This window comes from Rhea pennata, chromosome Z (assembly GCF_028389875.1).
Source record: "Rhea pennata isolate bPtePen1 chromosome Z, bPtePen1.pri, whole genome shotgun sequence".
Taxonomy (NCBI): domain Eukaryota; kingdom Metazoa; phylum Chordata; class Aves; order Rheiformes; family Rheidae; genus Rhea; species Rhea pennata.
Genome location: NC_084702.1, coordinates 6,168,975 through 6,241,063, shown reverse-complemented (window position 1 = coordinate 6,241,063; position 72,089 = coordinate 6,168,975). Strand labels below are relative to the sequence as shown.

Below are 72,089 nucleotides of genomic sequence, written 5' to 3'. Positions count from 1 at the left end.
ACTAATTCATAAGCTTCACTTGCTACCAACAATTGCAGAATACACCATGGCAGAGAAGTTCAGCTTGTTGTCAAGAGTATAAACTGTCACCAGCCAACTTAGTGTTAAGGATGCTATTTATCTTTAAGCTCTGCTTATATACAGGAGCTGGCATTCAGATTACAGTTCTTTCACTTTAAGGTTAATCGTTCTCTTTGCTTTTTACAGGCAAGTTGTCTGAAGCTTATTTACTCAGGGTTCTTGTTGTTTTTGTTGTTTTGTTTGTTTCACTGACCTATGTTTACAGTCTGAAATAAACAGAAGGTTGGAACAGTTCACTGTTTGCTAAAATTAATTCTTGTAGGAGTTTAAGTCTGGGCATAGCACATAGCTTCCTCTAATCACAGGCCATCCTGTAGCATTGCAATGAATATAGTTTTAATAAATATGAGCATTTGCTTCAACTACACACTGCACCAACTTAAAGAAGGTATTCTTTTATCAAAAATAAGAGATGACCTGCAGTCCTCTGAAAATACATATCAAACTTTATTCAGTAAAATATCTCAACACATGAGAAAGGATATATGGGGGGAAATTTCTGCACAGAATAAGTAAATTAATGTGTAACTTTGGTGGTCTGGTGGCCTTGCATATATCTTGGGGGGAAAAAAAGAGATTTTCCTAGATTGTGAGTTCTGTGTATTGAATGTTTTTGATCTTAGTTATTCAGCCATCAAACCTGATAGTCACGTTGTCCCTAAGTGCGTCTTTGTGAAAAGTGTAGAGGGCTAGGTGATCCACAGACTTGTAAATAAACAAAACTTCTGTAACTTCTGCTTACTACTGAAGATTGTAGAAATCTACTAATTTTCTAATAAAGCTCTAGGGTGAAACCCCTCCACAGAGGTTTTGACATTAACATTACTGAAGGATTCGACCCAGTTTTCTTGTTATTCTATATACCACTGACAGATATATTATATCACTGTTAGCTTTTGAAGCAGGAGATAAAGGCCTAACTATTAGCAATGCTTAAATGAATTTTTGCATTCAAATTATTTAGATGGTAATAAGCCCTTTTTCTACATTCCACACAGATTTTAATGCTTTTAAATGCTGAAGCTTTGAAACCATACTTTTTTGAAAAACAGCTTGGATTGTCCTCTTTTGCAACCCAGGAATAAATGTACTGTGGTCAAAAGTTTAAAGCTGAAAAAAAGCATCTCTTCTCTGATCACAAAATGGTTGATAGAATCACAGTATTGTTTGTAAAGATATCCTCTTTCATAATATTTTGCATAATATTATGACTTTTAAAAGTAGAAATTATTTAATAAAGTTGAATTCAGAATAAGTGTTATTTAAGGTGGGGAATAAGATGTTCTTTGAACAATCCATTTTGTTCTTTTACTTAAGGAATTTTTCTTTGTTGTGCTTCAAAAAAGTTACAGAGGAACAATGATTTCCTATTTGTTTTAATGTAGTAGATAAATGTATTTTTTTTAAAACATGGTAAATAACTGCATTTTTTTATCTTAATAGATAAATGATGATAATAAAATCAATTTGTCTTCTCTTTCTGTTCTGCTAATGCAAGTTCCTATCACTCCTGCAGAGGCAGTTGAAAGCTCTGAATTATTCCAGTGTGTTTAGGAACAGAGAGATATAGGGGCAAGGAATAAAGATAAAATTTACAGACACATATTATTTGATATATATGTGGCCATAATTTGGCTTTTGATCAAACTCTGAAAACTCCATGGGTGAAAATCTGAAGGATTCAGTTTCTAGTGTACTCTGACTCTGATGCCTTTGATGCTCAATCTACATTATAGCAGGAAGAAACTGATGTTGATGAACTTTGTACCGAAGAGAAATTCAGGTTCTTTGAGAAATGTCTATCAGAAGAGGGTGATCTTCAACAATAGATTTAGGGCTGCTAGTCTGTAGGCAAGTATTTCTTCTTGCTGAGAAACAGATCTTGCTAAAAAAAATAGAAAGCTCTTAGGTGAAAGGTTTGAGATTTAATGTTTGAGATTTAATGAACATTTTTGGGAAAAGTCTTCATTTCCTAACTGAGGAGACTTGTCTTTTTGCATAGTGCCTGTGTCCAGTATCAAATGAGAAGCTAGATTTTTTCAGAAATAGATTAGCTTTTTTTTTGGTGACATTTCTTTCCGTCAGCTGATTCAAATATGGAACTATCCACGTGTGTGACTCAGGGAAGTATCTTCCTTGACTTTTGGGATACTGGCCACAATTGATCAGTTTTTATGTTAGATGATATATGCAGTTTCTAATGCCTTTACTTATGCAAACCAAAAGAAACACAAAATGTTTGTGAAATGTATTAGCTAGTCTGGACAAAAATTCACAAAGAATGAAGTTCTGTTGGTCACCTCACAGCTTCCTCCTTTCCTCTTCCCACACTTAATCTTTGAATCACTAGCTCTCAGAAGACAGCATGACATGAGAAATCATGTCTCTCCAAACAGTGAGTTTGCTTTGAATACATTTTTCATCAAAGCACAGCAAATCTTTCTCACGTTTTGTAGACATTTTTTCCTATCTGTCAACCTGTTCTGACTATGAGCAGTAGGAACCCGCAGCGTGTATTTCTAGGTTGGTATTTTTCCAATGCAAAAGGATGAATCACACATTAGTATTTCAAAACGTAATTGAACAAAAAGGAGAGAAGGAAAATAATAACAACAACAACAATAATAAAATTCCCCAGAAGGTACCTAACAGACAATCTGTTTCATTGTTACTTTTTAAAACTGAATCACATAGAAAGGAAAACTTGTTTGTAGGTGTTCTATATCATCCTGCATAAGTGATTTGCATAATATAAGGAAATACAGTAATTAGATAATATTTAATATCTGCTTAAATTTAATGACAGAAAACGTAAAATCAACGCTGCCTTTATCAAGCATCGTATTCACATACAAAATAAATTTAAGTTCATGATTAGAAATTATTTCTTTTGAAAACCATCAAGGAAATTTTATCTCCAAGAGAGCAAATTAATAATGCACACTTTGAATCTTTAGAATGTAATTCTCATTCTTTCAAAATCAAAGGTAAAATTCTTGTTGATTTCAGTGGCAGCTGGTCTGTTTTCACAATTTTTAAAATGAGAGAAGATCAAAACTTTTAACATGATATGGTAAAGAACTGTATGTGGAAGAACTGTGGCTGCATGAGAAAATTTAGAACTGCCTTTCAAAATAAAAGTAAAATGAAAATTCTTAACATTTCATGTGCCAGTTTATTTGAAAGACACTGTACCTGCTTCTACTATGGACAAATCACAGGACAAAGAATACTTTGATATGTCAGGTATATAACTTTCTGATACCATTGGTTCTCATCCCAAAACACATCCATAACATAGCAGAAATAGTACTAATTAAGGCCATTAAATAATAAGGTGATATGGTGCATAACAGCGTACTATAAAACTGCTGCACTTGTATTTCTGAAAATATTTTAGTAAGTTGTGGCTTTGAACAAAAACAAACTGTTACTCTTCCTACTTAAAAAACTTTCCCGTGGGCCAGTTCCAAAAGGTTTGGTTTGGCATCACTTGAAATGTAAGAAAAACTAATCAGCACATTAGATAAGATCTAGTAAGTAAACTTATTCTGAGATGCTCTTTTTATGTTGAGTTTTTGTATATACTACTTCTTTTCATGAAGGTTATGAAGACTTGTATACCAAGGATGTGCTTGGTGTGGTTGACTCCTTATCAGGTAAGGTTACATGCCACTAAAGAAGACAGTCAAGTAGGAATCTCATTTGTTCATTGACAATACTATATAGCATTACTAACTGGACCAGGTGGATTGGTAACATTCATTACTGAGGGGAGGAAAAGGGCCAGCTACATGCAGCTACAAGAACTGCACAAAAAAAAGTTTAGAAAAGAACTCTTTCAGTACTGAATTACTGCATATTTCATCATAACAATCCACAATATCTGGACAGTAAATCCCAAATTTAAAGAGATAATACCAGTACTGAAATACTGCATGAGATAAGAACCAATATATGGCATAGTAACTATTACCTAAAAACACAACATGGATGTGTTTAAGTACCATTGAAATGTGCTTTTGAGATGAATCATGGGATTAGCAGCAAAAGTTGAAAACTTTTAGTTATGATAGAATTTTATAGATTTAATGATAGCTGATTTAAGCTAACAATGTTAATTTGTCACACAGTAGGTGAGAGACTATTTTGTAGAAGTTGGGGAAAAAAAGACAGAAATGCTAACGGAAAACTGTGATATTTTTGTTCTCTGGTATTACTTCCTGGCACTTCATCTGGTCCATGGATAAATGACGATCTCCTAGAAGCCATGCAATGGCCTTTCTTGAGGCTGACTTCAAAATCCACTCATGGTTTTCACATGTCACCAACTACAGAAGAATTAGTCTGTATATTAGAACTGTGGACTGAATTTTCAATTCCATGAGCTATTATCAACCATATCAGTTTCAGTGATGTATCATTAGCAGACTTTCGAGAGCTTTAATAGGACAAATCTATAGATGGTGCCATCTAATATCAAAAGCTCCATTGTGGCAATTAGAATTAACATACTTTAGGACATTCACTGGTGAAATGTCGTAAGATTTTCTATATACTTTTTGTGTATTTTATGCACTTTTAAAAATTTTTAATAATATGTAGCATCCTTCAGAACAGGCATTAGAGGAAGTGTCAGTCATAATTACATTTCAAGCAGGACTCAGAGATTAAGAGAGCTATGGCAGTTTAGAGTAGTTAAGAAATTATTTAAAACAAACCATGAGAGCTCCATTTTTTCCATTACTTCTACATAAAAAAGAGAACAGAATTAATATGAAAATGATAAAGAAAAATAGTCTGTTGGCAGCAGTATCAATATGTCTGAGAGCTGAATTTGGCTCCTTTTATGTATTATTAAGTTTCCACAAAGAGCTTAACAAGAGGAAAAAAAATGCCGCACACTGTGAGCTCAATACAACCGTATTTTTTCTGAGTTCTTTAATTTTCAAATAGAAAAAAAATGCATGTGATAGGTAGAAAAGTTTGAATATTATTGAAATCCTACTTGCAGGAGCTTTATATTGCTTTGTTTTGGCTCATGCAATTTAAATAAACTTGAATTTTGAATAATCATTATTAAATAACAGCATGCAATACCAGTGTAATTTTTCTTGCAAAAAATAAGCAAAAGTGCAGAAGGTGTAATTTTCAACACGTATAGCTTTCTCAAAGCATATGAAGGCAAGAGAATAATATTCTATACTTTTGAATGCAAATGGAAAAAAATCTGTTGAAATGTTGCAAATACCAGACACTTTTTCTTAGCCTTTTCTGAGATTATGAGGTAGTCACTGCAGACAAACAGTATTTTAAGGACTATTTTAAAGTTAATTTACTTTACAAAGGTAACTAAATCCAAAAATGGCAATAGACAAGAAAATTATTAAAATAATATTAAGTTACAACTTAAACTAGAGCTGTATTTGGTAATGTCCCTGAAAAATATTATGTATATTCCCCATTTCCATTTATGTTAACTCAGATTTTGAAAATGCATCAAGAATATTAACCAAAATATTAAAAAGACACTAAGTTTAAATTTTGTGATCTAAATGAATTTTTTCACAGACTCAAAGCTTTTCATGTTATGAAAGCTAATACTGAACTTAGCTCTTTCACAAAAAGAGCTAAATTAAAAAAACTAAATTAAAAGAATATTACAGATTTACGAACACTTTATTGAAAACAAAACATATGAAGATGACATTGTTTTCAGTTTATGTCTTTGTGATAATTAAAGATCTAAAAGTGTGAAATTCTACATTTAAAAATGGAATATTAAGATAATATTCAATTCTTTATGAGACTAACTGTACCTTACTTGTAAAAGCCTGTGTATGCCTGTATATAACATATAATGAAAAATGTGTTTATTTCAGGTAAGATGGGATACACACAACTGGATGCTTAAAAGTCTTAGTAATTTTTGTTCAGATGTTGGACATTTAGGAGAGCTAAAGGGGTTTTGTGTAAGGCAACAGATGTTGCCTTCATTAGTCTGACCTACAGGCATTACGGGACTTCCTAGGACCTTCCTCAGAGTTGCTGCCTCTCCTCACTGCCCTATGTCTTTTTGTTTAGGGAAGGGATGTGATTAGATCTGTAACTGGAGTGTGGCTGTTTCTGTCCATAGTGCTTAATAAGGTCAATATATTCATATTGCAAACACACCAACTTGCATAATTCTTAAGTTAAAATATGCAGATACACAGTACTTCCATGTTTTTGAAATTGTACCATATATCTTGACAGCTTCCTATCTTCTGATGAATATTAGATATTCTGGAATGAAAACTGGTCACATGGAAAATTAGAAGGCATTAATACATATTTGTTTTTAATTTATGCTAAAGGATAAGATTTGAAATATTCCATTTTTAAATTTAGAATTTCACACTTAGATCTTTAATTATCAAAAAGACATAAAAGCAGAATTTCTAAATTCTGTTAGAAAAAAACAGTTTTCAAACCAGTAGTAGTTAATTGCTCACAATGGTGGCTGGCACCATTACATTACCTTATTCCAGCTGGAGAAGTTATGGAAAGACAGCTAGTCGTAACTTGCATTATTTCCTAATAGGACACATTCATAAAAGAGATTTCTCTGAAAGAACTACTTTTAAGAATGAGAAGTGATAGAGTCAGTCAGGTTTTGAATGGTGAATTGGTTCACAATTCATTACTCAGTTAAGAGGGCCTGTACTACGTAATAGGTCAAGGACATCCACCATTTTTTCACTTATCTGGATACCAGTCTGGATAGTTGATGACTACCAACTGGAAATAATGCTAATGTAAAAGAAATCCTTTGCAGTCTACAATGACAATAGAAAATTTAATTGCTTCATTCATTGTTAATTCTCTGTTGATTTTACACTGAAATCTGTCTTGCAAGTAATCTAAGTGGTAATCTATCTGTGCCATTTTAAAGATCAATACTGGCCTTGTAGTCGATGTAGTTGGACATAGCAGGAAGGAATTAGAATTCCTTAGCATCTATTAAGCAAGCAAAATAGGGAGTAACCAGAAAAAGATGAAGGAGAAAGCATTCCAAAAAGCTGGTTCTACTTTTGATCCATATTTTTGGAAGATAATTAGGTAGGTGAAATAGGCTTTAAAACTAGTCACGTAAATAATCTTCGGCTAGTTTAAAACTGGGTAATTCATCACCCATCTCTCTAAAGTAGTTAAATATAGTATAAAGATTACAAAATAATTTCAATTGCTTACTGTCACTTCCATTTTACCACCTTTAGCTATTGCCCTGCTTTTAATCCTTCTCAATTAGCAAGTATGGCATCTATACATAAAGCAATTTAACTCAGGATTTGTGATTACCCCTTGTCTTACTGCTGAAAGTTTTCCTGTTGATGTGGGGCTGACATTTCCAGTCTCTTGACTCACTACTTCCTGAACTGTGTAAGTAATCTCTTCTGGCATACCATCTATTTTAAAACAATCTCATTTTCAGAAAAAAATCTTCTTTTTTGTCTCCTGACAAAAACAAGTATCGCTCTGAGAAGTGGAAAGGTGGAAGAGGGAGCATCTTAGAAACAGTGAAATTTTGTTTAAACAATGTGACTTAATCCTGTATTATGTAAAGTAAGTAAAATTTAATTGTTTACCAGCCATGAAACCTTGAAGGTATTTTATGAGAAAAGAGCAAAGCACATAGCGATACATTCTTCAAAACTCCGTGAGCTTGCAAACTTTCTGTTCTACTATATAGTGTGAACTATACTCACTATAAGCACAGATTTTGGGCTATGCAGTCTTTTTGGCTTGAATTGTGCCCTGCGTAATGAGTATTTTTACTGAAGTCAGAAGCTGTTGCTGATGCATAACCAGTATCTAGCCCTTTAAGTTTAATCACACTATGCAGACTCTTTTGACAGTGGATGGACCCACAAATGTATTTGGTAGAGTTTTTCTGTAAGCGATCCTGTTAGAAGTATCAACCAGATTCATCTTTACATATAAAAGATTATAGTAAGATGCACTAAGATATTTCCTTACCTTTTAAAAAATTTTCTCAGGCCTATCACAACAAATATATCTTATAGTATGCTACTTCTAGAAAATTTCTCCAATTCATTTCCACCATTGCCTTTTTGCATTTTAAGTTACTTGCATCTTTTGAAACGGTTTTATTTTTCAGTAACTGTCCACTTTTCATCTTGAACCAGACAGCTGTATACTCAAAAGAGCCTACACAGCACATTTTAAGCTGGTGATTAATAAAATCATTTCTTCCTTTGCTACTGAAGCTATACATTAAAAAGAATACAATTATAACTAGTACTACTTCAAGGAACATCAGACTGATGTCTGAGACAGAGCCTTTTACTTCAGTTGAGGGCAAAAGCAAAACTGAGTTTAACATTAGAAGTAATTTTCACTATTTCAGGTAATGAAGAGCTATGCTGTATTTGACTTTTAAATCATTTTGTAGACATAAAGAATAGTTTGTTTGTTGTAACTCTATCTGAACTTTGTTCTTCTGTGAGCAGAAAGAAACTGCTGCTGTATTCCTAGCAATCAGTTTTGCCCGGAGACACATTATGATCCTTTTAATGCCCCTTCTTAATCTAATCTAAACCCTTTGGGACTTTTTAGCAATTAAAAGGAGTGACTAGCTACTTAATTTATACACTATTCAAACATTTCTTAGGCAATGCTTTAATTTGGATAAATTTGCTCGTGCATTATGGAAATTCCCCAGTTTTCCTCTGAAAATTACAGTTCTTCCATAATAATCGTCTCTCTATGCACTTTGCACCCAGTGCACCCAGTGATTTGCATGAAGGGGAACATACATGCATTTTTATTTGTATGTTGTAAAGCTAGTGATGGCTGAAACTTTAAAGACCTGCTCTAGGGAGGAACTACAAACAAAAACAGATAATATGGTATTTACTTCAATTATTCAAACCTTTCAGGTAAGATGAGGTTAAAACTCAGGAAAACAAACTTGCCTCTACTGCTGGCTTTGAATTAGGTTGATTTTATAGATACACTCACGTGTGTGTGTGTGTGTATACATATATATATGTATACATACACGCTCTTTATATATATAAAAATTAGATTATTATTATTACATTTCCAGAGATGAAATATTGCCTGTGTCCTAGGATGCCTTAAGAGGAAAGCCAGATTGGGAAGAGGAGTAATGATGGAGACAAGCATCTACTACACACAGGAGGGTAAAAGTGTGTGTGAAAAAGAAAGATATTGCTAGTTTCTCCTGTGTACCTTACTATGCTCTGCTAATAGATTTTCACTGGTACTGAAACTGAACAATCACAACCTACTGGGTATATCTGTTGGACTTCTAGCCACAGACTGACAGCAGTTTAATGAAAGCTCATTGCTGTTCTGTGTTTTTACCTTGATTTCTGATCTTCATTCTCCCTAGTGGTTTTGCCTGTTGTAAACAAGAACAACCACATGAAAATAGAGGCTCATGCATGCACGCACATGTATGTCCACATGCACATATACAGATGCAACACATTATTTTGTAAAAATGATAGGAGAAAGAAGGCCAAAATAAAGATGAAGTTAAATTACAGGAAGAGGAACTTTAAAGGCCAGACTAAAGTATTAAAGCCAAAAAAATCATCACAAAACCTGAATCTCCATCTAAAAGGAATTTAACTCAGATCACAGAATACATTATGTGAGTTTTCTCCTTTGGAAATGAACACCACCCAAAAAGCACCATAAAATGACACCAGCTGAAACTATTTTAGCAGGTTTAAGCAGCTCTAAGTAGTTTGAACAGGTAACAATCTGCACATTTTCATGCTGTTGGGACAATGAATCTTAAGTATGAGCAATTTACCTGTCTCTAAGCCCCTTCAAGCACAAAACCTCTGATGACACAGTAGAAAATGGGCATTTAAATATTTATTCAAATCATTTACACATTTAAATCACTTTTTAGATGTGATTGTTTTTTCCTAAAGTACTGGATCTTATGCTTCACAGTTGGACTTCCATAAAAACTGCAGATGGGGTCCTATACTGCTGTAAATTAGTGTACCTTCCCTCATTTCAGTGAAAAAAAAGCATCCAAATCTCATTGAACTACAGAGACAAGCATCCGTACAGGATATTTTTATCAACTAAATTGTTTTCCAAACTAAGTTTATTTTTAATCACTGCATATATAGTTATATTCATCACAGAGGATAGACTGATAGACTAGTGGAAGACATGGCTAGCTTCAAATGTACCCTATAGCATTGAAACACACAGAAGTAACAGCTTCTAAATATCCATGTGTGGCCCTGATCACACTTTTACATCACAATTTCCCATTATGCCTGCTATTACAAAAGACCTAAAAGGGTTACAGAATATGTTTTATTTTCAAATCGTTGATTTTTATCTGATACTGTTTTCCTGCACTGAAGGGCTTCTTTTCACTTTGAGAACATTTCTTGCATTAGTAGGGTTAAACTTTATTCACGTAAATTAGTTTGTCCACTGTTACTTAATCTTTTGTTAAAATTGTATTTTGCCTGGTGTTATGTGGGAATCAGAACTGCATGAGGCTCATGCATAATATGTGTGTGGAAGAGGAGAAGGGAATGAAGAGAGAGACAACAATTATGGATTCATAGGCATTCATATTAAAAAGAGATCAGAGCTAAGTGAAGATTAATTTCCCTTGATGACATGACTTTAGTTAAAAGTTTCTTTTCAGTGTTTTTAATAGAGGAGTAAAAATAAAAAAGAAAAAGAAACTCTCAACAGACACTACTCTAACACTTTTTATTAAAATTATTGGATAGAAAGAGATGTTAAAATTTGACCATTCTTATTGAAAGCTATTTTTTAATCCAAAACTTGGCTTTTACAGTGTAAAAAAATCACTAAAATACATTCTCTATTTTCACAAACATTCATAAAAAATATTTGCTATTATATTTCTAATAAAAAAAAATAAGAGGAGAAAAGCATCTACATTCATACTGAATTAAATGAAAGTATTCCTGCAGTCCAAGGCATTTGAAGATAGGCTTTTGGGCTTTGCTGAATCTCAGCTATGGAGAACACAAATGAAACCAAAGCCCTGTACAATGTGCTGCAAACTGGGCCTGAATTTTATAGCAAGTCTCTTGTTTCTGAGATGCTGTAAATTTGCTGACAGCCTTATTACAAAAGAAAATCCCCCAAATAATCCTGAAACTTTTGTTATATGTAAAGTTGAATGAGTCAATGACTTCAGTTTCCTGTACATCTAGTTTATTTTCAAGCTAAAATTATTTCATTCTACCTCAGTGATGCCACTTTTCAGCATACCAGAGGCAAGGCATTTTAGACAGGCAACTTCTAACTAGTATGTTGAAGTCAGTGTTTTAGAGTCTGGGAAGAAACACAGCGGGTCATTCAATACTTGCAGGAGTTGGCACATATTTCAGGACTTGCAAATAGTAATAGATATATATTTTTTTCTCTTCTTAGAAGTATTATGATAATAGTGATGTTGGAATTTAAATTATCTTTTCACACACTCAGAACCCATAAACACATCATTATGACACCAGCAAAAAATGCATCTTTCGCAGTTTGATAGAATTTTAGGCTGTCTGATTCTCCTGCAGTCATTCTGGCAATGGATTTGCAACTTCTGGTTGAGCTACAGCATACTACAACTCAGATCATTCTTTCCCAAAAGCAAAATGCTCAAGCACAAACTTTTCAATAATAAATGCAATCTGCTGAGATCTCTAATACCACAGAATTACAATATTCACAGGGCCAAACAAGACTGCAGTCTATCTCTGATTTATAAAGAAATGTGACCTTCACGGTGTTGCTCTGGCCTCTGCTATGATACAGAATAGGCTCACTGAAAAAGAAATATTGCTTTATTTTACCTGGTTAATGTTCCTGAATCTGATATAGAGTAGAAATGCACTGCAATTTCCAGACCAAAATGTAAGTTGGCACGGAAAACAAACAAACAAAAATAGATCAAGTGATTAGATTTTCACAGCTGTAATCTTTACTTGAGCCAAAGCTGATCTATGCCTAGTATAGGAAGTCTGTTTTCTGTTCTGTCCTTGGGGAGCACTGCAATCTCTGCAATTTAGGCTGGGGGACAGCACAATTCAGGGTCATGGACTGCTGGCACTACTAGTTTGTTAGCCTTTAAGTTAAGTATTTTATTTGCTTAGGCTAACTGTTTAGCAGATATTAACCTTCATATTGGGCTAAAAATTGTAAGTAAGCTTGAAGTTTCCAATCTACATCTTGTTTTCATAAAAAAATAAAAAGGATAAAAGAAAAGTCTGGTCTGAAGGAAAGATTCTCAGTTGCATTTTCAAATGCCTTGTAGTACTAACTATGCCCTGGAGAGATGGGATACTTCTGTGACTACAACACCATAAAAAAAAAAAATCCTTTTACATTCAGCAGGCATAGAGTCAGAAATGACTTGAAGGGGTTGGGGATAGGGAGATTAATTAAAATCTCAGAGTAAAAATGAAGCTGACTTGCAACATATTTATCTTACTACATTACTTAATCCCTGTTACGACTGTATCTCAATCCTTTGCACATTTGATATAGTTATCTTCTACAGTTATCATTCTATTGGAATATATGAGAAGTCTACACAAAGAGAAAACATGATCCAGTCTGAATCCCTGATCAATGGAAAATAGGGAACTGAATCATTCTTAATGGAACAGAAGCTAGACTCCAAATATTTTGTCTTCATCGAAGCTGAGTCTTTTTTATCTTTGAATTTATCAAAAGCTTCAGATAATTTTTACAAATGACAGCAAGCTGCTGAATTAATAGTTGTTTCTCCATACAGTAATTTATACATTAAGAAAAATCTAGACAGCATCAGTTATTGTGTAATGTAAATTTTGGGTTGTTCAAATCTTCATGAAGGATACAAAGCCTAAATTCTTCTATTTCTTTTGGAAGTAACAGTGCTCATTCTGTGGGAAACTAGGGAATAACTAGTTTCTCTTAAAAATGAATAGCCAAAACATCCAGTACACTATTTTCAGATCCGTAACTCCACTGTTATTCCGTTGGCTTCGTCTTACCTTTGGATTCCTAAATACTTTTTCTCCAAAATAGTTATGATACTATCATCTGTTAAGTATCTCCTCTCTTATGCTTTGCAAATATTTCTCAGAAACTAAGAAACTGCATACTTTTTTGAAGCTTTGTGAACACAACGGGAGCAGAAGTCCTCTGTCTGGTATGTAGAGTCAGTAATCCAGTTATTTCAGGAGTCTGCCAACTCTTTCTACACACAACAGCATGAGAACCACAGAGCACAGTCTACCAACACATCCATCAGAAGAGTACTTCCTTAGGTGTTAGAACACTTATAGATTATGTTTTTTCATATCCTTTATATGTGTTAGAAGGACTGCAACGTTCTTCTTTCTCCTAGCCTTATTAAAATGTACATGTAAGCACACCAATTACCACTGTCTGTATAATGACATATTTTCATAAAATGAATGATGAAGTTGCTGATACTAGCTCTTAATTTTTTAAAAGAACTCACTGTGACAACTAAGAGATTCTCCTAAACTGTAAGTATTTTAAACTAAATTAAAATGTAACATGCACTAGTCAAACATTTTAAACTGTCATTTCAGGCAGCTTGAAAGAATATAGAGTGCCTTGAAGGTTATTTAAGATTCTGAAATACCGAAAGTGTACAGTCAGAGCCAATAGTGTGAAAAGAATGAGACGAATTATTCCTTATGAAAAAAACATTAATTTCTAATGCTTCTTCTATCACTGTTGAAATTACATCAGCTCCCATTGTCTATACTGTATTTTGAAACTTGGTACTACAGAGGTATTAAATATGATTTCAGAAAAAGGGAAAGGATGTTTTCCTCTCTTCTTTATCTTTTTTGAAGAGCAGGTATCACAAAAATTATGACTTGTTTGGGGATTCTTGCATAGTAACTACTACACTTGCAATTCAACTTAGCACATCTCCATGTGCATTTTCATACTAAATCCTAATGACATAGCATATATTTGCCAGAAGTTTCATGTTCTGTACTGATATAACTCTACTGTAAAGCCTCAGTCAGCTTTAACTGAAATCAAACAAAAGACTTGCCTAAGGTAACAAGCAGTTGTATATCCCTGAACTTTTATTTCTCAGTATCTTTTATTTTGGTCCTTTGCGCTTCCTCAAGATGCTATCAGTAAAATTACAAAGTCCTTAAGTGCTAAAGTCCTTATGAATTGAAATACTTATTATGATTAATAGACTTACAGACTGACTTAGCAAGCTTTACTCATACAAGTAATTTTACTGAAGCTTGAGTCCCACTGGAATTAGCAGGCATAATGGAATTATGTAGGTTATGCTTATACATAAGATTTCACAAGATGATTTTGAGAAGAAAATACAATCTTTGTTCCTACTTATTTTTTTTAATGTAAAATTTTTAAAGTAATGAAGTCAATCCTAATAGAGTTCATTAAGAAGTAAAATTTTTCTGCAGAAGTTCTTAAATTTTAAACAATTCTGTCTACCCAAAAGGCATGTTCTATTTCTCAAAATATTAAGTGTTCAGTAGAAATTGTTTCTGCAAATAGACATCTTTGTTCAGAAATATTCATAAAGGATTTCTATTGTTGCTAGTGATTTAATAATTTCTCTTTTCTGTCTGGTACTTTCAGTATCATTAGCTAAAGAAGAGACAATCAGATACTCAGAGGGTGTGACTCCATTGCTGAATGTGTATTTTGACTACTTCCAAGAACCAGAAGTGTAGACTTGTAAGACACAACACTCAGAATTTCACTTCAGGCTGCTGGGACTGACTCAAGGATAGCTGATAGCTTTATAACTAGTACTTCAAAGTGTTTCAAGCCTTGGCTACTTTGAACTACCTGATAATGAACAACAGAAAATGGTGAAAAAAAGAGCAAGACATAGAGGTAATGAAGTTTGGGGAGAGCGGGAAGGAGAGAGAAACAAGAAACTTGAACCTATCTAGGAAAAGGAACTGACAAATGCTTTGGTTAAATCTCCATAATCCGGAGTACACTATGATAAAATCTGATTTAGGAATGCTTTTTGGATAACTGAAATAAATAGTTCTGATTTACCATGTAAACCACAGCTATATAAAAGTTTCAGTAGCCAATATGGAGTATCCTAAACAAATGCAAAACCTGATTGCATAATGGTAACTTTATCATTCAAAATCAGTTTTGTCTTATTTTGGCCTTTTCCCTCTTAAATATAGTCTGCACTACCAAAAGGCATCAGTCAACGACCCTTTTGCATTATTATCTTTGCATTTTCAGAATTGATCAGTAAAACCAATGAGTTTTCATAAATACATCAACAGGCAGAAGGAAAAAACATCTTGTCCTGTAAAGCCTTGGAAATCCAGGACAAGTTTTGCAATGCCAACAAGGTGCCAAATTCTTCCTTGTTTCAACTGATAAATAACTGTTAAACTAAAGCACTTCTTTTCTCCCTTCCCTTGTGCACATATAATTACTGTATTGTCACTTAATTTAAACCAGGTGATCAAGAAAGCAACAGAATAAGGGAAGCAGATGATGAAGTAAGAATATGTTGTGATATACCATGTATACACTTACTGAAACAAGAAAATAAAATCTACTGTCTTGACTCTCTACCTTAGCTGTCTACCACTCTGCTTTCCTTCACACTTGACAGAAGATGCAAGCCCTAAAAAGAAGTAGTAGAAGAGAAGAATCTAACAACCTTTAGTATTACACATAGTGAAACTGATATTCAGAGCAATAAAGGTACATATTTTAAATGCCACATCTTTGGAAAACCCTTTAATCTTCCCTGGAGATGATGCTTCCTAAAAAATCTTCAGAAGCCTCACACTGAGATAAATTTGGCACAGAGTAGAAAGTCAAAATGTACTCTGTTGGTCTCTAAAACATACTCTTCTGCTTCGTTTGTGGTGCAGTTACAACGCATTTAATTACACTTGAATTGGAAATGCACATAAAAAGATAGTCTTGTAGTCTTAGACCTTTAAACAGCTTAACACATTTTTAAAATATTGAAAGAAATTAGTCTTGCATGGAAGACTTGCATTCACAAAAATAGTTGAATGACTTAACTATGAAATCAACATGAAAAATAATCATTGCACAGAAGACAAAGCATATAAACAAGGTAATACAATAAAGTAAGAAGTGACTTCCCATTCTGATCATGCTATGTGCATTTATGACTATCAGAATTATGGAGTATACAGAACTATATGGAATATAGGCACAATCCTGATGACTCAGTTTAATGAATTAATCTCAGGTTAAATGGCTTCTCTCACACATTCCTTCACAGATTTGTGAATATGTACTGTTTTATTTCTTTAATTCACACAGCCCCAGACCAGAAGCTGCTAGTCCATAGAAGTTGATCTTGCCTTTTCTCTACCTCCTTCAGGCATCATGTATGTCCTAGGAGGCAATATTGTACTCCCTGCAACCGAAACGAAGTCCCTGAATGTAAGTCCCATTTGGGCTTGCAAAAGAAAAAATCCTTTAGTCTTATCACCTATGTTTACCTCTACAAAGGCAAGAAAGAATCTTGCCAAGTGTTGGCTTATCTAAAATTACTTTTATATGGCTATACTATTATTTTTAGATTTAGGCCTATGTAGATACTGAGTCACATTCTTTTGGTGCATCAAAATGTGTACTATCCTTCTTTAGCTTTTACAAGCTTGCAACAACTTCACAGTACTTTAGACCTCTGAATACTATCAAAGCAATCACATTCCTCCACTGCAAGGATAGGGACAGAAACAAGAAGGAAAAAACCCTGCATCCAGTCAAGAAGAAAAGATGCCTCTGTATTTAGAATTCCTCTGAGGGAAACTAGTAATGCTGTCATCTGTGCAATTAAATAGCCCACATTTTAGATGTGTTTTTTTTTTGACCTAATTTCCATAATGGTAAGCATAAGCTTTGTATATTTGCATAGTCAAATTTGGATTTGTACTTGCCACAGTGATATGCATGTCATCTATATCCATAGTTTCAGAAAATAAGTTCATTCAATTTGAACTGCTGGAGTATGACCGAGGGTCAAATCAGGAGACAACCTCAAAACTATTTCTTTAATTTCTAGGGTTCAGTTACTGTTAAAAGAAAACAATTCAGTCTGGGGAATATGCACAAAACAACATTTTTTTTGCTCAACACAGCATCCTGAAATTTCACATGGTGAGAAGCACTTCTTGCCATGTATAAACTGCTTTGCTGTTTCAGAACATATGGCACATAAGATCACACAATGCTCTACCATGGGAAAAAACAGCAGGTGAGTGAAGGAGCAGAATGGAGAATTAATTCCAAATTTCCAGGCACTTTTAGTAGGATGATGTTCCTTTACTGCAGTGAAATCAGTACTAATTGAAAAATTAACCCAGTGCGGCAAATAATGTAAGCACAGATTTTTCTAGAGGCTGATCCTAGGCAAGATAGTTATTCTCCCCATTAGATTCAGGAAATAACTGAACACCTGGAGAGCTAATGCCTAGTGTCAGCACTAGAAAAGGGGATAAGGGATACAGGCAGAGTCTGAAGCCTTGTGTTGCATTTACATCCACACACAAGCAAGCAGAGCTCACCCCCATCCCTTACCACAACCAAACTGTTGCTAATGTTTAAATGCAAAGAAGTGTTGTTCTTTGTGCTTTTATGTGTATTATCCTTATCTTCACTGCATACAATCTTCAATGCCCTATATAACAGGATATGCTTAGGTACACAGAGCATAAAGAGATGTTCAAACATGGAAAAGGTACAACCTTTCTGGGCCCTGGTTCCCCCGGCAGCAGAGGGGATCATCCTTACTCTTGGCCTCGGCCATGCCCCTGCTCACAATACCCAGGATGCATGTGGCATTTCAGACACCTAATATTTGACCATTGGTTAATGGGGATATCTTTGTGACTCTTTATTCTGTCAGGGCAGAATTGCAGGAGCAATCTCAGTGAGATTGTCAGTGGTTTTGCTTTTTTACTCCTTTAAGTAGGATAATTTGAGAGCTTTCTACTAAGCAAAAATTCTGTGTGCTCCTAATTTGTGGTTTTCTGTCATATTACCGTATTATTTCCTTCATATTCATCTCATAGTGGTTACTAATAAAGCTTTCTATTGGTGCATCTCCTTCTTTCTGATCATCTCAAGCCTGTAACGTAATCGGTTGTTACCAGGACACAAGCACTGGCAAAGGCCAGTCCACCTCTGTTTCCACAGATCCCCAATCTCACCGACAGCCCTGTCAGCTAAGGCCAGCTTGACTGTTGCACATGAAGTCTGGAGGCTGAAGGGGCTCCCCTGGGCTTTCTCCTCATGTCTCCCTGCCTGGGGAGCTGACTGTTGGAGCACAAAGACACGGGAGCCTGCTGGGGGACACAGGGCACCCCTTTGTCAGTGCACATCAGTCAGGACAGGCTCGAGCTGTTGTGACCACGTGGCACCACTCCTTTTCCCCAGGTGGCTGCAGAGTCTTGCCCAGCTGCCTTGCACCCAGACTTCTGCCAAATGCATATGTGATGCGCAGGGGATCGAGCAAGCAAAGAGCTGCAGCTGGTGCGCTGAGGCTAAGAGCAGCTCCCTTTGCCCATCATCATAGCTGCCACTGCCTGTGCTTCCTCTTGCCCTGCCTGCTGGGGCTGACCATGGGCCCTTGAAGAGGTGAGCTGCATCAGGGACATTCAGGCTCCACTACGGAGTGGGGGTCATAGGATGTGGGGAGCTGCCAGGGCCACAACTAGAAAATGCCTGCCCATGGGCAAGGGGTGTAGCAGTGTGCACACACATGTCCTGGCCACAACTGTGCAGGAGCAGAGTGCGTGTTCATTGCACTTCCATGGAGAAACACATCATTTTGAGCACACGCAAGTACATGAGCTTGACTGTTCCAGCTGGGGAGGGTAGTGACTGTGTGAAAATCCCTTTATAGGCAAGCACATGAGCCATTTCCCCCTCATGCAATGCAGGCTCCCAGAGTGCAGCCCGATTGACGGAAATGCACCATTTTTTTTATCTGGCCCTGCAGCATGTGAGCACAGAGAAGTGAGAGCTCCTGCATCTCCTGGAGACACTGAAAGAGAAGTATGAGGTGCTGCAGGACACAAATGCCCACTTAATGGAACAAGTGGTCATGTGGGGTGATCTTAATGTTGCTCAGTGCACATGCAGGAGGCTGGGGAAGCTAGGTTATAAAGGGTGAGAGAGGAAGGGGAAGCTGGTAGTACAGCTGATGCAGGGCAAATCTGATGGTGCCCCACTGCTGCAGGTTGCAGAAGCCCAGAAAGGCGGCCCAGGAGCCCAAAGGGCTTGCTAAGCTGAGCAGGCGGGGGGAGCAACTGGAGCAAAGCCAGGAGAGGAGCAACTGGAGCAGGAGCCACTGCAGGAAACTGCTGCAGTGTTTGGCAACTGCAGAGAACTGCTGCTGTGGGGGGCTGAAGCTGCTCGCACTGAGGGCCTACTCTGGGCCTTCTTTGCCTTGCTCTGCAGCCCTGCTCTGCACCTTCTTCAAGAAGCAGGAGCTACTGTACAGTGAGAACTATGTCCTCAAACAGTGGTGCAGCACCAGCCACCAGGAGCTGCATGGCCCGGAAGAGCTGCTACCACAGGTGGAAGTGAGCTAGGCTGGGGGCCTCTGTCGGTCCTATGAAGCCCACAGAGCTGAGTGCCAGAGGGAAATCGGCTGCAAGCGGCAGCAGCGGAATGGAGCTGGGTGCCAAGGGCAGCCAGGGGCATACAGGGCCTGACATCTGCCGCCAGAAAAATAAGTTCTCATGGGAGACACACTGCCTGCTGGGTGCTCCTTTTCCTCTCCTCTGCTCTCCTGCAGAGGCACTTGCAGGTAGCCCAGGAGGAGTGAGTCGTGAGGCTGCAGGAGCTGGATGAGGTACCAGGCAGAGGCAGAGTGCTGCTGGCAGTGTGCGTGGTGGGATGCCAGCACTGGGGCTGGTGCACCCCACAGCCTTTGACAATGATGGATGTGGGGAAGGCACTGGCACCGGGGATCAGGCTCTGTGCCTGCCCCTTGCTGGCCTTGTCCATTGTCAGCCCAGCCTGCAGCCCAGGGCCGGGCACTTGTGAGGGGCCAGAGCCCTGCGGCTGGACAGGGAGGGGGCTGCCCAACTGCCAGCCCCACTCCCTGCAGCATATGCCCTGCGTCCTGCAGGAGAAAGAGTGCTCTGACCAACTGAAGAAGCAGCTGCGTCAGCAGCAAGAGCAGGCAAAGGTAGCACAGAGGCAGCAAGGGTGGAGTGTAGTGAGCACTCACTGGTCATCCGCTTTGGAGGAGGCTGCAGTAGCATGCAGTGCATGTGCAGCATGAGCCTTCCCTCTCCTAGATGCTGTGTGTTACAACACGGCAGCTTTGAGAGAAAGTGGAGGAGCTGGGGCTGCAAAATGTCTAGTGAATGAGGACCAAGGACATCTCTCCCCAGAAGGCTATCCACGGGGCTGTTGCACACCTGAAGTCACAGGAGACATCAGTGCCAGCCCTGTGGTCCTGTCACTGTGACCTGAAAGATGCTAGAAGGCGAGGCAAGGCAGTAGGCAAGGCAAGCCATCCCACAGCTGTGTGCAGCATTTAGTGGCTAGTGTACTGGTGCTGGTGCTGGCTGGGCTTTGCAGAGTGGTAGACAGCTGGACCTGCTACTTCCCACCAGGGCAGGAGTATCTGGGAAGTGACAGTCAGTGACCAGCTGGGCTGAAAGCCAAGAGCCTGGTTGGAGTGTGGATGGCAGGCAGCCAGCAGCCAGCGCTTGTAGAGAATTGGCTGGACGAGCATGGATATCAGGCCGTGCAAATGAGCAACCCTGACTTGTTGATGTGGAGTAACCTTGGAGACACCTTGATGGGCAAGTAATGAGGTAAAAAGTATGAATGCTATGTAAAAACAGGATGAAGAGATTAGCGAGACGGGACAGCGAATATGTGGATAGCCAATAGCAGAGAGCTTTGTGCGTGAACTATAGTAGTAAGCCAATTAGATATAGCCAGTGGGATGCTTGAGCGTGTGAACAGCATATGATGGTATATAAGCAGGTTAAGTTGCTGAAATAAACGGATCATATTGCTAGCTCATATTGAGTTGTCTTATGATTCCGCAAGCCCGCCTCCGACAAGTGGCGCCCGAACAGGGACCCTGAAGACATAAGTGAACCTGCTTTCTATGAGAGCTGGAGGAAAGGCCGTGTGCGCTCTAAAGAGGAATTCGTACAGCTGCCCTCAGAGTGCCGGTAAGACCGCTGATCCTTGCCATAGAGATGGAATGAGAAGTGGCGATACAGTTATTGACGGCATTTCTCGCTAAGCGAGAGGCGCCCGTCTCTACTAAGAAATTATTTGCCCTCTGTGAGTGGGCTAGGGAGCATGGACATTTAAGTGACCCCACTTTGGTATTTAGGGTCGCATGTGCTGCATCGGCAATGCTGGGGGATCGCCCCTCAGAAACCTCTCCCGCAGTTACTCCCTCATGGCTTTTTGCGAGTCTGTCCTCTGCAGGAGGAATGGAGATTCCTGTGGCTGAGAGTGCAGCGGAGATTAGGAAAAAAGCAGCTCAGAGCCAGGCAGAGCAGGAGGGGCAGACTTCTCATTTGGACGAAAGCCAAGGGGGCCCTTGTTGCTGTCCCTCTGCGCTGTCTCTGCCACAGAACGAGAATAGTGATAATGAAGGGAAAACAGCTGGGGCAAGGAGTGCGCATGCAGAAACTGAGGAGGAGGACCACTTCCTTGACCCCCCTCCTCCGCCGCGGTCGTGCCGCTCGGGGCCTCGGCCTTCAGACCATCTGTTGGAGGAAGTTACTCGGCGCATGAGCAATTTGCAAGCCGGAGAAGTGGGTGATGTGCTTGTTATCTCTTCTGGCGGAGTGCAGTTAAAGCCCTTGAATACACAATATCAGTGGTCGGGGGTGATCCGCGATGCCCTTTTGGAGGGTGAGTGGCTGTCCTCCCTCCACCTTCCCTGTGACTATTACGAATGCAGGTGGTGTATCCGTGCTACGTGATACTTGATGGGAATGGTCCATGTTGCAACTTTTGTATCTGTACCACCTGCTACTTGGTGAGAATAGTCTAGTGCTGTAGCTTTTTAGTGCCTAGAACAATACCGCTGTGTTAAGCGGGATACAAACAAGTAACTAACAAGGTCCTGGAAATCTGTGAGAAAGAGCAGCAGTTGGTCACATATAGCCACAGAATCACCATGAGAAGCAGTCAACATGAAGGTCAGAAGCTGAAGAGTAGTGAAATAGCGACCCCCAAAGCCAAATGTGGCCCCCAAAATAAGTCTGCACGCGTGTGCAGTATCATAGCCCGGTTATGCAACCGGGGCGGAGTTGGGCTAGACTCCCCGCACTTGCTGGCCCCAGGTGCCGGGACTCCCGCCTACTGCAAGTAATCATAAATGCCGGAGTTTTCCGAAGGAGGGTGAGGCTGCTACACCACAGAGGACCACGTTGCCTCCTCGGGGACGCCCGAAAAGATTGTGCCTGCCGATTCTCCCTCTCACCATGCAGACGATTGGGACAAGCACTGAGGTGGTCCTTCTCAAGATTACCATTGGGTCAGTCTGTTTGTAAGTATCTACTAACAAACTGCTTGCTACTGAAGAGTGTCTGTGCATGTGTGTGTGAGTGTGTGCTGGCTGGCCAAACCGGATGTTTGGCCCCCGGGAATCTAACTAGAACAGGTGGTCAAGCCAATGCTAGGTATCACCCCTTCGAGTGGAAGTTGATGCAGCAAATTTGCAATACAGTCGCTACCTATGGATTACACGGAGAGCTGTCACAACAAATGATTACGTATTTGTTTGCATCAAATGTCATGACACCAGATGACTGTGTTTCGGTGGCAAAACTGGTGTTGACCCCGGCGCAGTTTCTCCTGTGGGAACGATATTGGGAGGAGGGCTGTCGCAAGGTGGTCAACACGCTGAGGCCACAAACTGATCCTCTGTGAGATGTCACCTTAGGTACGCTGATGGGCAAAGGAATTTACGCTGCCACTGCTCAACAACTGCAGTTTCCGGCGGATTTCCACAACGCCTCTGCCGAAGCAGCTAAAAACGTGCTGTGGAGGGTGCCGATGGAAAAGAGGCCACCTAGTTGGGCTACATTGCGTCAAGGAGTCCAGGAGCCCTTTGACTCCTTTGTCAACAAGCTTGTGGCGTCTACTGAGGCATCTCACGAGATCGGGGTCAAGGTCAAGGATCAGCTGTTGCATGCTTTTGCGTCTGAGAATGCGAATGCGAAAACGAAAATGTTGCTAAGCACCTTGCCTAGGAGTGCCACGCTCTCTGAGATGCTGGAGAGAGTGGCTAATTCTGGCCTCCAGCAGCAAGCTGCGTTTGTATCTGAGGCGGTCGCCGCTGCTGTTAAACAGCAAAGCAAATCGCTTGCGGAAGCAGTGGCACAGCAGACACGGGCACTTGCCGCCGCCTTACAGGGCCCAGCCCAGCAGAAGAGGCCTCGTAGCTTTGGGGCTTGCTTCCGCTGTGGGAAACAGGGCCACACCCGGAAACAATGCAGGGAGGCACAAGTGTGGTGTGAGAACTGTCAAAGCAACACTCTTGCCTCTGCTGCGTGTTGACAGTTGGGAAACGGCTTGCAGAGCGCGAAGGGGGGTCGCGCGCAGACAACAATAACCCCTCCTCCAGCTCCGGTGGTTGGGGGACTCCAGCCACTGCTGGGAGCTTAGGATGCGACCTGGCAACAGCAGTAGAAATCACCCTGATTGACACCAGGCCACAGAAAATTCCAACAGGGTGGCACAAGCCGCCTGATCGAGTGGGAGGCCTTTTGTTAGGCTGCTCATCGGCCAGCTTGAAGGGTATCATTGTATGCCCTGGGGTTCTTGATGCTGATTATACAGGTGAAGTTTGGATAGTAGCATATACTCTAACTCCTCCCATTTTTATACCAAAGGGAAGTAAAATTGCCCAGATAGTCCTATTTCCACAGTTATTGGCAGAATTGACCAATCCTGCTCACCTTCGAGAGTTGCCCAGCGGGGAAATGCTGGGTTTGGAAGTACAGACCCGCTGGCTTGTCTAACTCTAAACATGAACCGTAGACCGACGGTCTCGGTGCAGGTAAATTATGCCGGTGAGCAGCGGTACGTTCGCCTGCTGTTGGACACAGGAGCTGATGTTACAATCATGTCGGCCACGGTTTGGCCCAGACTCTGGCCAGTTTGTCCATCTCCGGATGCAATTGCAGGTGTGGGGGGATCAGCTCAAGCCACGGTAACTTTGCAGCCTGCAGAGCTGATCCTTGATCAACGCAGGGCCCTGGTACTCCTTACTATCCTGCCACTACCTGAAGGGGTCAATGGGTTGGTGGGACGGGAGTGCCTCACACAATGGGGAGTTGTTTTACCAACCCCTGAAGCGGCCGCTGTGAAGCAGCCGACACCCCTGAAGCTCACTTGGCTCACTAATGAACCAGTGTGGGTGGAGCAGTGGCCGCTGACACAGGAACGGTTGCAACGGGTGCATGAATTAGTTGCTGAACAGTTATGCGTCAGGCATATTCAACCTTCGACAAGCCCTTGGAACACACCTATATTTGTTATTCCAAAGAAATCAGGGAAGTGGCTTTTGTTACATGACCTAAGAAAGGTAAACGAGCAAATGCTGCCAATGGGGGCGCTGCAGCCAGGGCTGCCAGCACCTACAATGATTCCATGTGAATGGCACATTTTGATTGTAGATCTTAAGGACTGTTTTTTCACAATTCCACTTCACCCGCATGATACACCTCGATTTGCCTTTTCCCTTCCGGCGCTTAATAAGGCCGCTCCGAGTCAGAGATTTGAATGGATCGTGCTCCCTCAAGGGATGCGTAACAGCCCCACTATGTGTCAGTTATTTGTAGCGGCCGCCTTGCAGCCCATCCGTCAAGCATGGCCACAAGCAATCATTTATCATTATATGGATGACATTTTAGTAGCCCAGGCTGCTCCCTTTTCACACGATCAAAGCAAATATTTGCATGATACGTTACTGGCCAGAGGATTACAGGTTGCTCCAGAAAAGATACAGGTTACCAGTCCATGGAAATATTTGGGATGGCACATTACATGACCATACTATGGTCAGACCACAAAAGGTTACACTGACGACTGCCGTCCACACCCTACGGGATGCACAGAAACTTATGGGAGATTTACAATGGGTTAGGGCCGTAGTAGGCATTCAAAACGAGGAGCTGGAGCCTCTTCGTCCCTTATTAAAGGGTTCGGATCCAGCTACCTGTCCATTTGTGTACAACACAACAGACTTGTTTACAGAACTTAACAGATTTAGTTACAACACGATGGGCATCTCGTTGGTTTGAAGACGAGCCATATAGGCTTGTTGTATTGTTATCTGCGACCTCAGTGTGTGCAGTCATCATGCAGTGGCGTAGTATTGTTACGGGCCTGGAGCAAGTAGGGGAAGTGATTAGAAAAGGACGGGATAGGCTGGTGGCCATCACCGGCCAGGAGCCCGATGCAATTCACATACCAATGGCAAAAGCAGATTTGGACGTGTCTGGTAGGAGTTCCCACTTTTACGATCGAGTATTTTAAGCCATTTAGCGTTCAAAATTGTAATCAATCCCTAAACATAAACCATTCTATAACAATTGATTTTTTACTATTGGCACAAGGACATGGTTGTGAGGACTTTGAGGGAATGTGTTGCTTGAACCTGTCAGATCACAGTGAATCTATCCACAAAAAGATTCGGTGGCTACAAGATCATATGAAGAAAATACAACAAGAGCAGGGACTGTTGGATGGATGGCTACAGGGTTTGTTTGGCCCTTTGCCTCAATGGTTGTTAAGTTTGATCAAAGAACTATTGCGGATAGCAGTTGTGCTGTGCTTGCTGGGTGTATTCCTCTGTATTACTTTTAGTTGTGTTAAGCAGATGTTCTCCAAGGCTCTTAAACAAGTTTGGGTTGCTCAAAAGAAAAACGGGGGAATTGTAGAGAATTGGCTGGACGAGCATGGATATCAGACTGTGCAAATGAGCAACCCTGACTTGTTGATGTGGAGTAACCTTGGAATAAGCTTGCCTCCCTGCACTGATCGCCTGTATGCTAAAGTAGCCAGGCTGCGAGGGCCATTCTTTGCTGCCCAGGCACGCTGCTGCCTTGTGGCCAAGGTGTTCCCCCCAGGACTGCCAGCGACTTTTCTGTAGAGCTGCTGCCTGGCCAGCATGCCCCAGTCTGTCCTAGTGTAGGTGGAGAGCACATTCCATGGCCCAGGCTTCGCCCAGTGGCCATTTGTAAACACCATTACACTGCTGTCAGCCCAATCTCACCAGGTCTCTCTGAAGAGCTGCTCTGCCCCAGGCTGATCAGTTCCCTCCAGGCCCCCTCTCTGCCTGCCAACTTGCAGGAGGACTACAAGTCACTAAGGAGGACACCCAAGAAAACCAGTCTCAGTACCGACCCCTAAGAAAGGCCACAGCTTTCTGTCCATCCAGAATGGATTGTGGTGCGGGTAGTGGGGCTCACCAGTACCACAGTCAGAGCATTGTCTTTTCCTTGTGGGAAGAATAACATATCCAAAGCAAAAGGGGATCTCATTGAGGGGACCAGATCTCCCACAGGCAGAAAACAGGTTCATGAGATTTGAAGCATGTCTGAAGCCAAAAATGCCCGCTTGTTGGGACAATGTCAGAATGCCCGTGCCCACTGCTGCTGCCTTTGTTACGGAATGGGGAGCAGTGATACTGGTGGACAGAGAAGTGTTGGAGACCGAGCTCAGTGTAATGAAAACACAGCTGATAGTCCTGGTGGTTGTGCTGGAAGAGATAGATGCGTTGGAAGTGGAGCTGATGCAGATGTGCCTCTGCAGGAAAGGCAAGTGCCACACTTATGATTGACAGCACAGTTTTCCTGCAGTACAGATGACACGCTTATGAGGGTTGCAGCTCCTAACCACAACATTTTTCTAAGTCCTTTGGTTTTGTCTGGGTACTGGAGGGGACCTGCCCACTTCACAGTGAGAAACAAAACAACTCATACCAATGCCCTACACAGTGATGGTAAGGAACACACAATTTTCCTCCAAGTCGAAAGAGCAGCCTGAGGCTTTCTTGATCCAAAAACTTGGATGTTTCTGCTCCCTCACCAAAATCTCTCTCTACAGGCATGTATAACATGCTTGAGGGATTGTTCTGATAGAGGAAAATCTTACAGTTTACAAAGGTTACTGAGGTTAAATTTTGTCATTATTTGGTCGGTCAGTAGAGCAGGCATGACTTTTGAAAAGAAAAAAACAAAAATGAGAAAATTAATAGTGAAGAAGAAGGAAATTGTTCTCCTAAAATGAATCATTTCTGCCTCATAAACAAGGGCTTGATCCCCTGACCATCTCAGTGATCTGCCCCGAACCTGCTCCAGTTTTTTGATGTTCTTCCTGCACTGTGGGTCCAAACCAGGTATCCAGCAGCACTGTCGCTAGCATGGACCAGAGATCATTCGTGCTCTTCCCTCCCACTGGGGCTATGCCCCTGCTCACAACAGCAAGAATCCTGCTGCCTTTGAGGCTGCACAGCACATTGCTGGCTCCTGCTCTGCTCACTGCTACCAGAGGCAGGGCTTCTCTGTAGAACTGCTCTCAGCTCCATAGCTCCAGCTGTTGCTGCTGCCCAGACTCTGCCATTCCCAGGCAGGGCAGCTTTTTGTCTACACAATGTTGAAGAGATCATGTGCGCTCTTTCCACCTGCCCAGAGCCCTTGGAGTGACAGTCCTCCCCTTGACTCTGGAAGGAGTGGTAATACATCAGAAGGCTGTGCTGTCTTTCAGAGAGACCTCGACAGGCTGAGTGCTGAGGGGAGAGGAACCTCATCAAGTTCAACAAGGGCAAGTGCAGGGTCCCGCACCTAGAGAGAAATAACCCCACGCACCAGTAGAAGCTGGGGGCTGACCTGCTGGAAAACAGCTCTGCAGAGAAGTACCTGAGTGTCCAGGTGGGCAAGTTAACTGTAGACCAAGAATGTGCCCTTGCAGCCAAGAAGGCGAATAGTATCCTGAGATGTCATCAGGTCCTGGGAGGTGATCCTGCCCCTCTACTCATTCCTGGTGAAGCCATATCTGGAGTACTGTGTCCCATCCTGGGCTCCCGTGTACAGGGCAAATCCAGCATTACTAGAGAGTCCAGTGGACAGCTACAAAGATGATTAGAGAACTGGGGCGTCTCCCTTATGAGGAAAGACTGTGAGAGCTGGGCCTGTTTAGCCTAGAGAAGGCAGGGGGTCAAGAGGATGGGGCCGGACTCCTCAGTGGTGGAAAGCAACAGGACACAATGGCAATGGGCACAAACTGAAACACTGAAGTTCCACCTGAATATGAGGAGGAATTTCTTTACTGTGAGAGTTACAGAGCACTGGAACAGGTTGCACAGAGAGCTTGTGGAGTCTCCTTCTGTGGAGACCTTCAAAACCTGCCTAGATGCGATGTTGTGTAATGTGCTCTAGGTGACTGCTTCAGGAAAGCATTTGAACTAGATGAGCTCCAGAGATCGCTTTCAACCTCAACCGTTCTGTAAATCTGTGACTCATCTTTTTGTCTACTGTAAACTTGACAGAAAAGCGTGTACTTCTCACTCACATTGCTGATAGGGAGGACAGGTTCCAAAATAGATCCTGCAGGACCTCACTTGGCACCAAATTTCAAGCAGGTATAATCCATTAATGACCACCCTCTGAGTCTGACTGGCAGACCATGAATTAATCCACATGGTTGTCCAGCTATCCAGACTGTAACATGCCAAGAAAATTGTGGGAGAGAATGTTAGAAGTCTTACTGAAGAAAATGCTATGAAGTGCAAATGCAGTAAACTATCACAGAAGATAACTAGCTATATGAATCAATTTTTATCCTGAATACATCAATACTGACTACTCTTCATTGCTTTTTCCCTCAAGTGCCAAGTAATGTGCTCTAAGAAAATTTACTCCATGATTTTCACAGGCTTCACTGGGAGGCTGGTGTGCCTTGTCCTTTTCATCTTCTTGGACTACAGGTGCAGTATTTGCTTTTGCAACATTGTTTATCTTCCTCAGTCCCTATGATCTTTCAAAGACATTAGACTGGACCTTGGGGGCTAGCCTTTTAGTTTTCTATAGCTCAAGTTTGTGTAAGTAATTCCTGACGTAACGCTTATCCACCAATGATCATTCTCCTCCTTCTTGAATCCTTTCCCTAAGCATGAATTCCTGGCAAATCTTGTTTGAGTCTGCCTTACCACTGCTACTGCTAATGTACTGATAAAAGCTCGCTCTTTTGTCATTACCTCCGCTGCCAGCCTCAGCTCCATTTGAGGCTGTGCCTTCCTGTTACCATCTCTGTGTATTTCTGCAACATTTCACAATTTCTTCCTCTTGTGCTGCCTTTCTGCATTGGAACTCCATCATTGATTTTCCTCCCCAGCCAAACTGGTCTCTTGACATGTCTTCTTTTTCTTTTTCTTTTTTTTTTTTTTTTTTCCCTATATATCTTTTCTTATTCAAGTGCCTTTTATTCCTGCCCATTCTCTGGATAAACAATAGTAACTGTATTAAATCAAAGTATTTTGCACTTTTTGCACTAGATAAAGGAGAGCCTTTATCTAAACCACTCTTTTTCTTCCTCTCCATTTTTTATTTTAGCTCTAACTATCTAATATATTACATAAAAAGATGCTGTTGATGGGTCAGGGCCACGCTTTAAAAGGAAACATCCATCTGTAGTAGTTGCAGTCTCCAATCCTTTGTTGATTCACTGCTATGTAACAGCACATCTCACTTCCATGGCTTGCTAAACCTTGTGGGATGACAGATCAGCTGTAAAGGTGTTTCACTTTGTTTCTCTATTTGACAACCCTAACCACTTTAAATATGCAAAGTGATTGTGAAATACTTGAAAATTAAAATGTGAAATAACTGTGCTTCAGTGGAGAGTTTTTCCCCCCTTGTGTTGAATGTGTGAATCGTATCAGAATACGTAACCTAAGCCTCAGCACGTGGTTTTCAAAGTTGTGTATCAAGTGCTGTGACACCGACATATACCTGTGCAAGCATGCCAAGAATCGTGAAGAAGACAAAGTTTGACTCAGCCAACCAATCAAACTAAATTTCAGATGCTTTATATTGTCGGAAATTAATAAAACTGGATTGTTCAGTTCTGTACATCTGGTACTGTACAGCTGATTGCACTGCCATTAGTGCATCTCTAACAAGGAATATTTTGAAGTTTTTAGATATATAATAAATACAAAGACAACTACAGTCATTATCCTTGTTACTTTGCTAATGCAAACAAGACGTATACTATCATCAACTAAGAAAAATCTTTCACACTTGCAAATCAGGTTTCTGATGTGCTTTCTCTTATCATCCACAGTCATCTACATCATCTGGACTTGCAGATGCCTAACTTCTAACATCGTACTACATACTATTTTTAAGAAAGAATTCTTAGCACAATGTTTGTGGATAATATCCACAGTCATTGAAAATACAGGACAACTGGGTAATGAAATAATTTAAACTAAAATCATGACCAACTTGCATGAAATGCAAAAAAAAAAAAAAAAAAAAAAAAAAAAAAAAAAAAGGCTTACATGTGATCCCAAGTTCTTCCATTATGTTTTATTTTTCAAGAAAAAGTGCAAAAATTAAAATCTAGAATCTGCTCTCAAGAAAGTCACTTTGATCAAATTCACAGCTTTAACATTTAAAATAATACACTAAATAAAATTTACATTGGTAGCATTAACAAAAATAAGATACTCAGTTTCATGTCTTAGTGCATTCTGAGCACTTTTTGGTTTGTATTCTTTTCTCCCACCTCCTTGAACCACTTTTAAGTGATACATGTTTCTAAGACGGGATTGCCATGCTCAGCCCTTAATAGTATGATTTGGGAACAACAAAAATACACATGTATACGTGTATATATAATACCAACAATGTATCTAAACTGCTAAACATGTACCCAATTCCCCAGCTCTCCTCATACATAAACTACTCCTGACCTGTACAAAAGGGAAATTTCAGGGCTATATGACTACTAAGATATTGCACGTCCTGGAGCAGACACCCCACTGCTTTGCAATAATGTTAAGGAGAGATTACGGCTGTCTTAGCCATCAAGGTAATTCTGTGACAGTCCTTCAAATTAGCTATCCATCTCCGTCTGGTATTCTGAGTTATCAAAAGTGCAAAAAATCCCTTTGTTTTTTTTTTAACTCAGTTAAACCAATGCAAGGCTTTTCTAAGGTTGCATTGTGCCAGGGCACCGTAAGGTCTATGTGGTCCCAGGAGCCAGTAGCAGCAGGGGTACCCACAGAACAAGACACACAGCCAAGGCCGTCCCACCATCCTATGGAGTAGCCCCAGCTCTGGGCATCATCGGGGGACTGGCAGCCCCTTGCTAAGCTGAAAAGGGACTGGATTTTGCACATGTATTACAATTTTTTATAGACTACACATACTGCATATATATATAAAACATATATATGTACATACACACGCATGTATAAAAAAAAGTTACTATTCTGAATTTTTTAGCCTTACATTTTCTCAGAAATGTATCTCAGGCCAGCCAGCACTTGCCATGCCTGCAGCCCAGCTTCTATTTTGCCATTCTTTACTTATTCTTTGATGCAGGACCCTAGTTTAGGCTGTTTCAGTGCAAACCCCCAACTTCCCCCTCCCCATCGCTGCATGGGCAGGCTGCACCACAACGCCTGCCACAGCCTGTGCCTGTGCCACCCACCTGAGCTGCACTCCCCACTCCCCCCCCCCCCCCCCCGCTAGGAAGTCCTTATGGACTTTCCTCTGCGTTCCGGATGCTTCCAACCAATCAAAGCTCGTAATCAGGATGCTTTCCTTTTATGGAGGGCTGCCACCACATGCCCCTGGTGCCGCAATGCCGGTTGGATCCGGTTCATAAGTGGCGGGGAAGCGAAACGGTCCTCCCAGGCTTCGGGGAAGGACGCTTTTTAAACTGGCAAACTGAAAATAAAATCCTAAAATACAGAGCATTGTGTATATATTTTCACAAACCAGCACAGTGTGCTTTTCTCTTTTTTCCTCTTTCTACAGCAGCTTGGACTCCTTTGAGTAAATGATGCACAATACTTGAATGACAGTTACCAGTTACGGTGGTGGTGCATCACTTTGCACTGCTGCGGTGGTTAGTATTAGCTGATCACTTGAGACATGAAAGCCTTTGCTTGCTCCTGGTAAGTGAGAAAGTACATAGTAACATTTGTATTCGCATCAGGCAGATGATGAACCTCTGTGCGTTTCATCAGAGCTATTTATGAGGCCGTAAAAAAGATGAGTTTCTCCAAATAGTTCCCAAATAAAACTTTTAAAAGTTTAATGTTGGCACACAAGAATAATAATTATTATAAACCAGTAAGCATTTAGGAGAAATTTATAGTATTGGGGAGAAAATTTACAGCTGTGTTCTAACAGAGTAAATTTTCTCTGAAAAGCATTGGGACATAAACATTCCTATTTAAAATATTTTAAAAAAGCTTTTCTTCAACAGCACTGAAGTGCACAGGTGCTATTTCTAGACACTTGCTATATAAGAAAATATACTAGTATTGTTACTTGAGCTTGCAGAGAAATATATGTATATACTTGTATCAATATCTATAGTTGTTTATGTTTGTTTTATGTTACCAAATCTGATATTCTGAATCTAGTTGTTAGACCAGGCTGCATATATTCTGTAAACCTAAAAGGTAGTCCAGTAGACTATAGTTTTCTTCTAAGAATTAGGATTGTGTCATTGCTTTAATTTTTTCATGGGACTTCTAGCTGTGTTAGAAACACCTTAGACATTAAAAGTCTTGTTTTCAAACAAAATATGGATGAATATGGATGATTTTTCATTTCAAGTGTTTTGTACCCAAGAAGAAGCAAAAACATTTCGGATTCCTCAGTTGCCCTTTAGTTTCCTTGAGTTATCATAGTTGATTATGTTTTGTAAATAGTCATATATTCTTACTTACAGTTCAGCATACCGCTGAAATAAATGAAAATATTCAGCTGTACATACAAATTCTTTTTAGGGCAGAGGGTGTACTGTTCGTGATGATGGGTTTACATAGCACAGTAAGGCCTAGACATAAGCCCAATATTCTATTACAGTATAAGCAAAGGTATGCCGATATTTTTCGGTAATCACAGTAAAGACAATTACTGAATTTCTTGTGCATCCTAGGTGTTAAAATGTACAGCTTGTTCACGTTATGACACACAGCAGCGTAAATTACAAGAACAGCATGATTCAAAGCAGTGCTGTCTTCTGCGTTTATTTTTTATCAGAGGCCTTGGGATCATTAAAAGCTTACTGACAAAAACTGAATCTGTGAATGAGAAATGAGGAAAGAAACTTCAATGGACAATCAAACTCATTATTCATTCGCCCTAGATTAGATGGATTTGTTGAAGAAAATCTCATTGCCGCAGCATTCATGGTAATATGTTGTAGACTTCATAAGCCTAACCCAAGATTTTGAAAGACAAAAAAAAAAAAAAAAAAAAAAAAAGCTTTCCTGTAAAATGTGAGATGCCAGTTGGCAGCCAAGTATCATGAAGCTAATGCCCTAAAGAATTGCCAGGAAGCAAATAAGTGTGACTGTAGCTCACAGAGTGAATGTAAGAGAGAAAATCTTCTTTCCTTCGATCCTGTTTATCCTTCTGTCTTTCATATGCATGCTGTCTTCCCAAGTTCCTGTGAATGTTTCTGAACTAAAATCTGTTGTTTCATTAAGAAAATGTCTTGAAATAAGTTTTTTGATTGAGTACGACTGTTTTGTTTGAACAAGAATACAAGACAGAGCTGCTTTTCTTACGTGTTTTAGTTATCTACCCCAGCTAAAAGAGCAAATGAATGAGAAACTGCTGGCTGGAAGCATTTGTAAGTGTCCAGACTGATCACAAGAGTTTGGTCAGATGTAATCAAATAATTCTAACAATCTACTCATAGTCATTGGCAGTAGTCAGGACTTCAGGCTTACTTTGCAGTATTTGTATATGATTCTGGCTGTGCTTTCTACACCACAATCCGGACCAGATAACCAGATAAATATGGACAGAGCATAGCTTCTAGGAGAGTGCAGGACGGCACTTGGAGTTGATACATAACCAAATTTGACTTCCCTACCCAGTTAAACAAGGACACTGTAACAGTCATAGCTCCTACTGCGGGTGAGTAAGAAAGCTTAGTGTTACATCTCTGGATCTACAGGAGTGTCTTAAGCGCTCTGTTGATGGACCCTTTTATAGGCTTAAGAGAAGAAATGAAAACAGTAAAAGAAACACAGAGGACTAATTACATAGCCTAGTGAAGTCAATAAGGGAAAAGAATAGGGAATAAGAGAAAGACCTTCCAATAACTTCACAAGTTTAGAAGAAAAGAGGGAGGAGATGTTTAGGAGGGAGATACTAGTGTCTGCACTAGTGTCTTTCTTAGTGTTTACTCTTGAAAGTCTGTTAGCATAGGATTTGTTGGTTGATGCAGTCAACTAATGGAAATAGGATAATGAATGACAGGTATTTTTCATTTCTGTATTGTTGTTACAGCCATCCTAAGTCTGAAATACTTTCAGAGTTACTGCAATTGCAACTCACGCCATGATTTCTAAGCAGTGATCACAACACTTTCAAATACATACGACTTAGTACATTATTAATATGATGCTTTGAAATCAATATATAGTGCACCTACTCAGTTTGCAGCTTGTAGACGTCAAATCTTTGTGCCTTTTTCTGTTTGTGAAGGCAGCTTTCGCACAAGGAACAAAATACAGTATACGGTAAAAGAATATAGTAAGATGATTGAAACACTTCCAGGCAGTGTATGCCTGATAAAAATTACTGACTTCTGCTTAATATGTAGCAACGAAGTTTAGTAAACCTATTTTTTTTCTTCTTGTTCATATATCATATGTATTTCTCAGAGAGTGATTATAAACTTTATCACATGATGAAAAAAATCTTGTTTCCTTATTTACGCATTGCGTTAGTTCCTGCCCCTCATAAATAACCATTCATATGTGGGAAAGCATAGTGATACATCCCAGCTTCTCTGAATAATCTTGAGGTGGAGCAGTACAGGTCTAATTTAAGCACTGTTTTACTATTTTCCAGTTCAGTTTCTAAATTGTTTCTGCAATCAATGCAAACAGGGAGTGGAGTTTTCTGAAGGGCATTGTTGTTCTATTATATTTTCTTTTTTTAGATAAGTTTATGCTTTTTTTCTTTTGTAAGTTAAACAGGTAGGTTAGAGAAACCAGCTGAAGGAAAACAAGCTTTTAAAGTATTCTGTTCTGTTACTCGCTTACGGTACTGATTGTTGCTTTATCTTACATGATAGATCTGATTCTTCAAAAATGACTGATGCCAGAAGTTCTGTCAACTGTTAGCAAGACTAGCTGTGACCTACAGTATGGAGCCACAGGAAAGCACTGGAACAGGTTGCCCAGAGAGGTTGTGGAGTCTCCTCTGGAGATATTCAAGGCCTGCCTGTTTGCAACCCTGTCTAACATGCTGTAGGTGACCCTGCTGAGTGGAGAGGTTGGACTAGATGATCTCCGGAGGTCCCTTCCAACCTTACTGAGTTGTGATTCCATGAAAGTGGCAGTATGGCTGCCTTGTCTAATCATCTGATCATACTCAGTTTGCTGAGTATTTATTTCTGGGGGTCCTAATGTGATCAGGTTGGGTGTTTTCAGAATCTTATTGCCAAAGAAATATTCAGCTATCAGTAAAATATAGCTAGTTATTGGAGTTTGGTAGCTCGTTGAGCTCTAAATTATGTTGTAATGTTTAATGAAACAGATGTTCTGCATTTGTAAATTTCACATGAATATATTTTTAATAGATTTAGGAAAGCAGATGGGAGAGTGGATTAGCATCAGAGATGGGAACAGATCATTTAAAGGAAAGAGCTGTTGTTATGACTAGGTCAGGAAATATCTTAGATCTTTTATGACTTTTTTCAACCCTTTGATTTATGTGTATGTTAGTATGATAGCAGCTTTTCTTGTGGTCAAATATAAATAGTGGATGCGTTTCATATTTATGTACTGACTTCAGTCCCAGGCTATCTGTACACACTTCATAAATGCAGGTATTCTTTCTTTGCTATTCTATTAAAAGTGAATTGTAGAAGAGCACATCTGATTTGGAAGAGTATCTGTGAGCAAACCTTAAACACACTATGAATGAGGTGAATACTGGAATGTTGTGGGCAGAGGTAGTGATGACCTATGTCGTCTTCTTACCTGTTCTTTCTAAGCTCAGCGTACTGGCTCTAGAAGCTAATACTACTGGTAGAGTCCATCACTGCTGCTGCCCTATCTCCGACACTGGTTGCAGTAGAAAGATCCTCTTCTTCAAGCAAAGGGGGCAGAATACATACATGGATGAACAAAGATCTTTTGTCAAAATTCAAGCAAAAGAAGGAAGTGTGCAGAAGTGGAAGCAGGGACAGGATACTTGGGGCAAACACAGGGACATTGTCCAAGTATCTAGGTATGCGGCTAGGAAGACCAAGATGCCATTGGAGTTTAATGTGGCAAAGGCTGTCAAGGACAGCTTGAATATTAACCTGCTCTCTTAGACCCTTCCCCCTTTCTTTCTAGGATGCTAACCCGTGGTATTCCTCCAAGAAGGTTCCTGAAGAAGGCAAGATTTGTTCTCCTGAAGTCCAAAATTGTGATCCTACTTACTTCTGTGCTTCCTCCACGCAGGATCCTGAACTCTACTGGTAATCTCACAGTCACAACAGCAAAGGCTGCCTCCAACCTTCACATTTCCAACTAGTCCTTCTTTGTTAGTACAAGATCCAGCAGCTGTCCTCTCCTCATTGACTCTTCCACCACCTGTATCAGAAAGTTACCATCAATGCCTTGCAGGAACCTCCTGGGCTGTTCGTGTCTAGCTGTGTTGTCTTTCCAGCAGATGCTGAGGTGGTGTAGTAAACACTCCCAGCGGAGCTGCCGATGTTAGCCTGTCCTTTAATCCTTACATATAAGCTATTGACTGGCTCTTCATCGACTCCTAGGCAGAGCTCGATGCATTCCAGTTGCTCTCTCACATAAAGAGCAACTCCACCACCTAACCTTCCTGGCCTGTTTTTCCTAAAAAGCACATAGCCATCCATGATAGCATTCTAGTCATGCAAGCTATCCCACCATGTCCCCATAATTGTAATGAGATCGTGGCCCTGTGACCGCACACAGATTTCTAGTTCTTCTGCTTATTCCCCATGCTGCATGCATTGGTGTACAGGCATTTCAGAGAGGTAGTTGTGCATGCAGGTTCCCCATGAGGGGTGCAGAAGGATCCTGCATAATCATGTCTCATGTACATCCCTGGCTGCGTGCATCCACTGGAGATGTCCTAATTAGAGCCACATTTTGCTGCCTACTCTGTCTCTATAATTCTTCCCTTTCCCCATATTTATCAGGCTGGTCAATCTACCAGAAAAGAGGTGCATGTCCCACTTGGTGAGGTGGATCTCATCTTTCCCCATCATTTGCCAATTTTCAAACAGGGTCACATGACTGTAGAAACCAAAACCCTGTTACCTACACCAGCAGTGCAGCCAGTTATTAATTGGAAAGTGAACATCAGATTGCATCTTGTATTGTATTTTCATTTCACTTTCAGGAAACCAGGTTGTATGGTTCCATTATGTTTTCTAATTTATCTGACAGAAGAAAAATAGTGATTTAATGTATTTAACACTGTTAAATTGGATGTAAAAATTCTAAACAAAAGCTGATTGAACTTTAATCAGGTTAAACATGACTCACTGATCAGTTGATGTCAAATGTGCTCTATAGATAATTGGAGTCAGTTTTATCAATTTTAAGTTTTCCAGTTAACTGTGCTTAACTAGGAGGGCAAAGAACATTTCATTCATCTCATTGCCTGGACTCTTGTTGTTGAGCTTTGTGGCAAATGACAAGGAATTGTCATAAAATGGAAAGGGATTTCAGGCAGAGCAGATCCAATGCCTGTCTTTTAATTCTAGGTTCATTTAAAAAATTCTAAACAATGTCAAGTTCTGTGCCAAACCCTTTTCTGTGCTCTTAATGTTGACTGGACATTATACTGCCTCTGACAATTTGCTTGTCTCTGGCAGTTACTACTATTCACAGCTTAGTTATTATAGGTAAGTTCAGTGTCTTCAAGTTTATCTGGTTCGATAAGGGAAGACCGTAGTGATATGAGTTGTATTAGTGCTGATACAACCTGAGCATCCACATTTGTATGAGAAGCATTGCTGAATACTTCATTAGAAAAATACAAGCTAGAAAACATACTTCAGCTAAAGGTCTGGGATAGATGTCCTCTTACAAACCATTAAGTCATTTCCATTTTTTTAAAAAGAAAGTCCGTAACTGCTACATTAAATGCAATTGCAATTGACTATTAGCAAGTTTCCTATATGTCTGTTTCATTCACAAGTTGCTAGACAAGTATAATACCAGTTTGCTACCTCTTTAATCCTATATTTTAAAATCTATTTATTTTAATTGAAAAGGTCAAAAAGAAATCTAGCCAAATAACTCAAGAAAAATTACTGATAAATCTGGCCATCTTTCAAGCTAAAATTGCTTCGAAATGGATATATTTGAAGCTGGTCACTACTCAAAATTTAGGCTTTTAAGTATTAAAAAAGAAAAAACCTTGGAAGAAGTCCTTACATATCAGAAGTGCTGCAACATACAGTGGCCAAGATGCAGCAGAGCTGTTTAGAAAGAAAAATTGACATGTTTTTCACTGAATTTTAGCAGTTCAAGATCAACAGCACTCTAAAATCAGATAAACTACAAAAGAGGCTATGTCTGTGCTCCAGCCTAATGCTCTGTTTCAGCAGCTGGACTCTTTCAGCTTTACTTTTCATCTGTAGGTCTAATTTTTTATCTCTTCAGTATAGTGTGTTTCTGTTTCTCGTGTGAAGTGTAAAGGGAAACTATAATGCAACCCAAACCCTGTCTGAATAAAATTTGGAGTTTAAATTTGAAACTAAAACGTTCAGAAGTGCTGAATAATTTTCAGATTCCTAAGGGACATTTACATTGGAATTGGGGCAGTTGATGGAGAAAGAGTGCACAGGAACAAGTCCACAGGATCGTTATGTGTGCACACAGAGCTCATCCAAATGCAGTTTAGTTGTGTTTGTTTAGAGACTTCTAAGTTTCTCAGAAACCATCTTTTAAATACCATATGGTCCTGGAAAAGCTGCCAGTATAGTGAGTACATTGAACTAGAGCAGTGAGAAGTATAAGTAGATGAGGTATTACATGAAAGCTTATGAAAGCTGTGAAAAGGGAAACAGTGACTGATGGGCTTGAAAGCATGAGTACGTAGACATTGTTAGTATTGGAATAAAGACAAGCCTATAAACACCTCAGAACTCTGAAAACATAGGTGCAATATAATGATCTGTGGTTTCAATATTTCTTTTGCTTAAAAAAAATTTTTTGCTTAGTTTTTACTGAGTTCCTTGTTCTTGTAGATGTGTAATGACTTTAAGTACCTAGGCAGAAACTGAAATATCATGAATCATTAAGGAGAGGGTGTTAAAGGAAAGAAAAATAATAAAAGGGAGTGCTCAAACAGACTTAGGGGAATAAAACCAGAATTTTCCTACTATTTTAAACTTGTCTTTATTGATGAAAATTCTGTGGACTTAATTAAAAAGAAAACTAGGACAGAGAAATTGACAGTTGAGAAAGATAAAAAGCTTCAGAAGCTGACCTATATTTCTGTTGTAAATGGAGACCTTCTTGTCTTTTAAACAGTATTATTTATTTTCTGTGAAGCTCTTAAAAAGTCATCCTGAAAATCCAACCACTTCAAAAGTATCACAGTGATATTATAGAATATACTATTTTTATAGTTCACTGAAATAATTTATTGATGGGTAAAAGAATATCATTAGAAATAATAGACTAGAAATAGCAGTGAATAGTCTGGACATAATTGCAAATAGGAAAACAGTGTCTCCACTTGGCTGCTCATAGCAAGCTATATTCCTAGTGATAAATCATCAGTAAAATTTTTCAAAATATTGTATGTAATGTTTTATATTAATTTTGTACTTGATGAGTGAGTGATAGTAAATCTGTCACATACTAGTCTACCAGAGGAAGATGACACATACTAACTGCCCTCACTCTAGGCGGTCATCATTAAACAATAGCTTTTTTTTCATGCAGGTTGGAAGAGGAACACGACACACTTGGGGGCTTGAACAGTGACGCTGTCAAAAGGAGGGTTTTCATCTAGCATCCTCTGCAGGTACCTGACAGAAAACTTCCCACAAAAGAAGACAAGATATGTTTTCCTCCTTTAAATTTGTCTTTCATTAAAACCTGGATGAACAGAATACTCTTTAATCCTCGATCCCCATGGGATTCTGAACTCCTTAAATCACTCAGAGTACTGAGACACGGCAGAATAAACAAAATGTTTTATATATTATTTTACAAATTTATTCAATTATTAAAAAAAAAATACAACTAAAGAGAATCCCAGATCATATCCCAGGAACATGCCACACAACTCCACAAGTTCCCAAAGGATTAAAATCCAACAGGTTTTAATGAAAGCTCCAAGTCTACAAAGAAACGTGTTGGTATAACTAAGTGGTGACTTTTGCACAATCTCTATGCACTCGTTGAAACTGTCTTTGAGAATCACAAAAAGCAGTTCCTTTTGACAGGTCTAACATAGCATGTGAAGTATGCTTAGTCAGATTGGAGGACAGGAGAATGGAGACAAACCTATTGATGTGGACCAGCACCTAGCGCTTGTTTTTTTCACTTTATGGTCTCTCAGTGCATAGACATTTAGATGGAGAAATTTGTTTACATTTTCTAACCTTGTTCTGAACAAATGAATTGCTCAGTGCTGCCAGTATGTCCTTTGGTGTTTTTCTCTATTCATAATACTTTTTCGTTACGTTCTCACCTCTATATGTTGTTGACATTGCTGAATAAAAAAATTAGCTCTCAAAACACAGGTGCAAATTCTTTAGCTTTGAACATTTCCTACACACATACAGAATTACTAGATAATTACATCTGAACTCATCTGAAAAAGTTTAGTAGTATCTTCTAAGATTTTCTACCTATCATTAATTTTCTGACTCAGAACAACAGAAGGAACTAGAAAAGGAAAAAGAAGAACAGCTGGATTAAGCATACACACGTCCACTCCAAGGTCTGTAGCTACACTATGAGTTTGTAAAAATGAGCAAGTTTGGACTTGCAGTGTGACTGGAGTATGATTAGGGAAAGGATCCTTTTAGTGCTGGATACAGATAACAGTATTTGCTAAACAATTGAACAAAAATACATGCAGTGGGATCCTATTACTGCATGAGAATAGGACAAAAACTTTGCCAAAATAAGTTTCAATTAAACTGTACTCTCATCACTAACAATCTCTTGAAGTGTGAGGAAAAGTCAAAAACATCATCATTGAGTATATTCTTTTTCCTTGAAAACTGTCATTTGAACACAGAACTGTCCACGTTTCTCCCTTCGGCTAACTTTGAAAATGATTTCTGTCATAGGCTTTCCTTGATTGGTGACTAATTACTTGGAAAACATTTCTTAAGATGCCTTGGAACTCTGCTGGGGGAAACTTGATAGTTTCTAGAGACTCCTGGCAACACTAATTTACCACAAAAAAAAAAAAAAAAAAAAAAAAAAAAAAGAAAAAAAAAATCTGGGGCAAGTGTTCTATTAGGGTAATCTCAGCTGCAAAAGTACTTGATTCATTTGTGAATGAAGAACATAAAACTATAAATAATTTAATGAAATTCTGAGGGAAAAAAATGGAAAGAGAAAAGGAAGACCTCTTTGGAATGAAACTTTGATCCTGACATAAAAATGAACTATTGCAGCTCTAAAAGGAGATGACTTCTTCTACTGAACAGCAGAACAAAAAGGAAAAAAAGAAACATCATATTTACCCAAAGAAGGCTTGTTACTTCACTATAGCCCATATAGCGGTTATCTTCATGTATATGTAGATTTGTGACATAAATATGCCATGGTTGAGCAAAGCCAATTTTTGTACAATTTTTGTACAATTTTTGTACACAGTACATTTCTGTCATGTTCAGTGTACTCAACTTTCATGATTATCATATATGTATGGTATCCATCCATTAAAATGTTATTTTTGGCAAGCTGTCTTCAGCAGGAAAAGCAGTTTCAAGCAGCATTCACTTTGCCAGTGTATTTCCCTCAGTATTAAATGGATGTAAGATTTTTTTCTATTTGTCTCTCAGTGCCGTGTTTGTCCTAGGCTTCTTAACTTTATTTACTATTACATGCATAAATTAAACTGAATTATTAAACCGAAGTTTTATTAAAAGAAAAAATTCTGTCATTCTTATTATGAAGTCTTGATGCCTCCAGGGCTTATTTCTTCCTAGATAGTTCAGTACCAGGGTTGGATAGAGTGTGGGAAGAAGTCTACTCAGGGTAGTTTTGCTGGGGACGTATGTGTTTTCCCCTTAATTACTTTTCAATTGTATGTGGCCAAAACATACTGGTGGGCTTAACCAAGATACCAAGATGCTGTGTTTTACCTGTCAGATGGTAGAACCTTTAGAAATGTCTAAAGCAGATAAGTAGATAGGTTGTAGAAAGGGTATTAACCTTTCCTTTCCTGATACCTGTAATGTCAATCCAAATTCATGTCTCAAACTGCAGGATACTGTCATTTGATTTTTTTTTTTAATGGGGAGGAGCTGGAGGGTGGGAGGAGACTCATAGATAATAATGAGTGGCTGTGGACAGCCTATGACAGTTGCTGTCAAAGTTACATGCAGAATGGTTGGACTAGCATTTTATAGTAGAAGAGTGCAGTGTAAACCTCCAAGTTCGGTGCTTGATATAAAGGAGATAATACTTTGTCTGTTAAACACTACAAATGTCTTAACTGGTTGGCAACAGGTACTGTCTAGTTGAGATACAGGACATTAAGTTACAACGTTGTTTTTATTTCCATAGGCATTGACCATTGTTCACTCTGCTAGGATTTTTTATAAATTATCTGTCAAAGCAGTTATCCATTACACCTTTCTTACTGCATTGTTTGCTTCTGACATATTCTAAAGCTGCATATTGCTTGTTTTTCAAGTTTTTAAGGATCTTCACTTCTCTCCCTCTCCTCCAGTATTTGCTGAAACAGTTTGTCACTACCTAGTCAATTCCAAAATTTCAGTTAAAAAACAACTGAATTATGAAACTGAGAAATACCTTTGGATTATTTTGCATTAGATTTGAAATCATGCGAATTATAGGAAGCTTATTGTGTCCAGCTGAAAATCAAGAAAACAGCACTTAATATAGATGGATCAGATTCTGAATTTCCTTGGAGATTCAGTGGACTTTGGAGGTTCAGTGTTGAAACACATTCTGCAATGTCAGTTTGGAGTGAGATACATATGTTTAGGTTCCCATTTTTGTTCATATGACTGAAACTTTATGCCTTCAAGGATATCCCATTTCAGAAGTTCCACTGCTCCAGATGGTAGAAGAAACAAGAGAGACTCTCAGAAATTTCAGATGGAAGTTAGTGTCCTCTTGTGGGGAAAACTGATGTTACATATCTGTCTTGATGAGGCAAAATGATATTATTTAAGAAAAGTAGTTGTTTGGAAATAGGGACAGAAAAAAACAAAGAAAATGATCGAGTTAAAGTATGTGGAAATTTAAACTTTTTTCATTCTTTTCTTTAAATAATCCAAATTTCAATCAGTGAAGAAGAGAAAGTGCACTTCAGCTATTGTATGGGTGATTAGCATTCCATACCATGTAATGCTTTGATACAGTCATGTTGGATACAGAACAGACTCTGTCAAGATTCTGTGCAGTTACTTTTTCAAAGCTTTCAAACTGATTTTCTGACTAAATCTCAAAACCTTTAATTCTGTTCATCTACTCTATAACAATTTTGTACCAGAGTGAAAAAAGTGCAATTATGCTACTGAAATAACTAAGAAAACTCCCCTTAATTTCTGTGATCTACAATCTGACTGTAATCTAGGCACTTTGTAGTGCTATTCCAATGCACATATCAGTTCATACTGTACTTCAGTCTTGGAAATATGCCGCAGATCCTCACCAAGGTCTGAACTGCAGAGAAAAGAAGAGGGACAGAGCCTGAGGTTGTGTCATGGCTCTCCAGCACAAACTTGTAGCACTGTAAGTCAGTTCCCACTGGGTCAGCCAAGTTGGCAACAATCACATTGCGATCCAAGCCTTTCCTACAGTCCATTCCTTGCTGACAGTCCTGGGCTAGTCATCTTTTATGTTCCTGTGATATTCTCAGTTATGTAGTGAAATCCAAGCTTGCTGAGCTATTACCATGTCTTCCACCATCCCCCTTTCAAAATTTTAAGAGAAAAGTTGATGGATGATTGCATTTTAGGTCTGGTCCTAAAACTGTAAAATCATAGCAGTATGGAGTAGGTGTGTGCTAGTTCACCTGAAGGAAATGCAGCACCATTATATGTCACCTGCTCAGAATAGAGAGAGAGAAAACACCTTAAACAGTCACCTAACTTTGCAGTTGTACTTGCAGTGTGAAAAACAAGTGTGCATGACTGCTTAAGCATTTTCTTCTTTCCTATTCCCTCTGTGCAGTATTGTCAGAGTTTATTACTGTGGTGCTTCTAGGTTAAACAGAACTGGAGTTAAAACATTAGTCCAAGTTTGACACAGTGCACCACACTCTTAAACAGCTTGCCATCATGTAGAGTAATTGCTTCTTTTTTAAAGAACATTTCACCAGAAATAATAAAGGAAGAAACAGGACAAGAGGAAATTGTAATCTGAATGAAGACAACTGCTTATGAATGAAGACAACATGTCAATGAAAAACTGTATTTTAGATTATTTTGGACTCTGATACAATCAAATTGCCTAAATTCTACTTTTTATAGTGAATTTTAGAGTTGCTGTAATTTGAATACATTTCTATTTTGCCTTACCAGCACTATTCTAGAAATACTACCTGTGTAAAAGAAAATTTGGTACATAACAGTACTTCAGAGATTTACTACTCTTGTGCATTTTTGATTCCCTAAGAAAAAAGGAAAAGCACAGAAGCTGCACAAATTCTAATGAGATAAGAAACATATGAAGCTTTGTATGCTTGTAGTTAAATGATCAGTTTAATCTAGAGATAAATATGAAAAAATATCTTTATGAAATAAAATAAGACAGATGTAAAGTTTTTTTTTTTTTTAAAGAATGCAGTTAAAACAAGGGACCATGCAAATGGTGAGACTGACTAATAATGAAGAAGGAAGGAGGAATCTTCTATGTGATAATTGGAATTTATTGAAGTTTGAAATACTGAATTCTTTTCCTAACATCAACTCAAAAGTGTGTGACTATGGGCAAGTCTCTAGCTCTAAATGTCTCCATTCATCAATGGTGAATTTAGGTACAAAACAAAATTTTTTTAATGTCTACATTTTGGGAGCACCTCAGTTCAACTAGCAAAACAGTCCAATAGAGGTATATACTGTGAAAATGTAAAAATGATAGATCACATAATAACAGTCTCCTGTCAGTGTTTACAAAGTGCTGTGATAGCTTAGCAGAGTCCATACCAAAGGTTTTTGCTCATAGATAAAAGCACTAAAACTCAGTTGAACAGAGGAATAGAGTTGTTCTTTCTGATGGATTGTATATTGCAGAGCCGAATGGACAAGTAGTTTTCTGAGGATTTGTCCACCACAAAGGTAGACATGAAGTTGCCAGTACAAAAGAAGGTATGATTATGCATAATGGCAGCAGCACTAGCTAACTAATGCTAGAGGAGCTACGTGCTGCCAGGGCATAATATAAGTTGCTGGAAGTAAAGCTGCTGAGTCATCTTTTCAGACTGTAACCTGCAGCATAGTCACAATCCTGTGGATTAAGTACAGAGAAAAGACATACGATCTAAAAGATGCACAGCTGAGGATTTATGAGCATATTCTATATGAGTAGAATAAAACAGTTGGCCAGAGTCCACCAAGGAGCTTCGTGTGATGATTTAGGGTAGTCAAAATTCTCTATTCTTTCATTACTATTCATACTGCTAATTAGTATCATTATAAAATACACATCTAGGAAAATTTTAGTTCGTGTGAAAAAAAGCATATTCAACCAAGATAAACTTTGCAGCGTTAAGTTGGCAAACCAAATCTGAGACAAACATGCACCTCTTCTTTTAAAGACATGATTATGAGTAATCTGTGATTGTTATGACTGGCTTTCAAGTTTCCTGACATGAACATGTTTTATTTTTTGTCGGTTTTATTTTTGGTGGAATTTTTGAAAAAGAGAGGAAGCATTGCGTATTGCAATAGAGTAATGCCTGTAAGACAAGAGATAGGGACAAAAAAATACATATAAAAAAAAGACGAAAGCCTTTCTCTCAGAACAGTGCACTAGTTTTTATTCAAATGTTCCTAAAGTGCTCAGTCTTTGTTTTTTTTTGCTTTGTTTTGCTTTTTGTTTTTGCATAGCACCCACTATCAGCCTCAGTTTTAACCTTGAAAATATTTTAATGCTTTAAAAAGACCTAAAATGACTTGAGGTTTTCAAATTGTGGGGATGTTTGAGATAAGGAAGATGGTAATACAGAACCTACCTCATGTGTGTTAATGCTAAACTTGTAGTGAAAGATCATTTTAAGAAACAATTATTCATTTACCAAGTGATTTATAGCTGTAGCAATGCAGTAGAATTACAAAATCTCATTATAGAAATGCCTGTGAATGGTCACTGCAGAATTACCATTCACTGACAAATAACATTAAGTCCATCTGATGTACTTTGGGTAGATAAATAGTAAGGTGCCCTTGTGTTTAGGTACCTGAGTAGAAAGGGAGAGAACTGGAGGGAGTCATGCATGGTCTTGGTCAAGGCCTGCTTCTTACTTTGTTGTGCTTCGTTATATCACGTGAATTGACTATACACATACCTGAGCAGCTGTTGCGATAAGATGCTGTATTAATGAGATGTCACAGTGGTGGTGTCAGCAAGTACAATGACTTCTATCTGAGCCTGAATGTATAAATCATTGTATATCCTACTAAAAGATGGGATTGTTAGAAAATAAGGTGAACAAGTCTTTGGTAGATTCTAGAGAGAAATAGCCAAAAAAGTTCTACTAGCTGTTTTCCTCTTTGTGTTTATACAGTGACACAGCTTATATAATAGATATCTGGTCCATCTTTACGAAGTCTGGAAAAGTAATACTAAACCCACCATTTTTTCTTCTGTTTTTCATGCTCTGAGAGACTACTGGGAATTTGGAATTTTTTTGAGGTGATGGAGAGAATCAGTGTAGATAAATGTTTTTCAGAAGCTTTTAAGATTTTCATACTATTTTTTCCTGGATATTTATGAACTCTAGAACCATTAGCAGAGTACAGGATGCATCCTCCCTATCCTATTCTCTAAGTCAAGTCCTCAGCCTTGTTAATGGACTCACTCTCCTAGAGGGTCTGGCCCTACCTCTTAGATGGTTAAATTTGTTTTCTATAGATTATACTAAAGTTTCAATATATCTTTTATGTCTGTTACTGTCCCTAGGAAGTACAGTTGGTGGAGCAGGGCAAGACCCGTATGCACAGCTCTACCTGAAATATTCTAGCTTTTAGAAAATACTTGACATGTAACATGTTATTATATGAAGGCTTTGCAACACAAAGAAATACCTAAATACTGGCATATGATGATCATATTCTATCAATATGTAATGTTTGAACCAGTATGGCAAATGGCTTAAGAAATAAGGATGAAGGGACTAACAGACTTCAGGAAACTGTGTAAAAAGACTTTCAGGAAATTAGGATTTTTTTATATTATGGGATCTACTACATTGTTATTCAATATTAATATAGCATACTTTATGCTAATTTACTTATATTTTACTGCTACAAATATGTGTGTCTAGGTATTTGGAAAAAAAGAATATGTCACCTGCCTTGTTCTTTGATGTACTATTGTTATGTTCTTTTTAATATGTCATGTTATTCTTTTTGGTTAAAAATTAATAAATGTTTGTTCGATTTATAATCAACAAATACCTGTTTTTAGGATTTCATAAGAGAGCTAATATGTGATTCATGTATATCCAAAATAACAATTGGCTCTTATTTTTAATTGCAGATTTCAATCAAGCAGATTTGAGTTGTCTAAAAGGTCAAAAGATAGAAATATTCCTAGGCGCAGGATCTGCACTTGCCTTTATTGAACTTCATGAGGTTCCTCTCTGCCCAGCTCTCCAGCCAGCCCAGGTCTCTCTAAATGGCAGCACTGCCCTCTGGAGTATCGGTCACTCCTCCCAGCTTGGTAGCATCAGCAAACTTGCTGAGGAGACACTCTGTCCCTTCATCCATGTCACTGATGAAAAAGTTGAACAGGATGGGAGCCAGTACTGAGCCCTGGGGACGCCACTAGCCACAGACCTCCAACTGGACTCCGCACCACTGATAACGACCCTCTGAGCTCTGCCTTTCAGCCAGTTCTCAATCCACCTCACTGTCCACTCATCTAACCCACACTTCCTGAGCTTATCTAGGAGGATGTTATGGGAGACAGTGTCAAAAGCCTTGTTGAAGTCAAGAGAGACAACATCCACTGTTCTCCTTTCTGACTGTCATTCTGTCATAGAAGGCTATCAGGTTGCTTAAGCATAATTTCCCCCTGGGGAATCCATGCTGACTACTCCTGACCACCTTTTGTTCCTCCACATGCTTGCAGATGCCATGAAGAATGAGCTGCTCCACCACCTTTCCAGGGATGGAGGTGATGCTGACTGTCCTGTAGTTTCCTGTTCCCTCCTTCTTGCCCTTTTTGAAGACTGGAGTGACAGTTTTATTCCAACCCTGAGGCACCTTTTCTGATTTCCATGACCTTTGAAAGGTGATGGAGAGCAGCTTAGCAATAACATCCACCAGCTCTGTCAGTGTTTGTGAGTGCACCCCATCATGGCCTATGGACTTGTGGATGACAATTTTGCTTAAATTATCCCTAACCTGATCCTCTTTGACCAAGGGAAAGTCTTCCTTTCTCCAGATTTTATCTCTTGTGCCCTCAGCCTGGGATTCCTGCAAGTCAGTCTTAGCAGTGAAAACTGAGGCAAAGAAGGTATCTATCTTCTCTGTGTCCTTTGTCACCAGAGTGCCTGCCCCATTCAGCAGCAGGCCCAAATTTCATCTCCTCTTCATTTTGGTTCTGATGTATTTAAAGAAGTTGTTCTTGCTGTTCTTGACATCTTTTGTCACATTGAACTCCAGGTGGATGTTAACCTTTCTAATTCCATTTCTGCATATTTGGGCAGTGTCCCTGTGTTCCTCCCAAGTGTCCGGTCCCTGATTCCACCTTCTATACATTTCCTTCTGTTTGAGTTTTGCCAGGAGCTCTCTGTTCATTCTTGCAAGTCTCCAGCCCACTTTACTGAACTTGTTACTGACTGAGATCCATTGTTCTTGAGCCTGGAGGACATGATCTTTGAATATTATCTAGCTCTCTTTGACCCCTCTTTATTTTACAACCCTATCCCATGGGATTCTTACGAGAAGGTCCCTGAAGAAGCCAAGGTTTTTTCTCCTGAAGTCTAGGGTTGTGATTCTGCTTTTAGCCCTGTTCCTTCCTCATAGGGTTCCCTCCACCACCCAATGGTCACTGCAACCAAGGCTGCCCCCAGCCTTCACATCTCCAGCCAGCCCTTGTTTGTTAATACAAGGTGCAGCAGAGCACCTTTGCTCATGGACTGCCCAATCACCTATGTCAGAAAGTGACATCCGTGCTCCCCAGGAACCTCCTGGGTTGCTTTGCCTTGCTGTGTTCCTTCACTGTGATCTGTGTAATCGCAGTGAGAGCATAACCCCATGACTACACACTAATTACTTCTGTTTATTTCCCATGCTGCTTGTGTTGGTGTACAGGCACTTCAGATACTTCAGAGGTACTAGAGCATGCCGAGTTCCTAGGAGGAGTGGAAGAAGTTTCCTCATAGTTCTGTCTTGTAGGTACTTCCTTAGCTGCATGTAATTGCGGGAGGTATCGCCACTTGAGCCTGACTGTATGAATCTCTGTAACTCTCCTCTCATCTTTCCGACTTTAAAGCCCTTCTTAGCAGGTTGGCCAGCCTGTGTGCAAAGATGTATATACCGCATTTAGTGAGGTGGGTCTCTCAACTAATTCAGTGATTTAGTGAGGTAGGTTTTCAATTATTTATTTTTCTTTCTTTCTTGTGGAAGTGACATTCTCTTGATTGTAAGTTTGTGTGCCGTTGCTGTGTACCACTGAGGGATTAACACCTGTGGAAATAACATGTTTTGAACTATCAGCATTTGATTGTCTCCTGCATTTGATACAATTATCTACTGAGCAGGTCTATCTAACTGAGATTGCATGCAGTTCATTTTTATGTTATCTATTACAGACTATTTTCATTCATACACAGATCTGTTCTGTCTATTTTATTACCTAATACTTTGCTGCTGACTACATTCACTAATTTTAAGCTGCTATTTATGTCTTAGAATATTACTGTGGCTGGTTTTCTGAATTTCTGTTTGTGACTCTTATGCTTGACACCTCCAAGTTCAGTCCATGCTGTGCAATAGATTTATATTTTGGCTCTATATAGCTTAACTTAGTGGTCATGAAATGTGCAATAGCAGATGTAGGGTTGACAGCTGTAAAAATCATTGCAGGCAAACATCTTAGTATAATCAGTCCATCTTCCCGGGAAAACTTGCTAATGTTCTTTTTTTAACTTCGCTACAATTTACTTGAAAATTCTTCTCCTTTTTTGGTGCACTTATCCAATTTTATTTTACACCATCAGATAAATTATTCACAGACATACTAATGTATATATCAAGTATTTTTCTACTCTGGAGGAGATATTGCCTTTTAACATACAAGAACTGAAATTGTGTATTAAAGGATTAATCTGTGGAAAAGTAATGGTGTGGATATTGCATGAGCTCTGGTTACTAGAATGGTAATTGTCCTCTGTACTTGTCTACAGTACAAGTACACCTCTTTCATGGCCAGCTTTGTTCTTTACAATTGGTATACTTTTCTGCTCCAGCTTTGAAAAGTCAAGTACATACACTTAGCTTGCAGTTCTTCTAGGCAATTGAAAGGGGAAAACATGATTTTTGTTTTCATTGTGATGTATAAGGAATTATCTGGTCCCTGCATCTATGCTCAGCACCCATGCTAATTCTCTAATACAGGCTGAGTGGCTCACTAAATTTTAGTATTTTCAAAAAGTATTTCTTAAAGATTTGCTAGTGACTTACTGTATGAAGGTGATAGAGTTCCCCTACTGTTTTCTAGTGTTTATCAGAAATATTCTTCCCAACATGCTGCGCTGGGCAGGCCCAACCAGACTGCTTCTGGTTGATGGCATTGTTTAAGAACCTGAAGTCCCATTTAAAGTACTAACAGGTCTTCATTGGTTATTCTCTTTCAGATATTATCCCTTTTATTTTAATTACTGACTAATAGCACATAAACTTTTTATAAGCAAATTTACATGTTTGTAGCAAATTTTCAAATATTGTAAATTATTACTATTTGTAACATATATGCTGCTCAATTCTTTTTATGCATTTCTCTTGCAACTTTCTCAAAAGCATACTGCTAATGTCAATAATGTAATAATTTTGATTAAAATGATTTTCTTCATGGTGATGTTTATTAGAATTTCACCTTTAAAAATAAATCATGAAGCCCTTCAGAGTTTTAAGAGAGACTGTTGAAAATTTTTCTTCTAGCTGATCTGAAATAGTCTGATATTTGCTTTTATATTTTTCACATTCTGTAATAAGGCTTCCTTTTTCATAGTTTAATATATTAGGTGGTTTACTGCTGCAGGAAACTTAAGTTATTGTAAAGCAGAACAGATTAACAATATGACAAAGAAAGCAGTATATTAACTACTAATATTTTCTATGTGTCTGCTTCCCCAGAAAAACTTGGTTTGCTGGTTCCTTAGGAGAAGAACTTCTCAAAAACGTTAGTAGAACTATGTAAGGCTCATTTTTACAGTACAGAATTTTAGAAATAATTGATTCAGTCATACAGGCTAAATGATTTAAAAAATAATATTTTATGTTCTATAGCACTTTTCTCCAGGGCCCTTGAGTTACTTACTGTTACCAATTTATCAGTCCTACTTCTGTTTTCAGTTCTGAGATACAACTTCTCTTGTATGGCTTTATCTTAGAGTTTTATCTTAGAGACTGCATCAGAAGTCAGCAAGATATTCTGATAAAGTAGAAGAGTCATAAAGTTGAGTATCACAAAACTACTCCCAGAATCACAATGAGTCCTGGGTCATTGGTCACAGTATGTCGAGAGATACTGAAGACTGTAATTTTCTTGTCACTGGAAAGAGATTATAATTTTGAAATTGTTCGTAATTCCTGACTAAGACAGTGGGTATAGGGTAAATCTAGCAGAAGAAACTGAAAGATTAGTAGCATTGAAGCAATAGTTCTTTCCATTTATGAGATTTACTTTGCTGAGTTAACTAAAAGGTTTTAAATGGTACACTTTAGGCCACTACACATTCTGAAAGAGATAGCCTAATAGACTGAGTCTTACCATGGCTGTGAGTTGCCAGAGTTTGTGTTTCTGTTCACATCCAACTGAGAGCAAGTGTTTGGAACATTTTCTGGGAGTGATGTTGACTTGGGGTACCATATTTCTGTGATTCTGTTGTTTATGTAGCTCTCCAGTTTCTTACTGGCTCATTTGTTAGGCACGGTTGTAAAAACCACTGCCTAACCATCAGCTTTAGGGAAGTAGTCACTTGCTAATACAAAGACACAAAGGTTCTAAGTGTGCTGGTTTCAGATATGTTGTCCAAAGTAAAGATTTGGAAGAATGATTCTTAGTTTGTTTTTTATTTACTTGAATGACTTTTCTATTTCTATGTCCAAACTTGCATGCTTACATTTTAAATTGTGGATTATGTACAAATTACATTGCTTTCTTTCCACATATTTTCATTGCATTTGAGACCCTACTGCTATATATTATGTCAGTGGGACCAATGCACACCTGTTTTGAAACACATCTACCTACTTGTCTGGAAAGGTTGACAGTCATATAAATTTACTTCTATAAATGCTGTCTATGCAATTAAATACTCAGCATATGATAAAAATACATAAACTACTAGAGTGCTGTATACAGATAAGGTGCTATCCATGTCTTCAAAATTGATAAGAGAGCTTAAAATTCTTGCCAGAGTTTTTCCTTAGATAATAAAAAGACAGCAATACTTTATCTAAGACTTTTGCTATTGTCTACAATTGCTGCACTGCACTAGGAAATAGTCATTCATGACTGCATCTCAGAAGTGTCTTTTTCTTAATAACTCATTCCTGTAAAAGGGCTAATACTGATTTCCATCCCAGAGATTTAATGCTGTTACATTCAGTGGAGTTTTACAGGTTTGTATGTGGACAGAATATGAATTAAAGTCTGAAATTTTTCAGAGATAATTCCTCAGCATATTCAAAAGCACGATGTCTTACTATTTGTGTGCATACTAAATGACCTAAACATACTGTTTCAATAACCATCTACATATGCTCCCAATATTACTCTCTCAAACTGCCAAAATCTTTTTGTTGTACGTGTGAGCACTTTGTTCCTTGTGTTGCTCAGATTTGACTTGATTTGGAGAACTATCTAAGCCTTCCCACTGAAATAACTGGAAAGATTAAATGGAAAACATCCTGTTCTGACTATCCTCCCTCTGTTTTACTGGCCTGCTGATGCAGGCAAAGTGAGAAGAACCTGTATGAGACATAAAGTCTCAGTCAAATTGTCAGTGGAGTAAAACTTGGTTTGGCACTAAGTATTTATAAGGAATTGCAGCCAAAATGCTGAATCATGGATGACTGCTGGCAGAGCTGACTCAGACTCTGAAGCAAGCTAGTGATAAATCAGAGGTTCGAGTAAGTTCCCTTAGTGCTCATATTTGCATAACATTTCATCTTTTTTGTATCTATCTCTTCCTGCAGAACAAAAAGGGATGTCACAACCACACCTACCCTCTATACATGAGGAAACATCTCAAAAAAATGTTACTCTGTTGTTTTTGTCAACAGATTTTTCAGTTCATGCCAAGAGTAAGAGCAGCAGGAATCTTTAGTTTAAGGGGAGTTCATGGACACCCAGAGATAAGATGAAGATGTGATTTATTATTTCATTTATATCTAACACAAAAAGATAAAGAGCAGAGATACAATTTGCTTATACAAGAGGGAACAGAAGTAGAGAACAAGGGTGCTGTCAGGTATTGTTATGTTGAAAGTCATTCAAAGAATATATTACTTTCAAGTGTTGTGGAAACAATGAGAGAGAAATAATTCATAAGCAAACAGAAGTGAAGGTGATTTCCATAAATGATTCAGCATACACTGCATTGTGATCCTGTCAGGGGACTGAATGCACGTGTTTTATATTTCTCTATGTTCTTTCTGAAACACACGGCACTAATAAAATGTGACTTCTATTAGCTCTTGGACATGGTGTTCCTAACAGTCTGTGCCAGTACAGCCTGTCTGTTTGAATTCTATGAAGATATAAGTGAAATTTTAAATGCAGTGGCTCAAGTGATGTAAAGCAATTTTGATAAGAATATGTTTCTCTTAATATTTGCTTGCTAAGTACATTCTTACTAAATTCATTCATCTTTTGAAAAAATTGGCACCATAGCCCTGCAAAAAAACTAAGAAAATATGAAAAACCAAATGAATTTATAAAAATATGGAAAAAATACGGACAAAGAGTGTTTCATTACGCCTTTATATGCTTGAAGGTACATTTTTTGTGTATTCAAAATTCACTGTAAAACTGGCTTTTATGTTTTGGTTTTTTTTGCTGTTTTTTTAGCAAGAGTAGAAAGCAGTAACTGTAATCATTTGGTTTTTTAGATGGCAGATAAATGCACTGACTTTATTTTCATATTACTCCTGCCTGGCATGTGTTACATGTCTCCATTTTCCTTATAGAATTTGAAGATCAGGTGGGATAAGAATCCAGTATTTTTAAAGTACTTGAGTTCCCAGAAAATGTAGTACATGATAGCTAGTGAGGTGGTTTTCAGACCACTCTCATGAATCTAATTCTGCTACGTTGTAGTAGCAGTTCCTTCATTTTTACTTGGAAGTATTGCCATATGTTGACTGCTGCCTAAGTTAGGACCGGCTGTACAGTCCTTGAATATATTGTGATAGCAGTGGCTCAGCAAAGAGTGTGCACAGTGGCATAAGTACATGGCTTAATCCTGTTCCAACCTCTGCCATGATGTCATTGCAAGACGGGATGAGTGAGGGAAGCAAGGAACAGCTATTCACTAAAACAAGTCTACAGCCCAGATGACATAAGAGACTGTCATTTGAATTGTGAGTTTATTTAACCCACTTACTCCGAGTTAAGATAGTGATAAAACCTCTATAAGCAGATTCCAAGCACATTATTTAAAGCTTTTTTAAAATAAATAAATAAATAAAACTTTGAAAACTCCATATATTATCAAAGTCTCTTATGTCATCTGGGTTTTTAAGCATTATAAGCCATAAATTTGTCATATATTTCAGATTCATGTATAGGACTCGTTTTCCTGTAAGAACTTTTTTAGTAATAGAAATTCAGGTAAGTTTTACCTTGTTTGGTGTTTGAACATTTCCCCAAGCTGTCAAACTTGCATCACTCCCTTGTGAAGTAAACACACCTAGGAAGAGCACATAGACTAAGACTGAAGAGCATGTAGATTAATATATGCAATAGAGAAAGAATCAAGGGCACATGGTTGCAAAGTGAGTCAAAATAACTTCCACTTCTGAACAGAAACTCTACTAAATTGCATTTAACTTCAGGTCTTGTGAATGCATACAGCCTTTGTGTTGGAGATTAGAAAAGTAAGACTTATGTATTGAAGATCTCTTTTGAAGATTGAAGTAGCTATCACAAAATATTGTCTGAAATTCTAATTATGTGATTGATATTTCATGTCAGCGTATAAAAACTGAAAACCATTAAAATAAATACATATCAGAAAAGAACTGAGAGAATCGCAATCACTTGAGTATCTAGCCTAGACTTAGGCTATTCAATAAGCTGAGGCTATGGTTTTGGTTTTGTTATTTTCCGTTTGGGGTAGAGGAAATTCTAGCTGCAGATTCTCCAATAATGAAGTAGAGGTTTTGCTTCCCCAGACCAGCTTTGGATGCTGTAGGCTATTGCGTGCACTAAAATACACAAGAAAATAATGCAGCGTAATAGCTGGTACTTGCACAGATTTCTTGGAAGCACATTTATATTAAGCCTTTTTTTTAATAATGTATGAAAATAAAAAATACATGCGTATACTTTTAGCATGTGATGGTCTGTATATAGAAATTCTAATTAGCTAGACTCTTCAAAGTGGCATTTGACAAGAAGAAAGACTGAGCTAAAAATAATTGTACAAAAGGACATCGACCTGAGGTTCTGCTCAGCAACAGATGAAAATAGTTTATAACATCTCCTGATGAAGACTATTTTCCCCATCCTTGAGCAAAGAGACTTAAAGTTTAAACCAGACAAAGCTGTTAGAGAGAAAGAGGGAAATACAAACTTGAGGAGAATGAGGGTTATATTTATGAGAGTCTACCATTCCACCAGGATCCCTTGGCAACACTATTGGTAACTCATTAGACAGTTGCTCCTCTCTTGTCATATACCAAACCTTGAAAGTAGTTGCCCAGAGTGAGAAATATAAACCTGGGACAAGTTCAGATCTTGATTAGGGGAAGAGCATGTTCAAAGTCACTATCACATATCCCAGCCAAAACAATAAAAGCTGAAATAGTAGGCAAGTGAGGCCACACTGAAGAGTTTCATATATTTAACTGCTTCCCTCCCTATCTCAGCTCAACTTACCACTTTAAAACATTCTTAATTTAAGCAATTCTTAAGTGGCTTAGGCATTCCCAAAGGAATCAATAGCAAATATGATCTCGAAAGATTACTTGTTTGCTTCTTTTCCAGCAAAGATAACAGCATTGTAGTAGCCTGAGGTTCAAAACTAAAGAAAGCATATCCCAGCTACTACATTTTTGAAATGCCAAAAAAGCCTCTCCAATTTGGAAACTCCAAGTTGTTGTTCATGCAGATTTCAACACTGAGCCTTTCTCTTTTTAGTGAGTCAGGTTAATCTAGAATTCTTTTCTGCCAAGTTTTCTACTTCTTTCTTCTAAATTTTTGTAGTTTAGGAAGTCTTGTAAATAATCTTAACTTTATGTATAGCTGTTGTTAGTTTTCTTCAGAAAGCTGATATTCTAGAAAATCTTGAACATAGTGTTCATTAGTAACTGAGAAGTGCTGAATGATAGGTAAACATGAATAGGAATATTAGTGGGATTTGTGCATTTGTCTCCCACACAGTTTTGTAAATCTTCCTGTGAAAAAAAGTGACGTTCCTACATAAAGGGCAGAGGTATTTCATATGTCTTATTCCTCAAACATTGAATTAGTGTGATTTTTAATAACAAAAATCTTTGAAGAAGTAACATAACTGAGCACTCTACACAATCCACATGCATACTAAAAATGTTATCTGTCAGATTCTTAAATGTTATCCCTCTCAAAATTTTGAGCAAGTTTGGCTTATAAAATACAAGAATTCAGCCACAGCAGGATTTAAAAATCTGTTTTTTTGAAGTAAGCTAAGTAAACGTTGCTGACCCCCCCCACTTTCTTTTCTTTTTTTGTTTTTTTTTCTTTTTTCTTTTTTTTTTTTTTTTTTGGTAAGAACAGAACTCTTCCATATCTGTTCAGATAGATTCGGCAGGAACTTACCTGTACAGAAATAGAAATAATAGCCAGACATCTTTATCACATATTGTTAAACAACATAACCTTCATCTTAAAGGAGACGCTTCTTGTGATGTGGTGTCAAGATGAATCTAGTATAATATGCCACAGTAATTTTCAGAATTCACACTGAAAATGATGGTTTATTTAAGCTGCTTCTAGATTTTTTGTTGACTCAAACTTTACAGAGGGTCTAAGTTGTTTTTTGTTTGCTAGATTGTAAATTTAAGTTTTAGTTTTCAACCTAGTGTTATACCTCTTGCCTAAGGCTAAACTGGACAAACATCAGTAACAGTACAGTTCTCCTTGTGAACATTCTGTATCCACAGAGGTCTGTGGTAGGTAAGAAAGGAATTGGCACATTATACCATTTCAGTAGTGGCAGCAACAGTAAATGAACTCACTTAGAGCTGCAAGTCTATTTTTCCTGTATCTTTCGTCACCATGACATTCAGCAAAGCCAAGTGCTGAGTCCTGCACCTAGGGAGAAATAACCCCATGCACCAGTACAGGCTGGGGGCTGACCTGCTGGAAAGCAGCTCTGGAGCAGGTTGCCCAGAGAGGTTGTGGAGTTTCCTTCTCTGGAGATATTCAAGGCCTGCCTGGATGCAATCCTGTCTAACATGCTGAAGGTGACCCTGCTGAGTGGAGAGGTTGGACTAGATGATCTCCAGAGGTCCCTTCCAACCTTACTGATTCTATGATTCTGCAGAGAAGGACTTGGCAGTGCTGGTGAACCATGAGCCAGCAACGTGCTCTTGCGGTCAAGAAGACTGATGGTATCCTGTGGTGCATTAGGAAGACTGTTGCCAGCAGATAGTCAAGCAACTGAGCATTTGAGTTAGGCACTGACATGGTAAGTAAAACAAGATAATAATCTAATATAGCTACCTCCTATGTCATGATATTTTCCTTATATAGTATGTGGGTAAACATCATGACTTATGAAATATAAGGATATGAGATAGGAAAAACACAAGAATTCTTATATCTTATGAAACAGGAATACAAAAATTCAGCTGCCTTTCTAAAATCAAGTTATGATTATTACCATATTTGTAATAGGCATTTAAAACTTACAGATTTTTGAAATTTAGGGTACTTTAAGAGTGTTCTTTTTTTTTTTTTTTTTTTTTTTTTTTTTTCCTCCATCTCTAAGTGGAATGCTTTCCTGAAAGCAAGAAGACGAGATCTGGAACATACTTCCTGTCTTCGTATCCCTTTTTTATCACCTAAACAGCCCAGGAAAAGTCCCTTTGTGATTAATCAGATATATTTGATCTCTCAAGGAGTCATCAGTGATGTTGCATAATCAGATAATAATATTATTTGTATTATGGTTAGAAACTACTTCTGGTTTACCAGAAGTAAACTAAAAAGTTTATACATAACGAGCATTTCAGTAGTAAAGTATTACAAGTTATAGCAGGCCTCAAGTATCACAAGCTTTGCTTGGATAATGAGCAATCCAGTCACAGCCAAGAAGCTTCTAAATTCTGCTATAGACTAACAAGGCTGCTTGAAATTATTTTGGAATATGATAAGCTATGATTAATTATAGTTATTAATTTCGAGACATCCTGATCTGTTATTCAGTCCAGTGTAAGTATAATTGTCTTATTGTAATGATATGAGTAGAGGTTCACAGAGATAAGACTGATATATTATATCTTTCAGAGACAGTTTTATTCTACTGTCCATTAGCCAAAATGAAGTAAGCGAAGTTTTCATTAGGGAAAACCTCAGATTCTGAAATGAGAGGGCAAGAGAGGAAAGAGATGATGATCTGATGCCTGAGTCCGTTCTTTGGCTGTGTTTCAGCACAGAACAGACTTGATACCTTATCCTCACAAAAGGATTCTCTTTCCATCCAAAAATCAGTTGTGTGTTACTGATAATAAGCTTGATGTCTTGCTTTTTCCTGGCTGGACTGGTGATGGGTTACTTTCCAAATGCATTTTCTTCACCATCTTGTATTCAATAGTGCTGGGAATCTAATTTGCATTCTGCATGACAAAAAATTATCTAATAAATTATTTAAAAGTGCACTTTTACATTTTGCACAAAAGTTTTATAAACATAGCTTTATTCAACAAGCAAACTTTTAGAGGGAGATTATGAGCCTGAATTTTGTTGCATATTTTACTATCTCTTCTCTTACTCTTGCTATCTGATACCATTGTAGAAACAGATGTATATATATATATACACACGAAACTGAGAAAAATCCATAAACCAAACAAACACGAGTACAAACAACATATATCAATACTATTAGTGCTGTAAGTAACTCATTTTTAGGACTAAGAGATACAGTTATTTATGCAAAACAAACACTTGTATCTAAAATAACCTCATCATAAGGCTTTTCTCCTGTGACTTGTACCCATTCTTTTTGAGCCAAAAAAAATTTGTAGCTAACTCGATAAAAATTTTCTGTGGAGCTCAGCTGAACATAACTTACTCTCTAATGCAATTATCCATGTTTCATTTAGAAGTGTGATCCTCCCAGTGGCCCATACTATTTCTCCTTTAATAAGTGAGAACATTTACATTTCATTAGCTTGCAAGGACTTTCCTCAGAGCATCAAGTGAAAATGTCAAAAAAAAGAAATCAGAGAACCCAAACCTAATCCTTTGTTTTATCTCAGCAGCAGTAATAATACAATAATATAAAATGTCATACTGAAAACTTTTTTAAAGAGAAACTTGAGATAGTCAATGTACTTTTTGCTTATGTACACACAAAACAAGAAAGAGACTGTTAATTTAGGTTAAAGATTCCAAGATTTATTAGTGACAAGTCATTCGCCACTTTTAATATATATCATTAAAGAGCATGAGTGATGTTTCTGTATGACACAAAATTTAGTAATGCTCAGAATTCAGATACAGAATGCCATAGGTAATGCAGTACGATACAGAGACACCACTGGAAATGACCTCTTTCTGGGGATTCCTACATGCTCGTGGAAGAAATTTCCTTTCTTCACTTCAAAAGAGTGCAAACTTAAAGAGACTAATTAAAATGATGAGGAGTTCAAGATCCTGCATGGAGGAAGTAAGCCAATAAGTAGGATCGCGAGCCTGGATTTCAGGAGAGCTGATCTTTTGCATGTTGAAGCACTTCATCGTAGCTTAATCCAAATTCAACAAGATTTAAAATTGTTGAATTATTTGGAGATAAGTACTAGCCCATTCTGACTTCTCATTTCAATTATTAGTTATATTTCTGCTGCATATTGCCCAAAATCAAGAGTAATGTTTTCCTCTACTTGTGATAGCCTGTTTAAGTCATTTTTTCTTAAGAAAAAAACTATGGACTCTTGAGTAAATTTTCTGTTATAATCGCAGCCCAAACATTTTAACATGCCAATAATCACAGGAGTACAATTATAAGACAATGACATTCAAGTGTTATGTGAAAAGGATAGAATTCAGAGAGGAATTTTAACCTTCAAATTTTTTGATGTAAGTACTGATAGCTGTATCGTCTAACCATTCCTTCTTCCTTTTATAATCTACCCCACTACCTGGCCCATCATTGCTTTACTGATCGCCTAGCTAGTTCCACAAAGTGTAGACGAGGAATATTCCATTTCCCAGCAACTGTCCTTATCATCATTAATCATGTATGCGCCAACTCATTAAAAAACTCTGTGTAATGCTGCTGCTAAGTCTTTTTCATGTAAAGTGCATTTTTAGAGTCCAGTACTGCATAGTGATAAGCAGCAGGAGGATTATCACACATATATTGGTATAATGATAATGTTTCCTGAGGGTTTCAGGAATTTGTCTTAAATCAAAGCAAGGTACGCCTGTCAATATATAATCTGTATTGACTCCTGACTTGGTTACAATGCATAATGCTGATCACATCTATCTTCTTGTAAAGCCTGGCTTCTGCTTGTGACAAATCACTGTTGATACGTTTGATTTATCCTGACACTGCAAAGCTGAAAAACTGCTGAGATTTTCACTCTCTATAAATTTGTGTATATTATTATACACAAAGGACACATCACAACACCCTATTAGGTTAAATGCTGCTTCTTTTGCCCTTTTTTGTTTCAAATGTAAAAATGAAAAAAAAAAAGCAACATGCAAACAAAACCATGTGTGTAACAATCATACAAGTAAGCTCCTAGAAACGGGTTTGTTTTAAATTGTACGTTCTCTGTGAACAGATTCTCTGTCCTCCCAGAAACCCGAAGTACACCCATAAAACCTCAGTCTTTTATTACATATCCTGATTTTAAACAATTCTTTTTCAACAAAGAGTGTCACTGTGTACTTACATTGGTAATATTACAAAGGCCTTTGTTGAAGAGATACATGCTTAAGTACAAACAGCTTTTGGTGAGCTGTGTTCAAGATTCCTTGTTGTTTTATGATCTAGGTCCTGCAGGTTGGCGTATTAGGTTTCTGTCTTGTTTTCAAAAACAAAATACAAACATTGCTGATAATGGCAATGAACTTGAGAATTTTATCAATAGGTTATTTTCACATTAGGAGCTCGATCTCTAGATCTAGTAGTTTGTGTGAAAAACAGCACACACAATTTCATCAGATCTCCTCTGTTCAGAGGTTTGGATCAGATGGTTAGTAGATGTAGAAGTAGATGAGGATAGCTTGAAAAATGCTAAAATCTATTGCATGCTAATAATAAATAATATAAACAGTAAAGAATTGTTTCACTGGAACACAAATTCAAAAGGCAACAAGTTAAAACAAATAGAAGATAACAACATTACTGTCACAAAATATATTTGAAAATAATGTCTTAAAATAGAATTTTTGATGTTTAGAAATAACACAAAATATGTACTGGCTTTTAGAAAATAGCAGATATGATGCAATTCTGTGTGATAACTGGTATGTGAATTGGTGAGTACTTCTTCAGGTAGTTTGCAGGTTCTTCCTTTGGCCGTAAACAAACTAATGTTTGTTTTTTTCCCAGAAGCCAGAAAAGCCCTGCCCAAAGAGCACCACAAAAACGTAATTGATTTTAATTAACAAACACAGTCATCTAATCAACTCTGCTTGTGTGGTGTGCTTCAGCATACATGTACGCTGTACATGATTTCATAAGACACAATACAGAAGACATGAAGTTTTAGTCCTGGACATTTTATATCTCTCTCTAAAGCACCTGCTATATTTTAAAGTCCAAAGTGAGACTTCAGATTTGGAGAACTGATGATGTTTGAGAAATTACAGATTTTAAAACGTTGCCTTCCTATCATTTGTGGCTTTCATAAAATGTCCTTTCTTTTGCTTTTCTCTACTTTAGATCTCCTTTCAGTACATCTAAAAAGTTTATGAGTTTTCTAGCTCTCTCATATACATTATTGAATTGACTCAGAGGATGGACTTTTTTTTTTGTATTTGTTATTAGAGCAGCAATATTCAAATTGTTGGCCATTTTTGGTGAAGAGAGAATTTGATTAAACAGAATGCATCTGATCAGTGACTCTAAAATTAGCAGTATATGACAACAAAAATTCATTGTTGCATTGTCTGCAAATTCCTCTTTCTCAGCTAAACAGAGAAGGCATTCAAAAATCAGGCTTATGCAGTCAATCTTGTCATTATGATGGTGCTTTCATGTCTCCTGGCTTGATTTCTATTTCAGGCCTCAATAGATTCCACACTAACACACTATAATGTCACAAAAAATAAAGACTGTAAGGGTGCTCTGACATACAAATATTTTCTGGTTGTCAGTACTTATTGTAGAACTGGTCAGAGACCCTGGTTTAGGGTGGCTGAAATCTCTGTAGGAAGCATGAAGCACAGTTTAAAAATAGTGAGGGGAGGCAGGAATTTATAGGTAGGAATTACCTTATCCTTTGAACTTGATGTCTATAACTTTAGTATAACCAAGGGTTAACATGGCATATAAAATACAGTGAAATCCTCTTCCTACTGAAGTTAATGGCAAAGTGGCATGTCATCCACAGAGGCATAGCTTCTCTATTAATTTCTTTTTGTGTTCTGTGAAGTATGTATTTTAGAAAATCAGTATTTCTCCTGGTAAAATGTAAATGATTGTGGTTACAATGTGCAAATCCTACCTAGGAAGAAAACTGAGTACTTGTTTTAAAGTGTCTTAATGAAGCTAAGGCTGAAAATTCACTGCAGGTCTGATCCAGGAATGTGAGGCATTTATAGATTTCCATGGAGCTGAAGGTCCTACTTTAGGATCAGTGTGACAAATACACTGAAAAAGGGACAGAGCCTTCATGGAGCTTTTTTCCATCTTCTTTTTATAATGTTATTGTTCTTTGAACCTTGTTAACAGAGCCATTGGGCACTGTTTGGCACAAAACATCTCATATTGAGTCAGAAAAGTTAAATTTTGAAGTGCTAAAGGCATATACAAAAAATGGAAACAAAAATTTGGAAGGAAAAAATGAAATTTAGCTTATGGCAGTTCTTGGTTTTAGAAATAATGAATTCTCTAGAAATTTGTCAGTACAATCTTCTCATTTATATAATTATCATAAGAATTGTGAAATACTGTTTTTAAAATGAAACATTATCTCTAAACAAAGAGTTTCTATTCATCAGTACACTGCAGTGTCCAATTTATATATAAGGAGACCTTTATGTCAATGCTATCCTGATTGCTGACAATTTACTTTTTTTTCCCCAAAGATTTCCAATTTAAACAATTTGCGTGTGCATCAGTTCACCGTAATGTTATTAACTTGTGTTTCAGTGTTGTACACTCATGCTGCAAACTATTCATTTTCAAAGAACAGTGACACACATGCAACACAGAGACATCTGGAAAGGGCTAGATTTTGAGGGCTAAGAATATAACCCAGACCAGAAAGAGCATGTGCTGTTGTCTGGCAGATATTCTTCATAGTGATGTCTACTGAGCAAGGAAGCCCAGGGATATTCAGTTTCAGCATAGATACTGCTAACTAGACTACCCAAAGCTGAGCCATCAGGCTGACACGGCACTTCGGCAAACGTGCAAGCATCAGTAGCACAACACACTATGGAACCCTTTGATAATTGCTTGTTTGGGGGATTCTCACTCTTTCAAAATGCAGGGACTTGCTTTCCAAAGCCTTCTGAGACCAGTAGCTATCTTTTCTGTGGAAATGGAAGAGGTATTCATCAAATTTGTTCAGTTGCAGGATCTTCTGCTCTTCATTGCATTAGATTTCTGAGTGGATCGAAGCAAGCTCAAGCAACAACGGTTCTGAAAGCAGGGCTTACTATTGTGGAGAAAGGTCAGATTTCATTCATCAGAGCTAATTTTTTTTGTTGGACAGAGGCAGAGAAATACCTGGGATGAGTGACTTGCACTGTGAGGAGATCTTTTTTGTAAGAATGCTTGTGCTGCTTTGCAGAGGGGAAAAGGCTGCAGCAGCTTGTGTACAACTAAATGTGACCAGCTACTACACAGGGTATTTGATTTCAGCCTGTGAGTGAAATGTGGGGAAGGATTACTCCATTGCTGCCTCTGAATTTCTAAGAAACGATTCTGAAGAGCGCAGTGATTCTCCTCTGGCTTTCCTTTAATATAAGACTGTTCTGCTGATACTGTGCTTCTGCATTCAGCAAATGTTCTTTTATTTTCCATCTTTGTTTGAAAGGCAGTTCTAGCTGCTGAGCCTGTCAAAGCAGCTTTGTGAGTGTCCTGGGCAAAGCAACTGAGCCAGGCTTGGCAAATACCTGAAGCTGTGCAAGTAGAGGAGGTGATCAATGTGATTTAGGCACACTGAAAGAGGGAGACTGACAGATCAGAATTAGGTGACTGGTAATAGACTATGCAATGTACCAAGATGAAGATTTAGGGTTTCCACTTGCCTTCTGAAGAGGTCATTTGTTCAAGAGACAGTGGAAGATTATAAAGTTAAAACATTACATATATCTAGGTACTAAAAGTTTAAAGTATGCAGAAGCTTGCTAACATATTTAGGACTGACAACAGGTATACAAAGTGTCATACCTGGTATTGATTTCCACCGTGTAGCCCAGAAATGTCTTAATTTCCTTGACACCATACATAGAATAATTTGAGAAAATTTGAAATGTTTAAAACATGTTAACCTTAAAATACTAGCTTTGTTTTGTTACATCCCTGTGTATATGATTCTTACTTGTTTTGAAATCAAAGAAAAAAACAAAGTAACTGGAAACTTTTGTACACATTTATAAACAAAGAGGTGTTAAAATATTGTTGAAGTGTAAAAACGATAAAGAAATTTTTGTCAATTAAAATATTTTAGGGAATTATTCCAAGACCTAATTTCAGGCTATCTTATTCTGTGGTGCCAGATGCTTGCAGTATTTTCCCATGATTTCCCCTGTCTGGAAAAGGTGTAGTAATTTGAATGATGAAGTAATTGTGTTTTCTGGGGTAAACAAGGAATACATAATTTGGAGAAGTTTTACTGGTTCAGAGAAATAAGCATAACACAAATGAGAATCACTGTGTAATTATTATTCAAGTCATAGCAAGAATGACAGCTATAAGGCTTAGAATGGTATTACAATATGGAGAAAAAATTTTGGCCCTTCTAGCCCGTGTAAAAGATACTTCAGGAATCTGTACCTTGAACTAAAAGTCAACTGAAGCAGCTCCGTGAATGTCTTTTTTCTTTTTTCCCCTAAAAAAAAGTTAGTGTATCTGGAGATATCTGTTCAGCATACACCAAAGCTGGAATTTTGTGGCATATATCAGACTTGATCAACTTAATGTTAATTATTCACATACCAAAACTTTCTTAGGTCAGAGAAATCCAGAATGCATACCGATAACTGGTCAACACGAGTTTTGTTTATAATGATTAAAGATTCAGAAAAGTGTGCCAGAAGTGCCAGTAGCTGAGCACGCATAACACCGGGGGTACTTTGTAATACTAGAGCAGTCAAAAAGGAGCAAATATTTTATCCTAGGGAGCAAGGTGCATGGCTAAAGGGACAGAACGCAGGAGGGTCAGGCTAGGCAGTAAAAAGGAGATGACCCTGAGATTTCAGGACTTGAGCCAGTCTTTGGCAGTCAAAGATCTGAATGAAATATGTGGAATAGTGATCATTTTCAGAGACAGAATATTTGACTAAACTTACCTGATCCACTTTGGTAATTCCTACCTTAATATATGATTTCTATCTTAATATAGTCAGGATTTTTTTCTGCCATGAATTGCTTAGCTGAATTCTGACATCCAACTCTGATTCTCTTAGTGATCTTTTTTCTTTAATTCCTCGTATCTGTTCTTTTCTTCCCAAATCCCTATGCCATTATATAACTCATAATTATGATAAATCATAATAATACTGTCCCATTAGCTGCAAAGATCATATGCCTGTATGCTTCCAGTTTTCTTCTGTTTCTCCAAAATGATGTGTGAAACCAGCTATTGCAGTCCTTCTGGAATACTTACTGCTTTTAAATTGTTTTAAACATCACTGTTCTTCAGTTGCAGATTTATAATATCATTACTTTTAAAACTTCCTAGTTTAATCAACGGAAGTCCACCCAAAATCAGGGATTCTCAAACTAAATGGCAACATGACAAAAGAATACTTGAGATTCTTGGTAGCTTGCGTGACAGTACAATTCCAAATGAATTTTTGAAAAAGAAAGGAAAAAAAAAAGAAAAAGGTAACATCAGATTCAGTCACCCATCCTCATATTTCTTTCTGAGCATGTTAGTGACAACACATCCCTCAGGTGGGCATCCAAGTAAAAGAAAATTAATTCTTGTCATGTGGTATCCTTGCTTTACCTTTTTGAGGCTAGACTGAACAACTAGAGCAGCAGATGCTGTTTCTGTTGCTTTTGGAAATGAAAGCACTGTATTGAAATTAAAGTGAAAGGAACGTAATAAGGTAATGAGATTATACATAAAAAATACATGGAATAAGCCTAGTTCTGGGTATTTATACTTCTTGCTAGAAGCTGACATACAGTATTCATGCAGGAGACAGGTCAATTCAGGTTTTACAGCATTAGTAAGGAAAAGCCTTTTACTGGATGAAGAAAATATTTCCAGGGGATTCATATCCTCATATTTCATACTTCTGATAAAAAAAAAAAAAAAAAAAAAAAAAAAGAGAGATGCATAAGCACTCAGAAATACTGTCACTGCCTTTAATCACTGGGAAGACAGTAAATGAATAGGAACAAGGAAGAAAGAGAAAGATGAAGGAAACTCATCCAGTCACACAATATTCAATTAATTAAAAATGAACAATGTACCTAGAATTCTACACACTGAAATCTGCTCCTACAGATCATTCACTGTACATTTAAAAATAACTATCAGATTTTTATATTGGCTCATGAACAGAAATGAATTGCTTATGTGATGAACTGTTTTGATTAGTTAGTGCTGCTGTGGAATTTTGTCGCAAGGCAGCACGGAAACAAAACATATTTGATGACAAGATAGTTTGGTACTGTGGACTTCTGTCAGTTTTAATTTTCATAAATTAAGTAAAAAAAACTTGAGATTTTATTATGAATTTTAAAGAAAAGTTAGGAAACAGTTTTAAAAAGTTTTTACTTATAATTTGGCTGAATTTATTTAAACTTCTCTTAAATTTTGGCAGATATTTTTCTGTTTATGTTTCCCAGTGTTTCCTAATGTTAGTTTGTATCTCCTTTTCAGTCAAGAAAAGACACCACAGCTTATCTGAATTGAGTTGATAAAAAAGTACTTGGGAAGTAGCAATATGCACACAATCCAGCAAATCTTACTTCCTTCCCGACATGAAATTCCACAACAAAATGAAAATCTGGTCATTCAAAAGACAGTTAGCTGTGGGTACATTTTTCCACCAAGGCTGCATTTTTTATCCTATTTCAAGGGGCAAAACCCACAGAATGTACAGAAAAAAAGATCGCAGAAAACTTAAGCAAGTGAAATTGACCTCCCACAAATGGTTGCATACCAGTTAATGCATTCACATAGTTTGGTAGTTGGTTAACAATTAATCTGTGGACACCTGTCTCAATGACACCTAGGCAGATTTCACTGTGAGTGTGCCAGGCTGTGGTGGAGTAAGAACTCATTGCAGACACAATTTATACCGGCAGTGTACCTGGTCACAAGATGGCTAATATGCACTTAGTCCAAACTGCCTTGTTTGGTGAGAGGTCTTGATCCCTAGATTCCATTCTGAAAATGGTCTTACATATTTCTTTTTTTCTTCCAGAAAGAAAATGTCACTAACAAACTGACAATATGCAGTTGCTCTTCTACATCAGTGCAGAAGAGCCTACCTTTCTCTGAAACTAGAAGAATTATTTCAGTATTAGATAACTCTAGTTCTGCTCCATAGTTGTTATGTATCTTTATTTATGGATTTATATGCTGATGATGAGTCCATAGAGAGATTTTCCGATTCCAAGGTAATTCTGTATTCTCAGAAATGTTCATATGAGTCAAATGCACACACACACAATTGAGTGCAAGCAAATGTTTTTTTCTAAGTTTGCAAGTAGAATATGAATTCAGTTTCTTTGTGACATGCCTGCACTTTTCCTGTATTTGAATTTTGCAGGTATTGTGAGCTCAGGTTTTCTTTGCACAACTGGTCATCAGAGGTATAATTAAAGAATACTTACTTAGAAACTATATTAGCTCAGCGTTTCTGATGCCTTCATATGTTCTTTGATAGCTCAGGGTGCTGTGTTATTTGCCAAGAAAAAAATTTTGTGGAACATGACTACATATATTGTAGCTTAGCAAGATTGTCTTTGCACACAATTACTTATTATAAAACTGAAAAGAAGAAATAATTATCTACATATCCTAATATTTATAAAAATCTAGCCTAAAGCAAAGTCTATGCAGTCTATGTGGGCTTGAAAGAAAAATATTGAAAATTATTCAGTATTCTCTTATTCTGTTTATATGTTTTCTCTCTGAATTTTCCTTCTATTCCCACTCTGTTTCCTCCTAGAGATTCGTAATTACATTTCCTGAACTCCTTTTCTAACCTTTAAAACTGTATATCAAAACTGGGCAAAAAATAACATATGTATGAAATAAATCGTATCAATTAATCAGCACTGTTGAAAAGAGGCAAGTGCAGAAATGCAATAAAAAATTGTGTATAATTCAGAGAATGAAAATATCAATGAGATATCTCCATCTCAATTGACATTATTAAAACAGAAAGAGAAGTTAATTAGAAAGATTATGTTGCTCACTGGGAAATATCTATTTGATAGGTTTATAGGATTATCACCTTTCATTATGATTAAATTATATTATACTTTTGGTAACTTTTAAATGGAATTGTAGAAATGTTTATCAAAACAGAGATCATCTAGGTCAGTCTCTTGTTCAAGGTGAACTTCTGCTAACGTTAGCACTTTGAGAGTCACTAAGCATATTCTTCATAACTAATATGAGAGAAGGATAAATAATAAGGCCGTTCTTTTAAACATGAGCTAAATCCTTGTTTGTGTAAGTTAAAGAAGATGTATTAGCAAAGAGCAACCCTTAAATTTTCATTTTGAATCCATAACATATTACTTAGCACAGATTTGCTGTGCATATGATGCATTAAGACATTTCAGTGTTCAGTGACCCTAGAAGTAAAGCTTAAACTCACATATAGAAATGGTCAAATATTAGTATTTTTTCCAGAGGTGTCACATGAAAGATTTAGGGCTGCTTAACTTTTCAAAGTCAATATACTTCTTGAAAGCAGGCGGAATTTTGCGTGAGTGAAGGTAGTGAATTTGAGATTGTGAGGTTTTTTTCATTATTAAACGTTTTTCTTTGTTAATAGGTACATGTTATTTTCCTTCAGTATATGAAATAGCCCTGTCAGGGAATATACATATTTTTTTCCACATGCAAAATATCAGTCACTTTATTATATTCACAGAAATATGTACTTGCAAACACATATATTCACAAACAATCCACACTGCTTCTTGCTCCTATTTGCAGTCTCCTCTTGCTAATTTATGCTTTTTGATTTTTTTTTTGCTCCATTAGCACAGGTAGGAAAAGCTGTGGTGCTGACTAGAGACATTTGAAACACTGAATTCAGAATTGAAAATTTCTGGGAATGATTCTTACCCTTCAAGGAACTACACCATAGTCATGCAATTCTTCATTATATTGCCTGTGTTTGGAAAATTTGGTACCAGACATTCTACCAGACACAATCTTAGAAAATTCTCATGTTTTTCTGATAAAATTCTGATTTGATTTATTTGGTATCCACTTGATTGGTATCAGGTGGTATTTTCTATATCTTCTGATTTTTAAATAACTACCTTGAAAGAACAGACAGAACACAAAATTCTTTGTCTTCATTATTTGAGACTGTAAAGCTATGATTTTTCCACATTCATCATAGCTTATCAGAAAAAACAAACAAACAAACAAACAAAACCGAAGTAGCTTACCCTATCTCTTTCTTGAGATATGTACACACATTCTATATTCTGAAATTGCTTCACAAACAACCTTGGTATACTGCCAGTGAACCAATATGAATCTGGATTATCTCTTATAAGATTTTTCATTGGTTATCATGCTCATTAATCAATTTACAAATACAAATATGGTCAGTACCTTTCCTTTTTTAAAGACAGAAATACAGAAGCAAAGTTATACTTGGAACTAATTTTTATTTCACTAATATTGTTCAATTCATGCCAGTTGAGAAGACAGAAGAACACACATAACTGAACATAATGTTTGAAGTTCACCTTTAAGTGATATCAGGATGATTTTTCAACACTTCTGTCATTTCTAAATTAAATTTGTCTAAATAGTCTGTCTGCCAGCAGTTTATGAAAACGTATGGCTAATATGTTGAGAATTCTTGCTTTATAAGAAATTATAAGATTTTTTGCCCTGTGACATACCTAATCCTTGCTGGAGTGGGATGCATTCTGGTCACACTTGAAAGAAGTTTTCTGAGATATAATCCAGAGCTACTCTTTCCCTTTCATAAGATAACTTCTTACTTGATTAGTTTCACTTTAAAAGTATTTTGTTTTCTGTGTTTAAAG

The 72,089-nt window shown here is 38.0% G+C and overlaps 1 long non-coding RNA gene across 1 annotated transcript; it reads left to right on the top strand.

Moving 5' to 3' along the window:
• Nucleotides 1–21,188: 21,188 nt before the first annotated feature.
• Nucleotides 21,189–41,826, top strand: LOC134153732 (uncharacterized). The gene is made up of 3 exons (XR_009961211.1): nt 21,189–21,368; nt 36,779–36,903; nt 40,370–41,826. It is a non-coding gene; the product is annotated as an uncharacterized LOC134153732 (long non-coding RNA).
• The last annotated feature ends 30,263 nt before the right edge of the window (nt 41,827–72,089 follow it).